The sequence below is a fragment of the Eleutherodactylus coqui genome, chromosome 8, assembly GCF_035609145.1.
Source record: "Eleutherodactylus coqui strain aEleCoq1 chromosome 8, aEleCoq1.hap1, whole genome shotgun sequence".
Taxonomy (NCBI): Eukaryota; Metazoa; Chordata; class Amphibia; order Anura; family Eleutherodactylidae; genus Eleutherodactylus; species Eleutherodactylus coqui.
Window position 1 is genome coordinate 173838297 of NC_089844.1, and position 71483 is coordinate 173909779.

At 46.9% G+C, this 71483-nt stretch overlaps 4 protein-coding genes across 5 annotated transcripts in view; 1 reads left to right on the forward strand and 3 right to left on the reverse strand.

Moving 5' to 3' along the window:
* Positions 1-5681: 5681 nt before the first annotated feature.
* On the forward strand, positions 5682-13640 carry LOC136577208 (zinc-binding protein A33-like). Its single transcript, XM_066577007.1, has 6 exons — positions 5682-6253; positions 6370-6465; positions 7449-7682; positions 8664-8686; positions 8763-8893; positions 12902-13640. Exons 1-6 carry the CDS (start codon positions 5903-5905, stop codon positions 13444-13446), a joined length of 1380 nt encoding a protein of 459 aa, XP_066433104.1. The 5' UTR covers positions 5682-5902; the 3' UTR covers positions 13447-13640.
* A 381-nt stretch (positions 13641-14021) lies between these two features.
* On the reverse strand, positions 14022-21314 carry LOC136577681 (microfibril-associated glycoprotein 4-like). 2 transcript variants are annotated; one of them, XM_066577596.1, is made up of 6 exons: positions 21271-21314; positions 19870-19936; positions 15701-15861; positions 15535-15631; positions 14635-14817; positions 14022-14288 (listed from the first exon to the last, which is right to left on the reverse strand). In XM_066577596.1, the coding sequence occupies exons 1-6, from the start codon at positions 21301-21303 to the stop codon at positions 14035-14037; spliced, it is 795 nt and encodes a 264-aa protein (XP_066433693.1). In that variant the 5' UTR covers positions 21304-21314; the 3' UTR covers positions 14022-14034. The 2 variants fall into 2 exon arrangements, with proteins under 2 accessions (XP_066433693.1, XP_066433692.1); XM_066577595.1 differs by lacking the exon at positions 21271-21314 and adding an exon at positions 20691-20766.
* A 28614-nt stretch (positions 21315-49928) lies between these two features.
* LOC136578025 (microfibril-associated glycoprotein 4-like) lies at positions 49929-55426 on the reverse strand. Its single transcript, XM_066577932.1, has 7 exons — positions 55407-55426; positions 53901-53946; positions 52785-52857; positions 51251-51408; positions 50961-51057; positions 50670-50864; positions 49929-50179 (listed from the first exon to the last, which is right to left on the reverse strand). Exons 1-7 carry the CDS (start codon positions 55424-55426, stop codon positions 49929-49931), a joined length of 840 nt encoding a protein of 279 aa, XP_066434029.1.
* Positions 55427-67769: 12343 nt separating this feature from the next.
* Positions 67770-71483, reverse strand: part of LOC136577682 (microfibril-associated glycoprotein 4-like) — an 11042-nt gene continuing 7328 nt past the window's right edge. The window contains exons 3-5 of the mRNA XM_066577597.1: positions 69912-70008; positions 69628-69822; positions 67770-68175 (exon numbers count right to left, since the gene is read on the reverse strand). Coding sequence (XP_066433694.1) covers positions 67907-68175; positions 69628-69822; positions 69912-70008 — 561 coding nt within the window. The 3' untranslated portion in view covers positions 67770-67906. The remainder of the gene's footprint in view (positions 68176-69627; positions 69823-69911; positions 70009-71483) is intronic.

A 71483-nucleotide genomic window follows, 5' to 3' on the forward strand; every position in this document is an offset into this window, starting at 1 on the left:
GGGGACCAGTGCTTGGAAGAGGACAGAATGAGGGGGACCAGTGATGGGAGAGGGCAGGATGATGGGGACCAGTGATGGGAGAGGGCAGGATGAGGGGGACCAGTGATGGGAGAGGGCATGATGAGGGGGACCAGTGATGGGAGAGGGCAGGATGAAGGGGTCCAGTGATGGGAGAGGGCAGGATGAAGGGGTCCAGTGATGGGAGAGGGCAGGATGAGGAGGACCAGTGATGGGAGAGGGCAGGATGAGGAGGACCAGTGATGTGATGGGAGAGGGCAGGATTAAGGGGATCAGTGATGGGAGAGGGCAGGATGAGGGGGACCAGTGGTGAGAGAGGGCATGATTAAGGGGATCAGTGATGGGAGAGGGCAGGATTAAGGGGATCAGTGATGGGAGAGGGCAGGATTAAGGGGATCAGTGATGGGAGAGGGCAGGATGAGGGGGACCAGTGATGGGAGAGGGCAGGATGAGGGGGACCAGTGATGGGAGAGGGCAGGATGAGGGGGACCAGTGATGGGAGAGGGCAGGATGAGGGGGACCAGTGATGGGAGAGGGCAGGATGAGGGGGACCAGTGATGGGAGGGGGCAGGATGAGGGGGACCAGTGATGGGAGGGGGCAGGATGAAGGATACCAGTGATGGGAGGGGGCAGGATGAGGGGGCCCCGTAATGGGAGGGGACAAGATTAATAATATTTGATCAGCTTCTCTTGACACAAAGTGACATAAAAATGTGAGATGCCCCCAGCAGTGCATGTATGCCCCCACAGATGCACTCATATTCTGGATGCTGGTGGCCTGCACATGTATACATCTAACACTAATCACCTTCAAATCTCCACTGAGCATGTGCCTGTGAATTGTGCTCAGTATAATGATGTGGGCAGTGTGGACAGTAGGCACTTATGACTACCTGGCTATCACAAGGTGACGGTAATTCTACTGATCCAATTTACAGTTAAAGCAACTCAGGAGAAACAAAGATGGCTGCATCAGCTTCTCTGTCTACCTGATGCACAGTGTACATAGTACACATTATTAGTCTAAGTTACTACATGCTGATGTGACTGGTCAGTGCTGCCCACAGGAGCAGCAACGGTCAATCAAAGCAGGCGCAGTGTCTTAGACTAATGATGTGTACTATACACACTGCACTTCAGGTAGTCAGAGAAGTCGTGCAGCCATATTTGTTTCTGGATTGAAGGGTCTCTTTAATTGCCATTAACCACCTGCCACGCTGATGCAGTAGTTTTTCCAGTTTGCACCATGCGGGTATTTACCACTGAAGAAGAACCCAGTCTTCTCACTTTGTGCCAGATGGGGTACTCACCACCATACTAACGAGGAAGAACTCTCTTCTCACTTTGTCCCAGGCAGGGTACTCACCATTAGAGCTCATTCAGACGGCTGTATGTGAGTTGTGCCTGAAGGTCTCGGGCATACCTTGCACTGGACAACACACGCACACGTGACTATTTGCTGTCTGATCTGTGGGGACAGTGGACATTGCACGGCCTTCTCTTATCCATGATGTGGACCAGAATAGGACATGCAATGATTTTTTTCTCACAAAGACCATCGTGAAAACCCTCTCATGGATAGCCTCATGGGTTATAAACGGTCTGTGACATACGTGGACAGCAAACATAAAAGATACGAGCATCTGAAGAGGGCCGAAAACTAAGATGGTAGAACCCCATCTTCTCATGCCAGGCAGGGTACTCACCATTATGCTAATGAGGAAGAATCCAGTTTTCTCAGTTTATGCTAGGAGGGGGTCCTCACAATTATGCTAACGAGAAAGAGTCCCGTCTTTTCAGTTTATGCCAGGCGGGGTACAGACAGCTATACTAACGAGAATATACCCCATCTTCTCAGTTTGTGCCAGGCGGGGTACTCACCATTATGCTAACGAGAAAGAATCTGGTCTCAGTTTTTGCTATAACGAGGAAGAATCCCGTCTTCTCAGTGTGTGCAAGGCGCGGTACTCACCACTATATTAACGAGAATATACCCTGTCTTTTCAGTTTGTGCCAGGCGGGGTACTCACCACTATGTTAACGAGGATATACCCTGTCTTCTCAGTGTGTGCAAGGCGCGGTACTCACCACTATATTAATAAGAATATACCCAGTTTTCTCAGTTTGTGCCAGGCGGGGTACTCACCACTATACTAACGAGGATATACCCTGTCTTCTCAGTTTGTGCCAGCGGGGTACTCACCACTATACTAACGAGGATATGCCCTGTCATCTCACTTTGTGCCAGGCGGGATACTCACCACTATGCTAACGAGGATATACCCTGTCTTTTCAGTTTGTGCCAGGTGGGATACTCACCAGTATGTTAACAAGCATATACCCTGTCTTCTCAGTTTGTGCAACGTGGGATACTCACCACTATGCTAACGAGGATATACCCTGTCTTCTCAGTTTGTGCAAGGCGGGATACTCACCACTATGCTAACGAAGATATACCCTGTCTTCTCAGTTTGTGCCAGCGGGGTACTCACCACTATACTAACGAGGATATACCCTGTCTTCTCAGTTTGTGCCAGCGCGGTACTCACCACTATACTAACGAGGATATGCCCTGTCATCTCACTTTGTGCCAGGTGGGATACTCACCACTATGCTAACGAGGATATACCCTGTCATCTTAGTTTGTGCCAGATGGGGTACTCACCACCATACTAACGAGGAAGCTTCTCTGATCCACTGTAGAGAAGAGGGAGAGGACAGGATGAGGGGGACCAGTGATGGCAGAGGGCAGGGTGAGGGGGACCAGTGATGGCAGAGGGCAGGGTGAGGGGGACCAGTGATGGCAGAGGGCAGGATTAAGGGGACTAGTAATGGGAGAGGGCAGGATTAAGGGGACTAGTAATGGGAGAGGGCAGGATCAGGGGGACCAGTGATGGGAGAGGGCAGGATCAGGGGGACCAGTGATGGGAGAGGGCAGGATGAAGGGGTCCAGTGATGGGAGAGGGCAGGATGAAGGGGTCCAGTGATGGGAGAGGGCAGGATGAGGAGGACCAGTGATGTGATGGGAGAGGGCAGGATTAAGGGGACCGGTGATGGGAGAGGGCAGGGTATTCACCATTAGAGCTCATTCAGACGGCTGTATGTGAGTTGTGCCTGAAGGTCTCGGGCATACCTTGCATTGGACAACACACGCACACGTGACTATTTGCTGTCTGATCTGTGGGGACAGTGGACATTGCACGGCCTTCTCTTATCCATGATGTGGACCAGAATAGGACATGCAATGATTTTTTTCTCACAAAGACCATCGTGAAAACCCTCTCATGGATAGCCTCATGGGTTATAAACGGTCTGTGACATACGTGGACAGCAAACATAAAAGATACGAGCATCTGAAGAGGGCCGAAAACTAAGATGGTAGAACCCCATCTTCTCATGCCAGGCAGGGTACTCACCATTATGCTAATGAGGAAGAATCCAGTTTTCTCAGTTTATGCTAGGAGGGGGTCCTCACAATTATGCTAACGAGAAAGAGTCCCGTCTTTTCAGTTTATGCCAGGCGGGGTACAGACAGCTATACTAACGAGAATATACCCCATCTTCTCAGTTTGTGCCAGGCGGGGTACTCACCATTATGCTAACGAGAAAGAATCTGGTCTCAGTTTTTGCTATAACGAGGAAGAATCCCGTCTTCTCAGTGTGTGCAAGGCGCGGTACTCACCACTATATTAACGAGAATATACCCTGTCTTTTCAGTTTGTGCCAGGCGGGGTACTCACCACTATGTTAACGAGGATATACCCTGTCTTCTCAGTGTGTGCAAGGCGCGGTACTCACCACTATATTAATAAGAATATACCCAGTTTTCTCAGTTTGTGCCAGGCGGGGTACTCACCACTATGTTAACGAGGATATACCCTGTCTTTTCAGTTTGTGCCAGGTGGGATACTCACCAGTATGTTAACAAGCATATACCCTGTCTTCTCAGTTTGTGCAACGTGGGATACTCACCACTATGCTAACGAGGATATACCCTGTCTTCTCAGTTTGTGCAAGGCGGGATACTCACCACTATGCTAACGAAGATATACCCTGTCTTCTCAGTTTGTGCCAGCGGGGTACTCACCACTATACTAACGAGGATATACCCTGTCTTCTCAGTTTGTGCCAGCGGGGTACTCACCACTATGTTAACGAGGATATACCCTGTCTTTTCAGTTTGTGTCAGGTGGGATACTCACCAGTATGTTAACAAGCATATACCCTGTCTTCTCAGTATATGCAAGGTGGGATACTCACCACTATGCTAACGAGGATATACCCTGTCTTCTCAGTTTGTGCCAGGCGGGGTACTCACCACTATGCTAACGAGGATATACCCTGTCATCTCAGTTTGTGCCAGGCGGGATACTCACTACTATGCTAACGAAGATATACCCTGTCTTCTCAGTTTGTGCCAGGCGGGATACACACCACTATGCTAACGAGGATATACCCTGTCTTCTCAGTTTGTGCCAGCAGGGTACTCACCACTATACTAACGAGGATATGCCCTGTCTTCTCACTTTGTGCCAGGCGGGATACTCACCACTATGCTAACGAGGATATACCCTGTCATCTCAGTTTGTGCAAGGTGGGATACTCACCACTATGCTCACGAGGATGTACCCTGTCTACTCAGTTTGTGCCAGCGGGGTACTCACCACTATAATAACGAGGATATACCCTTTCTTCTCAGTTTGTGCCAGGCGGGGTACTCACCACTATGCTAACGAGCATATACCCTGTCTTCTCAGTTTGTGCCAGGCGGGGTACTCACCACTATACTAACGAGGATATACCCTGTCTTCTCAGTTTGTGTCAGGCGGGATACTCACCACTATGTTAACGAGGATATACCCTGTCTTCTCAGTTTGTGCCAGGCGGGGTACTCACCACTATGCTAACAAGGAAGAACCATGTTTTCAGTTCATGATGACATTGTGGGCGGTTTTGGAGGAGATCCATTGTCTCCTCGTATGGTGATTTAACACACCTGTAGGTAATGATGTCATGAAGGGTTTTATGATGTGAGACATTACAGTGGATCATGTTAGTTCCATGGATGTTGCTATTATGATTGCAGAGGTTTGAGGTTAGCTGAGTTACCTCTATGTCTGCCTCTAGTCTCCCATATCATCCTTCCCTCCTACACTGTATTCTGCTCCACCTGTGTCCCCAGCCGCCCTTGGATGTTAATATTCAGCCCCCAGATTTCCCCATCAGATTCCCTTTACATTGCCGCCCTCCTCCTGCCCCCTTCCATTCTCCCCAGCTCTCTGATCCTTCCAGCCGCTCTGCTCCAATCATCCTTTCATGAAATCCCCCGTTACCCTCCCCTTTGCTTTACGCTGCAGCTCCCCTCCCCTCTCCTCCTCCTCCCTAAACACAGCATTAACCCCTCATCCTCCAGGCAGATGCGTGATACAATGTAATTGCACAACATACAGTTTAGCAAATGACAATGAATCTGTTTAGGAGGCGAAGCTGTTGAAGCCTGAAGAGCTTGCACTCTAGTGTCACCACTACTGCTGTTTTATGCCGTGCCCCCACCTCTGCTTTGTTTCCATCTCCCCCTCCTTCTCTCACACCCTCCCTTATATCCCCCTCCCTCATTCCCCCTGTTTTTCTATAGGCCCCCCCCTCCTGCTACCTCCTCTTTTCCCCCTCCCCCCTTCCTCCTCCCTCCTGCAGCTCAGACGCATGAGGCAAGGAGGAAATAGGGGCGAAAGGGACACCCAGGAAGAGAATAGGGGTCAGAGGGAGAGAGATACGGCCAGGGCCAAAGAGAGTATTTGAGAGATAGTGGGGTCAGGGGTAAGAGACATCCCTGGTGAAGTTCTGCCTCAGTGAGTGTACAGGAGAAGCAGACTCTAGTGTAGCCATGGCCACTACTCCTACCCCATTGCCCCTACTGCCATCCCTAAGCTGTGCCGTGTGCCGCGACGTACCAAGGGAACCCGTCACCATGTCCTGCGGGCACTGTCTCTGCAGAGGATGTCTGGAGCGGACATGGAGGGGCCAGGAGGCCTACCCAACCTGCCCCAAATGCCGTCCTGCGCCAGTGCAAACCGCAGATGGGGTACAGAGGGGTTTGTGCGCAGAGCATGGCGAAAAGGTGCATCTGTATTCAACGCAGGATGGAAGACTATTGTGCGCGCGCTGTCGAGGCGCCACCGAGCCACAACCACCGCATGCTCTGATCCCTATACCAGAGGCCGTGGGAGGCTATAAGGTAAGGCTATCGTAGCCTGTAGGCTCTGAGATAGGCACACTATTGAGGAGTGGCATTTACTATAGAGGGAGCCAGGATGGCACAGGTTTAGTTTTTTTCTATCTTTGCTTCCGCAGGATGAGCTGATGTCGGCCATGGCACCACTGGAGGCCCGACTGAAGGAGCTACAGCAGATGCAGTGTGCCCAGGAGCAGATGATCGCACAGCACAGGGTATGGTAATAACCACATGTAAGACTGGCATAGCACAGCTCTAGGGTACCCTTTTTGGAATGGGGTGTAACTGTGGAGAAAAGGGGCACGGTCATGTTGGCTCCAGCCCTTGAGTAAGAGGGCGGACCTTGTGCAATACTTCCCACCTTCAGAAAACAATGCAATGAGGAGCTGATCCAAGGGGCACACCTACAGCGTCTGGGGGCTGTATTGGCGTCACTTGGCCCCCAGAGGGTTCTTTATTTTCATGTTTGCTTTGGGGCTCGCTCTTCTCTATAACATGGTAGAACAGAGTGCTGCTCCTGCCCATGACAAGGCCTTATCACCAGGGCAGACCCACTAGCCCCTCGCCTTACAGATGCCATGTGTGGGGGGTTCGAATGAACAAGTCCTCCCCCCATACCCGTTTGGCATCGCTTATCTCCCCAGAACAAAGGATTGGGCATGTGATTTCTCTCCATAGATTCTGTAGGTGTGGCTCATGGAGTGCCTGCGGCTCGGAGATTTGGGTCCTCATATCTGGCCATGAGGTCTGACATTTGTGCATGGGCCCTAAGCCTGGTCACAGACTCACTAGCACTGCTCATACAACTTTCCCAAAGCCCTGAATAGCAAGTCTGCCTGCTTTATGTTGTAGTACGAGAGTGTAGAATGTGGCCTGCAGTTAGGACTCTATGAAAGTCGAATGCAAAGCCCTGTGAGAGCTTTAGTTAGCCATGTTGTCTGTCACCCAGCTTTCCCTGGCACAAATAGAAATCAACAGCCATTTTGGTTGTCACTGAATCTTCTCAAGGTCAGATAAAACTAAACTTTGTTGCTTGTCACCCAGTTTTTCCATGTAGCTATAGAACTAAGCAGTCATAATGGCTATCACCCAGCTTTCCATGGCACACATAAAACTAAACTGCCATATTGGTTGTCACCCAGCTTTCCCAGGCACAGATCAAGCTCAGAATCTAACTCTTTTATGATTTTACCTACAGGGGAACCTCCTGAGCACCAAGCACCATGTGAGTCTGGAGTTTGAGAAGCTGCACCAGTACTTGCGGGAGCGGGAGGAGCGTCTGCTGCGGGAGCTGCAGCAGGAGGGAGACGTCATCCTGGCCGAGATGGAGGAGAGTCTCAACAAGATCAAGCAGAACTGCCAGGGCATCCTGCAGACCATCAGCAGCACCCAGCCTCGTCTGTACGAGCAGGACCCTGTCACCTTCCTCACAGTCAGTACCCCACAAATGCATCCCATGTCATAGAGGTCCCCCCAACATGTGTGACTAATTAGCAGATGGTGCCCACTGTGAGCCATGGACATCTATGCCAAGTCCTGCTTTGTTGGCAGACAGTGAGGGCTCCTTCACACAAACATATTGTTACAGCGTATTCCACGTGTAATGCGCTGTACCAATCTGCCATAGCCTTCCATGTTGCCGCTCACACATATTACATGAAATACATGTGCAATAAAGATTGCAGCATGTTCTATCTTGGACCGTATTACATATGCATGCACGCCAAGATAGTGCATGGCAGTCGGCAGCAAGTACGCAATATCACTGTGTGCAGGCTGCATGCCGCGCGGCTGCCACGTTCAGGCTGCATGCCGCGAATTACGGACATGTGAAGCCTGGGTAAGCTCCCTATAGATAGACCCCTGTGATTGGGCAATATTTTCTCCTAGTATAGCTGAGCAGCAGTAATCTCCTGTCTTGAGTTTGTTACAATGTATCAGTGCAGGGGACATGTATTTTCACTCCTTCCCATTATCGGGGCTATGACCTGTGACTCCAGAATGGCCAACTGTGGCTGTCCAGGCCTTGTAGAATTATATGTCCGAGGGTTCCCTGCCAGACGCATTCTAAGGGTCTAGCTCTTGCCGGGGCTGGGGATCTTGGAAGTGTCCTGTCTCTCACACCTGTCCTTCTCTGGCTAGGGCTTAGGGGTCTTGGATGGATCCTGTCTCTCACACCCGTCCTTCTCTGGCCAGGGCTTGGGGGTCTTGGACGTGTCCTGTGTCTCACACCTGTCCTTCTCTGGCCAGGGCTAGGGGGTCTTGGACGTGTCCTGTGTCACACACCTGTCCTTCTCTGGCCAGGGCTTGGGGGTCCTGGATGGGTGCTGTCTCTCACATCTGTCCTTCTCTGTCCAGTGCTTGGAGGTCTTGGACGTTTCTTGTCTCTCACACTTGTCCTTCTCTCTTGCAGGATATAAAGTCATGTATGGACATGTAAGTATCCGCTGTTGTTGGTGTCATGTCTCCTGTGCCCTGCACTCCCTTATCTCACCTCTCTCTCTGTTATCAGCTGTTATGGGGGCTACAGAGATGGATTTCCAGCACAGAACGTGGTGACTCCCAGAGACTTTGGCTATGGAGGAGTGAAGGATCTGATTCAGTACACGGCCTGGAAGGACATGAAGTCGTACATCAGCCCCGGTGAGTGAACCTCCAACATGGCCAAACTCCGCTCTGTCCACCAGCGCGTATAATGTGTATTTGCTGTTTGGATACTCTGTAAAGCGGGCTCAGACTTATACATGCCATCCCCACAGCATCAGTGTATATAATGTTTGAGACATATAGGTGCTCACATCCCCGATCACTAGTGTACTATATACCAGCTGACGACTGGATACTATATAAAAGAACCCCCAGACATATAGGTGCTCACACCCCTCCCCCCCCATCACTAGTGTATTATATACCAGGTGACAAATGAATACTATATACAAGAACCCCCTGACATATAGGTGCTCACACACCCCCATCACTAGTGTAGTATATACCAGCTGATGACTGGATACTATATACAAGAACCCCCAGACATATGTGCTCACACCCCCCATCACTAGTGTAGTATATACTAGCTGACAACTGGATACTATATACAAGTAGGTCCCAATCATATAGGTGCATTCCCCTACCACCACAGTATACTGTGAATGTACAGGCAACTTCCTGATAGAGTGGGACCCCAGAGATATAGGTGTATGCCCCTCCCCCCCATATAATGTGTATATACAGATTGTTGCTCTGATCCCATACACAAGGGGCCCCAGACATGTAGGTGCTCCCCATGACTAGTGTCGTATATGCAGACTGATGACCAGATACTATATACAGGAGACCCGCAGACATCACCAGCACTGTATAGTCCACTGCACCCATATGGTGGGGCCCCAGAGATATAGGTGTATGGCCCCCCAACATTGTGGTATATATGTATATCCAGACTGCTGCTCTGATTCTATATACACTAGCCCCCCAGACATGTAGGTGTAAGCATATTTACGCACGCATCAGCACTGGGTTTTTGCAGAATGAACTTTGTTTTTTTTGCGCATCATCGTCGTATTTTTACTGAACTTTTTGCGCCCACGAGGCGTGTTCATTTGTGCGCAGCGATAGAAATGGATATTTAGTTCCAGATGTGTTCATTACTTAGTGTATCACACGTCTCCTTACATATTGCGTGCACATTTGCGCAGCCCCCTTCACTTGACTTTTATGGGGACCTTGGGTGTCCAAATACAAAGAAAATACAAATACATTGAAATCAAACCGTTCTATTCTCTGCGTATGCTCTTCACACAAAATTTGTGTGGAACTGGCCTTATGAAAGCTGACTAAGAGAAAACCTGTCTCTTGCCTATAGCAACCAATCACAGCGCAGCTGTCATTTTGCCTCAGCAGGATAAGAAATGAAAGCTGTGCTGTGATTGGTTGCTATTTGCCACAGACACAATACTCCCCCCATTGCAGGGGCAGATCAGTAATACCAGCCCTATCGCACTGTCTATATCACCGTGCCCAACACTTACAATTACCAGTAGTGTTGTGCCAGCCATACAGCAATTCTCCCGTAATACTGGTGCGGCGTCCCATAAGGAGACCCCAGACACCTGACATACATGGGGCGCTGGAAGGGTAAAGTGCTGACATGTCACGGTGGCACTTACCAGGCTCCTTCCTGGAGGGACACCCACAGACAAGGCCAGAGTAACACTGCAGGCCGCATATTAGCACTAACTGCTTAGGTTAGGCAGCGCTGCTGATTAGAGCCACCTGATTGGCTCTTCGGCACCACGTGACTACACAGCGTGCACGCGCATTGCCTTCAGCAGCCGTGCACTACACAATACAGTTAAGCAGACGTGCACTACACACTACACTTAAGCAGCACGGGGTTTGGTTTAGGGTTAGGGTTAGCTAAACCTAACCCTAAACCCTAACCCTAAACCCTAACCCTTAACCTAACCCTAAACACTAACCCTACACCTAACCCTAAAGCCTAACCCTAAACCGTAAACCTAACCCCGTGCTGCTTAACTGTAGTGTGTAGTGCACGGCTGCTGAAGGCAATCCGCGTGCACGCTGTGTAGTCACGTGGTGCCGAAGAGCCAATCAGGTGGCTCTAATTAGCAGCGCTGCTTAACCTAAGCAGTTAGTGCTAATATGCCTGCAGGCCACCTGGGACACCCCTAGAATAGGAAATACCCATTAAATAGGAACACGGGGTTAATTGTCACAGGTGACACCACCATTCCTTCACACACTGTTATGACCCTCGGCAGATAATAAACTCCGTCTCAGACAGTTTCTTAGTACCACGGGTCTCTTGGAATGGTTCAAACTTTACTTGAAACTTGGCAACAAATATTGCAAGGCAGTTCAGTTGTAGACTTCACAGTGCAGGTAAAAGGCTTGACTTCAGAACTTGGTACCTCCACACGGCTCTCATAAGCTCAAAGATGCACATGTGTGAACAGTGATTATTATCTTGTAGCACCTCCACCCAGCATTGGGGACGCGTGGGTGTGACAATTAAAGGGTGTACCTCTACGTAGTGATCCTGGCTCTGGACGGCCACGTAGGAATAAGACGTTTAGATAGTACCTCTGCACTGGCCTTGAGAAAAAGTAGTTGCTTACAAATGCTCTCTCTCTCTTGGGGGGCTCACTCCATTTACATCCAAACATACTTGGCACGGGAAATCTCCATGCTCAGTAGATGAAGATTAAAGGTGTCCCCATGTACCCGCACCTCCTGAACAGCAACACTCCTGAAGACATGGACCCTTTCCCGCTCTCAATCACTCACTTTTATAACCTCTCTAATACCACATGACAAGACAGACTTGATACATTTAGATGCAGGCTTTGGATTTTACAGACGTTAACCTCTCAAGCGCTGCAGCTGTGCAATACACATACTGGAAATAACAAGACCGATTTGCACAGTGTATCAACATCGGATATACATGTATGACCTTTATAGAGGGGACCAGGATGATGTACTGGGTCACTACACTGGTTAGTAGAGGCCTATTCCCCACTGTTAGGGAAAAACTCCCGTTAGTATGTCATCCTGAGATTGACGTTATGTTCACATGTAATGGAAATCGCAGCATTTCCACATCAAATAACATCAGTAACAAGGGGGCGCTCTCTACATCTAGAGGAAGGAACGTTTCTACAAAACATAGAAGAGGGTTCTTTACTGTAAGAGCAGTGAGACTATGGAACTCTCTGTCTGAGGATGTGATGATGGGGAACTCACTAATACAATACAACAGGGGCCTGGAGTGTAATAATATTACATATTGGATCACTGATTACTCAGAGTCGGTGATCCGGGGATTATTCTGATTGCCAGATTGGAGTCGGGAAGGGAAAAATTGGCTTCTTCCTCATTGTTTTTTTTTTTTTCCCCCTTCCTCTGGATCAACATTAGGGGATTAATAGGCTGAACTGGATGGACATAGGGCTTTTTTTGGCCTTAAACACTGTTACTATCATTTTTTTACTGGAAGTTAGCTGCAGATCCGCCGCACCTCACAATTGTCAGTACCTCGCTCCAGCGCACGGAGCAGCCCTCACCCGGTAACCGCTACGGATCGCTGCAGCCACCAGTCAGATGATGTAATAGTGGGTGTAACACCTGACCTGCGGGTGAGGACTGCTCTGTGCGCTGCAGTAAGGGGCTGCAGATTGTGAGGTGAGAGGAGCTGCAGGCTGGAAGAAGCCGCGGATCTGCAGCTAATTTTTGAGTCAAAATCCACACCAACGGTGCGAAATTTGATGGTTTTTGATGAAGAAATGACTTCCCCCCCCCCCCCCCCCTGCTGGATAAAATCTGCAGCATTCCCACTATGTGTGAACCCTAAATGGAAATGTTTTATATATGTAATGAGGGAACATGCACACTAATGTATATAAGGGGGACCAGGGTGCACTCGCTACTAGCTGAGAACTTTGTCTATCATGTGTGGCCCCTTTAAGCCACTGCAATATTAGCAAAAAAAAAAAAACACCAAAAAACAAGCAAACTATTTGGGCACTGTTGAGTCTTGGCCACCATTTTCCTTGCAATTTAGTGATTTGTTTCCCTCTAAGCCACTATATTCCCTTTAGCACCAGCTTTAATCCTTCTCATGTTTTCCAGCCTTGCCGAACATTATCATGGACCCCAGCACAGCCCACCTCAACCTAGTTCTCTCCGAAGACCTGACCAGCGTCCGATACAGTGACACCAAACAGTCTTTACCCGAAAACCCGCGACGCTTCGACTACTGCTGTTGCGTCCTGGGCACTGAGGGCTTCACCTCCAGCCGCCATTACTGGGTAATTGACGTTGGCAACAAGACCAAGTGGAATCTGGGTGTGGCCAAAGAGTCTGTAAACCGGAGGGGCGGGATCACCCTGTCCCCGGAGAATGGCTTCTGGATACTATGGCTGAGAAATGGCCATGAGTTCAAAGCCCTGGATGTCCCGTACCGGACACTCACCCTGAGAAGCAAACCGCAAAGGGTGGGGATTTATCTCGACTACGAGGGCGGCCAGCTCTCCTTCTACAACGCCGACGACATGTCCCACATCTACACCTTTGTCACTTCCTTCTCTGAGACCATTTACCCCTACTTCTGCCCCTGCCTCAATGACTCAGGGAAGAACGGGGGGCCACTCAAGGTCCTTCACCACGTACCGTGAAGAGACGGCAGCATTGTCAGCCGTTAGACCACTATTGTTCCATGTCTTAGATGGCATCGGGAAGATGTTGGCACCCGAGTGCCGGGCTGTACTCTTTATTCCATGTCCAGTTATAGTTAAAGTGCAGATGAAAGGAATCTATGTAATTACCTTACACATCTCAATAAACGTAACCGGATTAAGTAAGAAAGCAATTTGCATTGATGAAGTCTCATTTATGGGTAACGGATGGTATTAGGGGGCTGCGATCCAACTAACAAGTATAGAGTTATACTCTTCATGCTCTGCTTCCTCTCATTGCTTTGCCTGTGTCAGTCTTTACTGTAGCTTTAGTTTACTGTAGGATGAGTAGAGCTATAGGTCCTTCCTAGATAGTGGTGTGCTGACCAATAGGGAATTGTGGTATTAGCCAAGGAAAATATAAGGTTATGTGCCTTTTAAACACCAACTAGTTGACTTGGTGTACTGGGCCAGGGTGGCTTCTCCTTTTTGGACCCAGTTGGAGGAATCTTACACATTTATTTGCCAACAAATGAGTTTTATTGCACATATACAGTTCAGCTTACAGTGAAAGGCATTGTGGGTGAATCATACCGGGATCCTTCTCATCTTCATCTGACTTCCCCGAAGCGTCAGTGGAAAGTCGACCCAAGTGGTCCAAGAGAATGCAGGTTTCGGGGGGCTTGTTGTGTTGTAGCGAGCATTAAGGCCGGCCCCAGCGCAGGACTGGGAGTGGTACCAGAACCCTCCCCCCCAATATTCGGCACAGTTTTGAACATCTCCATCCTGATCATTATCATATGTGGAAAACATGTGTCCTGCATGGAGCCTCAAGGCGTCCCCTGCACAACGAACAAAAGACACATAATGGGAGAAATGGCAGATGTCTTAACTTTCATGCATCAGTAAAACATGGTGAGGATGTACTTGGTAGCCAGAAAACCCACTATCCATTACAAAAATTACATATAGAAATATATAGTTTGTTTAATACTTGGAAAAAAAGGATGGAAGTGTCCCTTTAAATTGGTCACCTCCCCAAAAACTAAGTGGTAGGGGTTCCTTTTAAGTCCCCCCCCCCCCCCCCCACACACACATCCTCCTCCACCAAAAAATGTACATTACTCCATTGGCCTAGTTCTGCAATCAATTCACCCCTCACATATCGCCAGGAAATCTCTGCCCTACCTGCCCCTCCGTCGGTAAATGACCCAATATTTAGCCGGTAACCATCACTGTCGGGGTTCAGGGCATGACGGGATAGACTGAAGTTCATGTACTGGGCCGAGGCTCTACTTCCCTCCAGATCTTCTAGCTCCACTCTCAGCTCGTATTCATTGCACATTGTCAGGCGGTAAATGTTCTGCAGCCCTGGTACCAAGGGGAGAGACAAAGATATATAAATGCAGAGGCGTAGCTAAAGACTCATGGGCTTGGATGCAAAAAGTTCAACGTGGGGCCTTCCCACATCTCTCCTCCTGCATTGGAGGGTCTCTTAAGAAGCCCATTGATGCAACACTAGCAGGTGGGGCATTGCTAGAATCTTAAGATTAGGCTGAGGCTAAATGTAGGGGGTCCCAATGCAGAATTTGTAACATGACCCCACCCCACCCCAACAATCCATATTCCATTCACAATGTGTTTTCTTAGATGAAAAAGGAGGCCTTTAGCCCCTTAAGGCTCTGGGGCCCGGTAGTGACTTCTACCTCTGCATCCCTATATCTATGCCCCTATATAGATGTACCCCAATAAAAATAGAATGAAGCTGAGCAGTATCTGTCCCCCTCCCCACAAGGGTGCTTGGTAGGATATCCAGACACAACCTGACAAACTAGACCCAAGCCCTTTAAAGAATGAAAACCAGAATTTTTGACAGAGCCCTTCTCTTTGCTGGACCAGTCATTGGTGGCTATCTGTTTCCCTTCACATAACTTCTACAGATACAAGGTTCACTGCATACAGCAGGCCATATCTCAGCTTCCTGTCTCTAGGGAAACATTCAATCTATGGTATACAACTCTTTGCACCAGCTAGGACTAGGTTCAGAGGTCCCACTGTGGACAATGAGGAGAAATCTTAATTCTTTACCCAGCCAGTACTCTCCATCCGCATTCCCAAAGCCATTCACACAATTCTGCCAGGACTGGTGGAATTGCACGGAGCCGTTCAGTCGCCTCTGGAACACCTATCAGAGAGAACAGCCAGTTAGGCCATAATGATATAAACTTACCCAAAATGCCACCATCCTACTCACCGTCCAGACCATCCCTTCTGTCGTCATGTCACAGTACACTGGTAGGGGGCGCTGCGCTCCATGTGGATAGATGATATATACCCCACTTGCGGGTTGACTTCTGTCCCAGACAGCCTGGCAGTCTACAGGAAACCATTCCACCTCAGGATTGGGCTGTGGAGCTGAGGACAGAGCGTGTCAATGATTATATATAAAGCACAATACGGGCCCTACATGATGTATGAGTAAGGGGGCACAAACTTATTACTTGGAGTCAAGATGATCACTGGAGTCTGCAAATGTATGTGAATGTAGTAGTGAGCGCACCGTACATATATAGTGAGTGCGTCAATGTATTTAATAAGCATCCAGATGTGTGTCAATAGATATACCAAATGTGCCATGCCTGTAGTATACATATCTAGTAAGTGTATCCATGGATGTAGAGAATATACACACAAGTGTGATCATATAAGCATGGCAGCTCAGGGGTTAGCACTATTGCCTTGCAGGTCCTGGGTTCAAATCCCACCAAGGACAACATCTGCATGGAGTTTGTATGTTCTCCCCTTGTTAGTTTGGGGTTTCTCTATAGGTGGATATATATAGTGAGACTGAATGAGGGCAGAACCTGATGTAAAGTGCTGCAAAATAAAGGTGACTGAAATGTATGTAGTGAGCATACATATATATTATGAATGTAGGTAGTGATCATCCCTTGTCTGTGTGTAAATACATATATTGAGGTTGTCCATGTAAGTATGAATGTACATAGTGAGCATAAATATACAGTGAGTGTCTGTGTGAATGTATGTAGAGAGCATATTATACATATCAAACGTTAACTTACACGTAACACATTAAATGTTATTGACAACTCAAGTTAAAGTTTGCTGCTACTGTACATTTAACATAAGGTGACCAGACTTCCCGACTGGGGCAGTCCCGCCTCCCATCGGGACTCTGGCGGAACAGCCATTTGTTCCGCTTTCGGGACGTCTGGTTAGCATAGTGATTACAAGCTGGGGTGCCACAGCTCCCCAGCTGGTAATCACTTTGTGGCGCCTGCACACATTGACGTCACACGCTCAGTGTGTGCATCTGGAATCTTCCCCCCCTCCCCTCCACTGACATCTCTTTAGTTCGGCAAGAGGAGAGGAGAAAGGAGGAGGCGCTGCTGCAGGTGCACACACACTTCCTCCCGCAGCAGCGCAGAGAAGAGGAGGAATGGCGCTCTGCAGACCGGGAAGAGGGTAAGTTTCATTGCTGAGGGGGGGGGGGGGGGGTCACTATTACTACTGACGGTCACTATGGGGGACACTATTACTACTGAGGGTTACTGTGGGGGACACTATTACTACTCAGGACTACAGTGGGGATCACTATTACTACTGAGGGCCACTTTGGGGGTCCCTATTACTAGTGGGGCTACAGTGTGGGGGGGTCACTATTACTACTGAGGACCACTGTGGGGGACACTATAACTACTAAGGGTCACTGTGAGGTCACTATTACTACTGATTGTCACTGTGGAGGACATTATTACTACTGAGGGTCACCATTACTACTGAGTGCCACTGTGGGGGTCACTGTTACTACTGAGGGTTACTGTGGAGGACATAACTACTGAGGGTCACTGTGGGCATCACTATTACTACTAGGGCAACTGTGGAGGACACTGTTACCACTGAGGGTCACTGTGGGGGGGTCACTATTACTACTGAGAGCCACTGTGGGTGACGCTATTACTACGGAGGGTCACTGTGGAGGACATTATTACTACTGGGGCTACTGTAGGGGTCACCATTACTACTGAGTGCCACTGTGGGGGTCACTGTTACTACTGAGGGTTACTGTGGAGGACATAACTACTGAGGGTCACTGTGGGCATCACTATTACTACTAGGGCAACTGTGGAGGACACTGTTACCACTGAGGGTCACTGTGGGGGGTCACTATTACTACTGAGAGCCACTGTGGGTGTCGCTATTATTACTGAGGGTCACTGTGGAGGACATTATTACTACTGGGGCTACTGTGGGGGTCACTATTACTGTTGAGTGCACTCTGGGGGTCACATTTACTACCGAGGGCCACTATGGAGGACACTATTACTACGGAGGCCACTGTGTGGGGGTCACTATTACTATTGAGACCACTGTGGGTGACACTCTGCACATGGCAGCATAAATCAAACTGACTTACAGTATGTTTAAACATGGCAGAAATGCTGCAGAATGTCCACAGCAGAAATTTCCGCAGCATTTCTGCATCCAAAAGAAACAGTCGTGTACCCGCAGCTGATGTCATACTATGCGGCGCTCCCCCTCACTCCTCTGTAGGCCTTCTGGTGTCAGTGCTCCCTGGCTTCCACTTCCCAGCAGCCTGGTCAGTTGTGGGGCCACTACAGGCCAATGGGAAGCAGAAGCCGGGGAGCGCTGACAGCGGAAGGCCTACAGAGGAGTGAGGGGAAGTGCCGCATAGTATGACATCAGCTGTGGGTACGCGGCTAATTTTGAGTCAAAATTCGCACCAATGGTACAGATTTTGACTGTTTTTTTTTGGATCCAGAAATGCTGGGGAATTTGCTCCCTGTCTTTTTTGAACCAGATGCGCTCGATGGGCTACTCTTGTGATCTGAGTAGTTGGAGCTACCACCACCATATCCCAAAAACGGAACACATTCCGCAGCAGAAAATCTGCATAGAAAAACACAATTACATATACAAATTCCGCAAGCAAAAAACACAGCAAATTCTGCGCCGCTCATCATCTCCGGCAACCTGCAGAACCGCAACAGAAACTTGTGTTTAACAAGTTAGTGTAGTAACTGTAATCTTGTACATATATGTAGTGAGTGTATGTATATTTACTCAGCAACCAGGTGTCTGCTGTCTGCATAGATACTAAACTTCATGTTCTAATAAGTGCACCTTATTTAGGCACCATAGGGTGGTACTGTAGATCCGCCATTATATGGCCATATTAATTGGCGCAGTTATTTCTTAGCGGCACATTGAGCATTGTGTAGTACTATTGTGCGCCGCTATTATACTCGTTGAGATTAGGTGAGCAATGAAAGTCATTAACGTTTATAATGTTATTGCTATTTTATATCACTACTAAATATATAAATTATATTAACCCCTTAAGGACCAGACTCTTTTTAGGGATTTTACCATGTGGTGGTTTTACTGCCCTATTTTTTTTCTTGAGCTACCAACATTGCTTTTTCCATAATACACATGGCTTTTTTTATATCTTTCTTCACTATCTTTTTTTTTTCCCGTTTTTAGTTTTATTGGGGGTGAAAACCTAAAAAAATAGATTTTTAAAATTAGTATATTTACGCTAAAATAAAGTGTGGGAATGGATTCCTCATTTTGTTTCAGACGTTTTGATGTATAACTTCAACAGTTTTGGATTACAGGGCGCATACAGCGATGGTTTTGATTGGCGTCAGTGGTGGATCGTTTTCTTTTTTTAATATGTATTTTTTTAATTTTATTCTGTAAGTTTTTTTTCCACTTATCTTTGTAACTATTTTTTTCAACATTTATATCTCCCATGACACCATATAAGACCTCTGAAGGTCATTCACATGGTCTTTTCTTTTTTTTTCTATTTCACACTTTCCCCTGTAGCTGGGGTATCCATAGGAGCTCCAGTTACAGGGAGAAACATCTCCCTGTAGTGACAATAGTCACTGGCAGAGCTGATCGGGGTCTACTAGGACCCTGCAGCTCTAATGTGACAGGAGGCACCTGCTGGTCACGTGATCGTTGTGCCAAATAGCAGAAGTAACAGTTCTGCTTTCTCTCTTCATTACATAGCGCTCATTGAGCACTATGCAGCCTGGAAAGAAGGCTGAATCAATTAAAAAACACTTCAACCTTCTCTTCCAGGTCCTTGGCTGTGACTAACAGCTGAGGACCCAACCTGCTCCTGCTTGATTGCAGGATCTTTAATCTCATGCCATATTTCTGCTATCAACTGGGATAAAGCTCTGGAACAAGCATTGTATATTTACCAGGCATTAAGGGGTTAAGCAGAAACTGCAAAATTCACCTTACAAGAGACTTTAAGATATGTTGTAATATAAACTGCTACCATAATGGATCTGATCAGTTGATCTCCTCCATTAGCCGCACAGTATGGGTCCCCTCACCCACGTGGTTTATGGCACTTACCTGGTAGATTACTGTTTGGGCTGCAGATGACTTGTTGGATATGACACAACAGAAGGAAGACAAATATCTAAAAGACAATAAGAGACCCAACTGAGGTCAAGGTCTACAACAAGGATTATGGAAGGCATCAAAAATTCTCAATTGTAATCATGAGCCGAAAAAATGACCAATGATGGTTGTCCAGTTTATGAACATCTTGGTGGCTCTTTATAGACATTACAGGAAAATTGTTAGATAATTTTTTTTTTTAGAAAACAGATAGATGGATTCATCATAACCTTATCTCAAAGAGGTATTCCAGTAATTTTGTATGGGATAGGTGATAAATGTAAAATTCGTGGGCCTTTCACCACCTGGGCCACCACCAAACTTTAGAATGGAGGACCCAGCTCCCCTATCGTTTCCCACCAGTGTTCTTATATGTAGTGGCCAAATAAGCTCTATAAAATTCTGTAACTGAGTCAGTAAGAGTGTCTGTCTTTGGTGGGACCCAGGAGATAGGTGATGAATGTTAATAGCTGAAATATCACCCTAAATACCACCCTGATATACTTTAGTGCTTAGCTGTTCAAACCTGTTGATAGGGGCAGGGCTGGATGGCTCTCCTATATGTATAGGGGCGGGACTGGTGATGTCGGGAAGGGAGGCGGGGGTGAAGAAACAGGGATGTTGAATTTCAACGCCTGAACCTTTTGTTCCCCTGGAGATAAGTTGACACCAGAGCTGTCTGACTGTGGCTAACCTCCCTAAACACAAAAATGTTAGGACGAGCTAAATGTTCAAGTATATGTGGAAGCTGGGGAAACAACTGCTGGACAAACCTTCATCCTCCAATAATTGTTGAAAATGTATAGGCCCATTAACCTTCCTCAGTGACCAGATTGAAGCTTTATCTGGACATGTAGTACCAAAGAAGACTCAGTTCACTGAAGAAGATGGCTATGGTGGAAGGACATGAAAATACAAGATGAACAGAGACAATCACTGAAATTCAGGATCTATGAGAAAACATTCGACAGTTGTGACCCCGTTGCAGAACTTGTCCAAAAAAATGTCCTAATCATCCAAAAATCATTAGAAGAAATGAAGAAGATGCAACACTGGCCCAATGTAGTTCAAATGTAATTTGCACGCAGTGGTAATTGGGATGACACTGTGAGTTGAACATAAAAATTGAACTACATTGGATCAGAACTGCTTCTATTCTTCTAGAAATCAACCCAAAGACCCTTCCATAAGACCAAAAAAAAGAAGGAACATTCTGGAGGAATGTGAATAATCTAGGAGGCAACAAGTGAAATCGACTTGAACTGATTTGTGATTATTGATACAGAAAGTGACAATATTTTAGAAAACACCTACTGGAGATGATTAGAGAACCAAATGGTGGTGATCTCTTACCGTCATTGTAGAAAGTCTGTCTTCAGGATTCATATAGAACCAATATGGTGAGACACTGCTATATAATGACTATATATAGATCCAGGCACCAGGCAATTACAGGAACAGCACCGAGGGATTGGATATTTTGGGGAAAACCAGCCATAATGTGGGTTACCAGAAACTCTTTGTCCATTGTACTCAAAAATTACTGAGGCTGCAACAAATTTCTTAGAAATGTTTCTGTTTTAAGAACTTGTTCTCCGGCTAATGAAAGAATAGATGACAGTGATGTACATCAGGATTAGAGATGAGCGAGCACCAAAATGCTCGGGTGCTCGTTACTCGAGACGAACTTTTCGTGATGCTCGAGGGTTCGTTTCAAGTAACGAACCCCATTGAAGTCAATGGGCGACTCGAGCATTTTTGTATATCGCCGATGCTCGCTAAGGGTTTCATTTGTGAAAATCGGGGCAATTCAAGAAAGTGATGGGAACGACACAGCAACGGATAGGGCAGGCGAGGGGCTACATGTTGGGCTGCATCTCAAGTTCCCAGGTCCCACTATTAAGCCACAATAGCGGCAAGAGTGCCCCCCCCTCCCAACAATTTTTACTTCTGAAAAACCCTCATTAGGAAGGCATACCTTAGCTAAGCACCATACTACCTCCAACTAAGCACAATCACTGCCTGCATGACACTCCACTGCCACTTCTCCTGGGTTACATGCTGCCCAAACCCCCGCACGACCCAGTGTCCACAGCGCACACCAAAGTGTCCCTGCGCAGCCTTCAGCTGCCCTCATGCCACACGCTGGCCTCATAGTCACACCACCCTCATGTCTATTTATAAGTGGTCTGCCATGAGGAGGAACCGCAGGCACACACAGCAGAGGGTTGGCATGGCCAGGCAGCGACCCTCTTTAAAAGGGGCGGGGCGATAGCCCATAATGCTGTACAGAATCAATGAGAAATCCAATCCTGTGCCACCTCCATCAGGAGCTGCACACGTGGGCATAGCAATGGGGAACCCATGTGCCACACACTGTTCATTCTGTCAAGGTGTCTGCATGCCCCAGTCAGACCGCGTTTTTTTTATAAATAGTCACAGGCAGGTACAACTCCACAATGGGAATTCCGTGTGCACCCACAGCATGGGTGGCTCCCTGGAACCCACCGGCTGTACATAAATGTATCCCATTGCAGTGCCCATCACAGCTGAGGTAACGTCAGGTTTAATGCAGGTGGGCTTCGGCCCACACTGCATGCCCCAGTCAGACTGGGGTTCTTTAGAAGTTGACACATGGAGTTACAACTCCGTGTGGACCGACAGCATGGGTGGGTCCCAGGAAGCCACCGGCGGTACATAAATATATCCCATTGCATTGCCCATCACAGCTGAGGTAACGTCCGATTAAATGCAGGTGGGCTTCGGCCCACACTGCATGCCCCAGTCTGACCGGGGTTCTATAGAAGTGGACACAGGGAGCTACAACTCCGTGTGGACCGACAGCATGGGTGGGTCCCAGGAAGCCACCGGCGGTACATAAATATTTCCCATTGCATTGCCCATCACAGCTGAGGTAACGTCAGGTTTAATGCAGGTGGGCTTCAGCCCACACTGCATGCCCCAGTCAGAGTGGGGTTCTTTAGAAGTGGACACATGGAGTTACAACTCCGTGTGGACCGACAGCATGGGTGGCTCCCTGGAACCCACCGGCGGTACATAAATATATCCCATTGCAGTGCCCAACACAGCTGATGTAACGTCAGCTTTAAATGGGTTGTCCCGCGAAACAAAGTTGGGGTATACACTTCTGTATGGCCATATTAATGCACTTTGTAATGTACATTGTGCATTAATTATGAGCCATACAGAAGTTATTCACTTACCTGTTCCGTTGCTAGCGTCCTCGTCTCCATGGTGCCGTCTAATTTTCAGCGTCTAATCGCCCGATTAGACGCGCTGGCGCAGTCCGGTCTTCTCCCTTCTGAATGGGGCCGCTCGTGCCGGAGAGCTGCTCCTCGTAGCTCCGCCCCATCACGTGTGCCGATTTCAGCCAATCAGGAGGCTGGAATCGGAAATGGACCGCACAGAAGACCTGCGGTCCACCGAGGGTGAAGATCCCGGCGGCCATCTTCGCAAGGTAAGTAAGAAGTCACCGGAGCGCGGGGATTCGGGTAAGTACTATCCGTTTTTTTTTTAACCCCTGCATCGGGTTTGTCTCGCGCCGAACGGGGGGGCTATTGAAAAAAAACAAAAAACGTTTCGGCGCGGGACAACCCCTTTAATGCAGGTGGGCTAAAAATTAGTAGGATTACACTGTAGGCGAGGGCCCAAAAAATTGGTGTACCAACAGTACAAATGTACTTCAGAAAAATTGCCCATGCCCAACCAAGAGGGCGGGTGAATCCCATTAATCGCTTTGGTTAATGTGGCTTAATTTGTAACTAGGCCTGGAGGCAGCCCAGTTCAAATAAAAATTGGTTCAGGTGAAAGTTTCAACGCTTTATTGAATTGAGAATTGAAACATATAAAAATTGTTTACAAAAATTATATGACTGAGCCTTGTGGGCCTAAGAAAAATTGCCCGTTCGGCGTTATTACGTGAGGTTTCAGGAGGAGGAGCAGGAGGAGGAGGATGAATATAATACACAGATTGATGAAGCTAAAAGGTCCCCGTTTTTTATGGTGATAGAGAACAATGCTTCCATCCGCGGGTGCAGCCTACGTATTGTTTAGGTATCGCTGCTGTCCGCTGGTGGAGAAGAGAACTCTGGGGAAATCCAGGCTTTGTTCATCTTTATGATTGTAAGCCTGTCGGCACTGTCGGTTGACAGGCGGGTACGCTTATCCGTGATGATTCCCCCAGCCGCACTAAACACCCTCTCTGACAAGACGCTAGCCGCAGGACAAGCAAGCACCTCCAGGGCATACAGCGCGAGTTCAGGCCACGTGTCCAGCTTCGACACCCAGTAGTTGTAGGGGGCAGAGGCGTCACGGAGGACGGTCGTGCGATCGGCTACATACTCCCTCACCATCCTTTTACAGTGCTCCCGCCGACTCAGCCTTGACTGGGGAGCGGTGACACAGTCTTGCTGGGGAGCCATAAAGCTGTCAAATGCCTTGGACAGTGTTCCCCTGCCTGTGCTGTACATGCTGCCTGATCTCTGTGCCTCCCCTGCTACCTGGCCCTCGGAACTGCGCCTTCTGCCACTAGCGCTGTCGGATGGGAATGTTACCATCAGTTTGTCCGCCAGGGTCCTGTTGTTTAGCATCACCCTCGAACCCCTTTCCTCCACGGGTATGAGAGTGGAAAAGTTCTCCTTATACCGTGGGTCGAGCAGTGTGTACACCCAGTAATCCATAGTGGCCAGAATGCATGTAACGCGAGGGTCACGAGAAAGGCATGTGTGCCAGGGTACCTGTACGCAACACATGGCTGTCCTCACTAGGAAGAACACTTTCAGGATCCTCCTCCTCCTCAGGCCATACACGCTGAAAGGATGACAGGCAAGCAGCATGGGTACCCTCAGCAGTGGGCCAAGCTGTCTCTTCCCCCTCCTCCTCCTCCTCCTCCCCCTCCTCCTTCTCCTCCTCAACACGCTGACCTATAGACATGAGGGTGCTCTGACTATCCAGCGACATACTGTCTTCCCCCGCCTCCGTTTCCGAGCGCAAAGCGTCTGCCTTTATGCTTTGCAGGGAACTTCTCAAGAGGCATAGCAGAGGAATGGTGACGCTAATGATTACAGCATCGCCGCTCACCATCTGGGTAGACTCCTCAAAGTTTCCAAGGACCTGGCAGATGTCTGCCAACCAGGCCCACTCTTCTGTAAAGAATTGAGGAGGCTGACTCCCACTACGCCACCCATGTTGGAGTTGGTATTCCACTATAGCTCTACGCTGCTCATAGAGCCTGGCCAACATGTGGAGCGTAGAGTTCCACCGTGTGGGCACGTCGCACAGCAGTCGGTGCACTGGCAGATTAAACCGATGTTGCAGGGTCCGCAGGGTGGCAGCGTCCGTCTTGGACTTGCGGAAATGTGCGCTGAGCCGGCGCACCTTTCCGAGCAGGTCTGACAAGCGTGGGTAGCTTTTCAGAAAGCGCTGAACCACCAAATTAAAGACGTGGGCCAGGCATGGCACGTGCGTGAGGCTGCTGAGCTGCAGAGCCGCCACCAGGTTATGGCCGTTGTCACACACGACCATGCCCGGTTGGAGGCTAAGCGGTGAAAGCCAGCGGTCGGTCTGCTCTGTCAGACCCTGCAGCAGTTCGTGGGCCGTGTGCCTCTTCTCTCCTAAGCTGAGTAGTTTCAGCACGGCCTGCTGACGCTTGCCCACCGCTGTGCTGCCACGCCGCGTGACACCGACTGCTGGCGACGTGCTGCTGACACATCTTGATTGCGAGACAGAGGTTGCGTAGGAGGAGGAGGGTGGTTTAGTGGAGGAAGCATACACCGCCACAGATACCCGCACCGAGCTGGGGCCCGCAATTCTGGGGGTGGGTAGGACGTGAGCGGTCCCAGGCTCTGACTCGGTCCCAGCCTCCACTAAATTCACCCAATGTGCCGTCAGGGAGATATAGTGGCCCTGCCCGCCTGTGCTTGTCCACGTGTCCGTTGTTAAGTGGACCTTGGCAGTAACCGCGTTGGTGAGCACGCGTACAATGTTGCGGGAGACGTTATCGTGCAGGGCTGGGACGGCACATCGGGAAAAGTAGTGGCGACTGGGAACCGAGTAGCGCGGGGCCGCCGCCGCCATCATGTTTTTGAAAGCCTCCGTTTCCACAAGCCTATACGGCAGCATCTCTAGGCTGATCAATTTGGCTATGTGCACGTTTAACGCTTGAGCGTGCGTGGCTGCGTTCTTGCGCTTGCGCTCAAACACTTGCGCTAGCGACGGCTGGATGGTGCGCTGAGAGACATTGCTGGATGGGGCCGAGGACAGCGGAGGTGAGGGTGTGGGTGCAGGCCAGGAGACGGTAGTGCCTGTGTCCTGAGAGGGGGGTTGGATCTCAGTGGCAGGTTGAGGCACAGGGGGAGAGGCAGTGGTGCAAACCGGAGGCGCTGAACGGCCTTCGTCCCACCTTGTGGGGTGCTTGGCCATCATATGTCTGCGCATGCTGGTGGTGGTGAGGCTGGTGGTGGTGGCTCAACGGCTGATCTTGGCGCGACAAACCTTGCACACCACAGTTCGTCGGTCGTCTGCACTCTCAGTGAAAAACTGCCACACCTTTGAGCACCTCGGCCTCTGAAGGGTGGCATGGCGCAAGGGGGCGCTTTGGGAAACAGTTGGTGGATTATTTGGTCTGGCCCTGCCTCTACCGCTGGCCACCGCACTGCCTCTTCCAACCTGCCCTGCTGCTGCACTTGCCTCCCCCTCTGAAGACCTGTCCTCAGTAGGCGTAGCAAACCAGGTGGGGTCAGTCACCTCATCCTCCTGCTGCTCTTCCTCCGAATCCTCTGTGCGCTCCTCCCTCGGACTTACTGCAATTACTACTACCTGAGTGATAGACAACTGTGTCTCATCGTCGTCGTCCTCCTCACCCACTGAAAGCTCTTGAGACAGTTGCCGGAAGTCCCCAGCCTCATCCCCCGGACCTGGGGAACTTTCCAAAGGTTGGGCATCGGTCACGACAAACTCCTCCGGTGGGAGAGGAACCATTGCTGCCCATTCTGGACAGGGGCCCGAGAACAGTTCGTGGGAGTCTGCCTGCTCCTCAGAATGTGTCATTGTAATGGAGTGAGGAGGCTGGGAGGAAGGAGGAGCAGTAGCCAGAGGATTCAGAGTTGCAGCAGTGGACGGCGTAGAACTCTGGGTGGTCGATAGATTGCTGGATGCACTTTCTGCCATCCACGACAGGACCTGCTCACACTGCTGATTTTCTAATAAAGGTCTACCGCGTGAACCCATTAATTGTGAGATTAATCTGGGGACGCCAGAAATGTGCCTCTCTCCTAATCCCGCAGCAGTCGGCTGCGATACACCTGGATCAGGAGCTCGGCCTGTGCCCACACCCTGACTTGGGCCTCCGCGTCCTCGCCCGCGTTCACGTCCTCTATGCCTACCCCTATCCCTCAGCATGGTGTATTACCAGTAGTGCAGAAACAGAACGCTGTAATTAAATGTGCCGCTTATTGGCCTGTGGTTGGAGGCTGACTTTGTTTACCGAACGCACAGCAGAGCCAGGAAAGAATTTTGCGCAAGCCTGTAGTGAGACGTAGGTGCGTATGACTGAGCTAGTGGAATTCACAGCACAGAAGCAGTCAAGCGTCCAAAGGCCACTAGTAGGCCTTAAGTATTTTGCTTCTATTTTTTTAAAGGCTGAGCTGAGACAGCAGACAGATACTGTAGGCAGCGTATATATGTATACTGTTTCCCTCTGGACGAGATGACGGCGGTGATGTAACGGGCAACGCAGAGCCAGGAAAGAATTTTGCGCACGCCTGCTGTAACACTTAGCTGCGTAATAATTAGGACTACTACCCCCAGCAGAGACGCAGTACACTCAAGACGATCACAGGCAGCCCAAAGATAGTATTTTTCCCAAATTTGTTTGAAAAAGCCCACTGCCTATATAGACAGTATATCTCTTTCCCTGCCTCACCAGTACTGGCCCTATACTATGTACAAGGACTGCAGACTGTTTCCCTCTGGAAGGGATGATGGCGGTGATGTAACGGGCAACGCAGAGCCAGGAAAGAATTTTGTGCACGCCCGCTGTAACACTTAGCTGCGTAATAATTAGGACTACTACTCCCAGCAGAGACGCAGTACACTCAAGACGATCACAGGCAGCCCAAAGATAGTATTTTTCCCAAATTTGTTTGAAAAAGCCCACTGCCTATATAGCCTGGATATTTCTTTCCCTCCCTCACCAGTACTGGCCCTATACTCTGTACAATGACTGCAGACTGAGGACGCTATGGTCTGCACGCCCGATATACAAAAAAAAATAATTGTGCAACACTGCTAAAAGCAGCCTCAACAGTACTGCACACGGTCAGATGTGGCCCTAAGAAGGACCGTTGGGGTTCTTCAAGCCTAATATAACTCCTAACGCTCTCCCTATAGCAGCAGCAGCATCAGCAGCACTTTCCCTGATCTATGTCAGAATGCATCTGTGGCGAGCCGCGGGCGGGGCAGATTTAAATACTCGGGTGACACCTGATCTCGCCAGCCACTCACTGCAGGGGGGTGGTATAGGGCTTGAACGTCGCAGGGGGAAGTTGTAATGCCTTCCCTGTCTTTCTATTGGCCAGAAAAGCGTGCTAACGTCTCAGAGATGAAAGTGAAAGTAACCCGAACATCGCGTGGTGCTTGTTACGAGTAACGAGCATCTCGAACACGCTAATACTCGAACGAGTATCAAGCTTGGACGAGTACGTTCGCTCATCTCTAATCAGGATCCATTATTGCATGGACAATGCAAGAGACCAGCTAGTAGATAAGAGACCAAATCTGTAGGATGAAGACATTTAAAGCCTTACACTACCAGCTGACCATCACCATTTGTCCATGGACCTGCATGGACATCTCCCTTCGATACCAGATGACATTGTATATTTGTCTCACTTGCAGTAATGAAGAAAATCTGCAAATCTGGAGAAATGACAACAAGGTCATGATTAGAGATGAGCGAGCACACTCGTCCGAGCTTGATGCTCGTTCAAACATTAGTGTGCTCGAGATGCTCATTACTCGAGACGAGCACCACGCGGTGCTCGAGTCAATTCCATTTCCTTCCCTGCATGTTTAGCGCCATTTTCTAGCCAATAGACATGCAGGGAAGGCATTACCACTTCCTCCTGTGACATTCCAGCCCTATCCCAACCCACTGCAGTGAGTGGCTGTCGAGATCAAGTGACCTCTGAGTATATAAAGCGGTCCTGTCCGCGGCTCGCCTCAGACACACACTGGGGGAGTATAGGAAAGTGCTGTTGAGATAGGGAAAGTGGTAGTGTAGGATTCCTGTCTTCAAGAACCCCAACGGTCCTTCTTAGGGCCACATCTGACTGTGTGCATTACTGTTGTGGCTGCTGGGAGCAGTTTTGCACAATTTTTTTTTCCATCTCGGGCTCTGCAGGCTATTACAGCTATAGCGCTCTCAGTTTGCTGTCTATTATACAAAGTATAGGGAAAGTGCTGCTGCTTATATAGGGAAAGTGTTAGAGTAGAATCCTGTCTTCAAGAACCCCAACGGTCCTTCTTAGGGCTACCTCTGACCGTCTGCATTTTACTGGGTGGCTACTGGGAGTTGTAGTGCTTCCATTATACTACTGCGCAGCTAGGCCTGTTTGCAGCCTTTCGTAATTTTTTTTTTCTGGCTGGAGTTTGCGTTACAATACCGCTCTCAGCGTGAAAATGTACGCACATAATTCCATACTTATTTACACTGGTCTGTGCCTGCAGTGAATTAGGTGCACAGCGTACGGCCACCACAGCCACTTCTACAGGGAAAGTGATATACACAGTATACAGCCTCTATCCTCTGTCCAAAAAAAACCCAAAAGCTCTTTTGTTGGGCTACATCTGACCGTGTGCATTTTACTCGGTGGCTCCTGGGAGTTGTAGTGCTTCCATTATAGTATTACGCAGCTAGGCCTATTTGCAGCCTTCTGTTTTTTGTTTTTTTTCTGGCTGGGGTTTGCGTTAAAATACCCCTCTCAGCGTGAAAGTGGACGCAAATAATTCCAAACTTATTTATACCATTCTCTGTCTGCAGTGAATTAGACAGCGGTCTCACCGCTATACAGTACTGTAATATTTCCGGGCCACTGCAAAGTATTTCAGCTCTGCCGCTGTGCAGAGCGTCTCACAATACCCTTTCCTTGGTGGGGTTGAGATAGCCGCAGTTAGCAGCACTATCCACTGGCTTTAGAGTCTTCTCCCACTCCACACAGCCTCTATTATCTACAAGTCTCTGTGAGCAGTAAACTACCCCTAGGTATCAGTGCAAGACAGCGGGTTACTTTATTTCCTAGTCACAGCATAGAGCCTCCGCTATCTACAAGTCTCTGTGTGCGGTGAATTAAGGCCCAGTTGTCAGTGCTGTACAGTGGGGTAATTTATTTGGCCCTGCTCTATTCTTAATCCGCCATGATGAGGAGTAGGGGTAAGGGTCGAGAACGTGGACATGGACGCGGACGTCCAAGTGACGGTGTGGGCACAGGCCGAGTTCCTGGTCCAGGTGAATCACAGCCGGCTGCTGCAGGATTAGGAGAGAGGCAAGTTTCTGGGGTCCCCGGTTTCATATCACAAATAGGCCCCACGCACCTGCACAAGCTTTAAACATGCACATTGCCAAATTAATCAGCCTGGAGATGCTGCTGTACAGCCTTGTGGAAACTGAGGCTTTCAAAAACATGATGGCGGCGGCGGTCCCGCGCTACTTGGTCCCCAGTCGCTACTATTTTTCCTGGTGTGCCGTCCCAGCCCTACACCAGCACATCTCCCGCAACATAAATCGTGCCCTCACCAATGTGGTTACTGGGAAGGTCCACTTAACCACGGACACGTGGACAAGTACTGGTGGGCAGGGCCACTATATCTCCCTGACGGCACATTGGGTGAATTTGGTGGAGGCTGGGACCGAGTCAGAGCCTGGGACCACTCACATCCTACCCACACCCAGAATAGCGGGTCCTACCTCAGTGCTGGTATCTGCGGCGGTCTATGCCACCTCCTCTAAACCCTCCCCCTCCTCCTCCTCCTCCCACGCAACCTCTACCTCTCAATTAGAAAGTGTTAGCAGCACGTCGCCAGCAGTCGGTGTAGCGCGGTGCGTCAGCACAGTGATGGGCAACTGTTAGCAGGCCGTGCTGAAACTACTCAGCTTAGGTGACAAGAGGCACACGGACCCCGAACTGTTGCAGGGTCTGACAGAGCAGACCGACCTCTGGATTTCGCCTCTGAGCCTCCAACCGGGCATGGTTGTGTGTGACAATGGCCGTAACCTGGTGGCGGCTCTGCAGCGAGGCAGCCTCACACACGTGCCATGCCTGGCGCACATCTTCAATCTAGTGGTTCAGCGGTTTCTTAAAAACTACCCTCACTTGTCTGACCTGCTCGGCAAGGTGCGCCGTGTCTGCGCATATTTTCGCAAGTCCACCACAAACGCTGCCACCCTGAGGACCCTGCAACATCGGTTTAATCTGCCAGAGCACCGACTGCTGTGCGACGTGCCCACACGGTGGAATAGTACGCTGCAAATGTTGGCCAGGCTCTATGAGCAGCATAGAGCAATAGTGGAATACCAACTTCAAAATGGTCAGCGTGGTGGTAGTCAGCCTCCCCAATTTTTTTTACCAAGGAGTGGGCCTGGATGGCAGACATCTGCCAGGTTCTCGGAAACTTTGAGGAGTCTACCCAGATGGTGAGCGGCGATGCTGCAATCATTAGCGTTACCATCCCGCTGCTATGCCTGCTGAGAAGTTTGCTGCAAAGCATAAAGGCTGACGCTATGCGGTTGGAACAGGAGATGGGGGATGACAGTATGTCGCTTGATAGCCAGACCACCCTCATGTCTATATCACAGTGTGTTTTGGAGGAGGAGGAGGAGGAGGGGGAGGAGCAGGAGGAGGAGCAGGAGGAGGGGGAAGAGACAGCTGGGCACACTGCAGAGGGTACCCATATTGCTTGCATGTCATCTGTTCAGCATGTATGGGCTGTGGAGGAGGAGGATCCTGAAAGTCATCTTCCCAGTGAGGACAGCCACGTCTTGCGTACTGGCACCCTGGCACACATGGCTGACTTCATGTTAGGCTGCCTTTCTCGTGACCCTTGTGTTAGACGCATTCTGGCCAACACGGATTGCTGGGTGTACACCCTTCTCGACCCACGGTATAAGGAGAACCTTTCCACTCTCATTCCCGAAGAGGAAAGGGGTACGAAAGTGATGCAATACCACAGGGCCCTGGTGGAAAAACTTATGCTAAACTTCCCATCTGACAGCGCTAGCGGCAGAAGGCACAGTTCCGAGGGTCAAGTAGCAGGGGAGGCGCGGAGATCAGGCAGCATGTACAGCGCAGGCAGGGCAACACTCTCCAAGGTCTTTGCCAGCTTTATGGCTCCCCAGCAAGACTGTGTTACCACTCCCCAGTCAAGGTTAAGTCGGAGGGAGCACTGTAAAAAGATGGTGAGAGAGTATGTAGCCGATCGTACCACCGTCCTCCGTGATGCCTCTGCTCCATACAACTATTAGGTGTCAAAGCTGGACACGTGGCACGAAGTTGCGCTGTACGCCCTGGAGGTGCTGGCTTGCCCTGCCGCTAGCGTCTTGTCAGAGAGGGTGTTTAGTGCAGCTGGGGGAATCATCACAGATAAACGTACCCGCCTGTCAACTGCCAGTGCCGACATGCTTACACTCATAAAGATGAACAAAGCCTGGATTTCTCCAGACTTCTCTTCTCCACCGGCGGAAAGCAGCAGCACCTAAAGATTCTTTTTGCTGCAACCGAATAAATAAGCATTCTCTATCACCGGAAAAAAAGGGGGAATTACCTTTGTCAATCACTCTCGGATATTAGTCCTCCTCCTCCTACTCCTCCTCCTGAAACAACATGTCATCACGCTGAACTGCCAATTTTTCTGCGGCCCAAAAGGCCCAAAAGGCTCTGCTTACAATTTTTTTACAATTTTTCAAAAGTTTCAAAAGTTTTGATACTTTACCAGAAACCACTGAGCTGCCTTCAGGCTCCGTTGCAAATTAAGCAATATTTCTGGGTTTCACCTGCCCTCTCGGTTGATAAATTTTTCAGAGGTACACTTGTACTCTTGATAAACTAATTTTTATGGCCCTCGCCTATACTGTTATCTAACTAATTTTTCCTGACTTCGCCTACACTAATGGTACACCAATGTTTCAGGGGTTCGCCTATACTCTTGCTACAGAAATGTTACAGGGGTCTGCCTATACTTCTACTACAGAAATAGTACTGTGGTCTGCCTATACTGCGGCTACAGAAATGTTACAGGGATCTGCATTTACTGCTGCTACAGAAATGTTACAGGGGTCTGCCCATACTGCTGCTACAGAAATGTTACAGGGGTCTGTCTATACTTCAACTACAGAAATGGTACTGGGGTCTGCGTATACTTCTGCTACAGAAATGTTACTGGGGTCTGCCTATAAAGTTACTACAGGAATGTTACTGGGGTCTGCCTATACTTCTACTACAGAAATGGTACTAGGGTCTGCCTATACTGCTGCTACAGAAATGTTACAGGGGTCTGCCCATTCTGCTGCTACAGAAATGTTACAGGCGTCTGCGTATACTTCTGCTACAGAAATGTTACTGGGGTCTGCCTATACTGTTACTACAGAAATGTTACAGTGGTCTGCCTATACTTCTACTACAGAAATGGTACTGGGGTCTGCCTATACTGCTGCTACAGAAATGTTACTGGGGTCTGCTTATACCTTTGCTACTGGAATGTTACAGGGGTCTGTTTATACTATGGGTGCACACAGACTTCCCATCACGGTGTTTTACCTATCTGGCCAAAAAACACTGACTGACTAGGGCATGAATTGTGGGCCGAGGCCAATATGTATTTTCTCTCGTGTTACTACAGTTATCTGAGACACTGGTTTGGGCCAAACAAGAGCAGCGATATTGCACAAATGAGATGTTCACAGCTGCACTAGCATCGGAGTCCGCTTTATGCCCGCGATTGCTGAGGGTTTGTGCAGAGGCCTATGTCCTCGGCGCAGTGAAAGTCTGCCATGTTTGAGCACTTTGATTTCTTCATGGTTCATGTCTTGGGTTGCCTAGGACCCACCTAGGCTGTGTGTGCACACAGACTTCCCATAGTGGTGTTTTACCTGTCTGGCACAAAGTCACTGACTGACTTGGGTAGGGTGCAGAGTGCAGATGGCTTTCCCCTTGCGTTGTCGATGAGGTATCTGGCACCCAAACAGAATGAGTAGTGTGTGGACACATGGATTTCCCATTGCTATGTCATTCGCGGCACCTTGGGCCACACAAGGTGTTTGCTGGGACCGAGCCTGACCCAGGGCCCGCTCACATACTTCCCACACAGACTATAGCGGGTCCTGGGCATGGATTCTTGGCCTTGTAATGCCACCTCCTCCAGCTTGGGGTCATGGGATCAGCACTGGGCAACATGTATTTTCTCTCGTGTTACCACAGTTATCCGGGGCACTGGTTTGGGCCAAACAAGAGGAGCGATACTGCACTAATGAGCAGTTCACAGCTGTACTAGCATCGGAGTCCGCTCTATGCCCGCGATTGCGGAGGGTTTGTGCAGAGGCCTATGTCGTCGGCGCAGTGAAAGTCTGCCATGTTTAGGCACTCTAATTTCTTCATGGTTCAGGTCTTGCGTTGCCCAGGACCCACCTATGCTGTGGGTGCACACAGACTTCCCATAGTGGTGTTTTACCTGTCTGGCACAAAGTCACTGACTGACTTGGGTAGAGTGCAGAGTGCAGATGGCTTTCCCCTTGCATTGTCGATGAGGTATCTGGCACCCAAACAGAATGAGTAGTGTGTGGACACATGGATTCCCCATTGCTATGTCACTCGCGGCACCTTGGGCCACAAAAGGTGTTTGCTGGGACCGAGCCTGACCCAGGGCCCGCTCACATACTCCCCACACAGACTATAGCGGCATTGTGGAGATATGTAGAAGTGCTGGGCTGGCACCTGAGTCCCTTTTATGCCCACGTTTGCGGCCCCTGACAATTTTGCGACGGAGGAGGCACGGGATTGGAATGATGATCGTACGTCAATTTATCATTGATTCTCAACAGCATTGTGAGCTATCGCCCCCCCCCCCCCCTTTCAAACAGGGTCGCTGCCTGGCCCTGCCAACCCTCTGCAATGTGTGCCTCCGGTTCCTCCTCATCGCAGATGCACTTAGAAATAGACATGAGGGTGGTGTGGCTATGAAGCGAGCGTGTGGCATGAGGGCAGCTGAAGGCTGCGAAGAGAAACTTTTGTGTGCGCTGCGGACACAGGGTCGTGCGGGGGGGGGGGGGGGGGGGGTTGGGCAGCATGTAACCAAGGAGACGAGGCAGCGGTGTGACCCGCAGGCAGTGATTGTGCTTGGTTGGACGTAGTGTGGTGCTTAGCTAAGGTGTGCCTTGCTAATAAGGGTTTGTCCGAAGTAAAAATTGTTACGGGGCAGACTCTAGCCCCTTTTGTGGCTTAATAGTGGGACCTGGGAGCCTCAGATGTAGCCATGCATGCTGCCCCTGCCCTTCCCTATCCGTTTCTGTGGTGTTTCCATGACTTTCGGATGTTTTCCAGAGTTTCACAAGTGAAGACCTATGCGGAGCATCGGTCATATACAAAAATGCTCGAGTCGTCCATTGACTTCAATGGGGTTCATTACTTGAAACGAACCCTCGAGCATCGCGGAAAGTTCGACTCGAGCAACGAGCACCCGAGCATTTTGGTGCTCGCTCATCTCTAATCATGATTGATGCCTGTAAAAATGTTTTTACAAGAACCCAGCGATGCCCCTTTAAAGAAAATGACAGTTTTTAGAACTAATCCACAATTGTTAGGTTTATTGTAGGGCATATTATTGTGTTTTAAGTTCCTCTTTTTATATTTCAGAGTAATGAGAATCAGCATGAAAATCTGTGTTTTGTTACCAGTAAGGACACCCCCCCCTCTTGCTTCACAATACTGTACAAAGCAGTATATTATACCACAATCCTCTAGTAACATAAATGTAACTAAAATCTATAATTTCTCAAATAATTTATTTTTTCCGCTCCTAAATCTCTATACATACACTATCTGTCAAAAGTTTTCAAAATCCTCAATTTTTTCCAGTTTTTATTGATATTTACACAGTTTAATGTCTCAAATCTACTTTAAAATGAAGGCACAGAACAAATAAACTAGTTTAGATGGGGAAAAATTATTAATATATATTTTTTCACCAAATCAAATCTATATTTTTGACTCTTCACGGTTGATATAACGGCTTTACACAAGTGAGGCATCTTTCTACAATTACATTCAGATATTGTTCAGGAATATCTTCCCAACATTGTTGCAGAAGTTCCCACAAATGTGCTGCACTTGTAGGTTGCTTTGCTTTCACCCTTCTGTCCACTTCATCCTAAACAAGCACAGTTCTGATATAACCTAGAAGTTGGTTTTGGATCATGATCCTGCAGTAATATGTACCTCTAACCAACTAGCCGTACACCAGAGGGTTTTGCATAGCATGTCAAACTGCTGTGGTAGCCCATTTTGTCCAGTGTACCAGTCCCTCTGTGCAAGTTGACAACTCTGGATCCAGCAAAAGAGCCCCAGGCAATCATGCTTCCTCCACCTGTCAGAACCAGCAACTCTCGGGGCCGCCGTGCCCACACCACTGGTCCTGCCACCCGGGTTACAGGAGTGCGGTGTAGGGGAGCCCCGGTTCTAGTGATCTCCCCGGGCCGCTGTAAAACTGGTCGCCGCCGGGTTGCTAGGGAGGCAGCAGGTGCTTCTCTACTTCCTTGACTACCAAGCATGCTTTCTTGGTAACTGTCTGTTCAGCAAGGCTGGGGGCGTGTCCCCAGCACCTCCTTGATGAGCCCTGCTGCTGTCAGGCTCCCCGCCCCAATCAGCTGCTGGGGCGGGTGCTCTGACAGCATTTAAATGTATGTGTTTTCCTTCCAGCCCTTGCCAGTGTTAGTTTGGTTCTCCAGCTGCACCCGCGTCTATTTTGACTGCTCTTGTGACCCCGGCTTTTCTGCCTTCTGCTCTTGGACTTGTCTACGTTTTTGCCTTCCCCTCTGTACTGCGTACCCTCCTGTTGCCAACCCGGATTGTCTGACCACTCTACCGTTTGTTTGTCTTCAGTGTCTGTTTGTCTTCCTGTGTCCCGCGCCCCTAGTGAGGGTAGGGACAGCTGCCCAGTTGTCGCCCTGGGGGTTAGCCCGGGGGGGCAAGTAGGCAGGGACAGGGGTTGTGGGATTTCTCAGGGACCCCCATATCCCGGACACTGTCCTGACAGTAACACTGGCCGAAGGAAGGTCAGACCCTTGTATCCGCCCGGCAACTTTGAACCCCTCGATGGAGGCCGTGGTGGCTTTAGCGAACCAGGTCCAGGTCCTTACGAACCTTGTCCAGAACCTAACCGCCCGCTTGCAGCTACAGGTACAAGTGGCAGCAAATTTATGACGAACCCGACCGGGCCAGCTACGCAGTCTCCAAGCTTTTGGCCCTGCGCCAGGGTTGCAAGATGGCGGAGGACTACAGTTCCCAATTCCGCCAACATTGTACGGAATCCGGGTGAAATGATGCCGCCCTAAAAGACTTATTTTTGGCCGGTCTGTCTGAGGGTCTTAAGGACCTACTCGTGGCCCACCCGGAGCCAAGAACCCTGGAGCAAGCCATGTCGCTGGCTATTCGGGCCGACCGACGTTTGAGGGCCAGACACGCCGCTCGGACCACTCCACTCTCCACGCCCACTTCTTCTACTGACCCAACTTTTTCACCTCCCACCACCGAGCCCATGGAGCTGGGAGCCATGAACCCCAAGCAATGACGGGAATATTGCCTGAAGAAGAATCTCTGCTTTTACTGTGGTGAGCCGGGTCACCGCATTGCAACCTGCGCTAAGAAGGCATGGCAGGAAAACTTCCGCTCCTAGGCAGTTGTCGGGAGGACTGTCTAGGAGCCAAGGTACTCCCTGTGTTGTCCAAAATGTTAATGCCCTGCACCCTAGAATTCCATTCTTTCCACCGTACTGGGCAAGCCTTCGTTGATTCTGGAGCTGCTGCTAATTTCGTTAACTTTAATTTCGTTGCTCAGCTGTCCGGGGTTTTGTTACGCTTAGAGACTCCGATTTTTGTTTCAGGAGTGGACTCCACTCCATTGCAGGCAGGGGTAGTTAATCTGGTTACCCCTGAGGTAAGGTTTACTATAGGAGCCCTACATGTTAAAACCTGCACATTTCTGGTGATGAGAGATTTGTCTGTGGACGTCGTCCTAGGTCTCCCCTGGCTCCGGGAGCACAATCCGGTAGTAAATTGGGACACGTTGGAACTGGTAGAGTTGGGTCCCCGCTGTGCCAACCACCTATGTCCGGTGGAGGTGGGGATCTCCACCTGCGAGGGAATTCCCCTACCAGATCACCTCTCTGAGTTCTCAGACGTTTTCTCCAAGCAATTATCTGAAGCCCTGACCCCTAGTAGGGAATGAGACTGTAAAATCGGTTTGATTCCGTGGGCCAAACTTCCAAAGGGCCGCATTTATAATGTTACAGTTCCAGAGAGAGAATCCATGAGGGACTATATCCAGGACAGCTTGGCCAAGGGGCACATCCGGCCCTCAGAATCCCCGGTGGGTGCCGGGTTTTTCTTCGTCGAGAAAAAGGATGGGGGTCTCCGGCCCTGTATTTACTATAGAGAACTAAATAAAATCACAGTCAGAAACCAGTATGCTCTTCCGCTCATTCCTGACCTCCTCAACCTAGTCGCTGGTGCCCAATGGTTTTCTAAACTTGACCTCAGGGGAGCATACAACCTCATTCACATTCGGGAGGGGGATGAGTGGAAAACCGCCTTCAATACGCCTCTCGGTCATTTTGAATACCTAGTAATGCCTTTTGGATTGTGTAACGCCCCCGCCATTTTTCAAGGGTACATGAATTCTGTGTTTCAGGATATCATGGGGGTGTTCCTTGTTGTATATCTAGACGACATTCTGATTTTTTCCTCCGACTTGCCGAGTCACCGTACTCATGTTCAGACCGTGCTAGCTCGACTCAGTCGTAAGAAGCTGTTTGCTAAGCTCGAGAAATGTGTTTTTGGGGTACAAAAGATATAATTCTTAGGGTATATCATCACGCCATGCGACTTCCAGATGGATCCTGGGAAGGTGAAAGCCATCACGGAGTGGGCCCAGCCAGGTACCTTGAAAGCTCTTCAACGCTTCCTAGGCTTCGCCAATTACTATTGCAAGTTCATTAAAGACTTCTCCGTGGTGGCTAAACCTCTAACAGACCTCGCCAGAAAGGGAGCAGATGTGAGTACCTGGTCTTCTGATGCTCTTAGGGCCTTCGATACCCTAAAGGTGGCGTTCTCTTCAGCGCCCGTCCTAGTACAACCGGATCTGTCCTGCCCGTTTGTGGTGGAGGTAGATGCCTCAGAGTTTGGTGTGGGAGCGGTACTGTCCCAAGGTCCCTCCACACTCACTAACCTTAGACCGTGTGCCTATTTTTCTAGAAAGTTCTCTTCCACTGAACGGAACTACGACATAGGCAACCGGGAATTGCTGGCTATTAAGTGGGCTTTTGAGGAGTGGAGGCATTTTTTGGAAGGAGCTCGTCACCAGATCACGGTACTCACAGACCATAAAAACCTCACCTATTTAGATTCCGCTAAGAGGTTAAATGCTTGGCAAGCCCGCTGGGCCTTGTTTTTCTCTCGGTTCAATTTTGTTATAGACCCGGCTCAAAGAATGTCAAGGCAGATGCCCTGTCTAGGAGTTTTGGTTCCCCGGAACCTTCCGAGTCTGAGCCTGAGAGTATTCTCTCCCCTGGGGTGGTCCTTGCTGCTGTCTCCTCCGACCTTTCACCTCTCATACACGCCGCTCAACAATCTGCCCCTGAAGCCCTTCCGGAAGGCAAATTTTTTGTTCCGTTGTCAGAGATTGAAAGTGTTAGAGGAGACACATGCTTCAGTCCTAGCTGGACACCCCGGTATCAGGGGTACTCTAGATTTAGTATCCAGAGTCTATTGGTGGCCGCATATGGCCAGGGATGTATGGTTATTTGTGTCCGCGTGCCCGGTTTGCATAAGGGGGACGAATCTCAGGAGACGTCCTAAGGGTTCTCTTCTTCCCTTGCCCATTCCGTCCAGGCCATGGTCCCATTTGTCCATGGATTTTATTACTGATCTGCCATCCTCGCTGGGGAATATGGTCATTTGGGTCATAGTTGACCGTTTCTCTAAAATGTCACATTTCGTTCCGCTTTGCAAGTTGCCTAACGCCAAACTTCTGTCTGAAATGTTCATCAAGGAGATTGTTCGGCTACATGGGATCCCCGAGGATATTGTGTCAGATAGAGGGGTATAGTTCGTCACTCGCTTCTGGCGAGCTTTCTGTAAAAATCTAAATTTTTATTTGTCTTTTTCCTCCGCCTTCCATCCCGAGAGTAACGGAAACGGAACGGATGAATCAAGAACTTATCCAGTACCTGCGACTTTTTGTCTCTGATAACCAGTTTCAGTGGGCCAACTACTTACCTCTCGCCGAATTTGCTATTAACAACCATGTTAACTCGTCGTCCCAATTGTCACCCTTTTTTTGTAACTATGGGTTCCATCCCCGGTTCTCGTTTTCTACTCCTTTTGTCTCGAACAATCTGGCCGCGGACATATCCTCTGAGGAATGGTGCACAGTTTGGGCCCAGGTTCGTAAGAACCTTCAGGGTTCCCAAGAGAAACTGCGTAAATACGCTAAGAAAAGATGTACTATCTCGGCACCTTTTGTGGTCTGGGAGCAAGTTTTATTGTCATCCAAGAATCTGAGACTTAAGGTTCCCTCCCTGAAACTTGCTCCTTGGTTCATTGGCCCATTTACTGTTTCGCAGGTTATCAACCCGGTGTCGTATAAGTTGTCACTTCCTGACTCCTGGAAGGTCCACAAGGTTTTTCATAAAAGCTTGCTTAAAAAGTACGTGACTCCAGTTCTACCCACCCAGAACCCGCCCCCTCCTTTTCTGGTACAGGGGGAACTGGAGTATGAAATGGAAAGGCTTGTTGATGCCCGACGGGTTAGAGGTGTGCTACAATACCTGGTCCACTGGAGAAGGTTTGGCCCTGAGGATAGGACGTGGGTCCCTGCCAGGGATGTTCATGCGCCATCCGATCGTTCCACAGGGCTTTCCTGCTTAAGCCCGCTCCTGGCCATGGGGGTCCGGTGTCCCCCCGTAGAAGGGGGGGGGGGGTACTGTCAGAACCAGCAACTCTCGGGGCTGCTGTGCCCACACCACCGGTCCTGCCACCCGGGTTACAGGAGTGCGGCGTAGGGGAGCCCCGGTTCTAGTGATCTCCCCGGGCCGCTGTAAAACTGGTCGCCGCCGGGTTGCTAGGGAGGCAGCAGGTGCTTCTCTACTTCCTTGACTACCAAGCATGCTTCCTTGGTAACTGTCTGTTCAGCAAGGCTGGGAGCGTGTCCCCAGCACCTCCTTGATGAGCCCTGCTGCTGTCTGGCTCCCCGCCCCAATCAGCTGCTGGGGCGGGAGCTCTGACAGCATTTAAATGTATGTGTTTTCCTTCCAGCCCTTGTCCATGTTAGTTTGGTTCTCCAGCTGCACCCGCATCTATTTTGACTGCTCTTGTGACCCCGGCTTTTCTGCCTTCTGCTCTTGGACTTGACTACGTTTTTGCCTTCCCCTCTGTACTGCGTACCCTCCTGTTGCCGACCCGGATTGTCTGACCATTCTACCGTTTGTTTGTCTTCAGTGTCTGTTTGTCTTCCCGTGTCCCGATTCCCTAGTGAGGGTAGGGACCACCGCCCAGTTGTCGCCCTGGGGGTTAGCCCAGGGAGGCAAGTAGGCAGGGACAGGGGTTGCGGGATTTCTCAGGGACCCCCATATCCCGGACACTGTCCTGACACCACCATGTTTGATTTTTTGGTTTCACACACTCAGGAACCATCCTCTCACCTACTCGACAGTTAACAAAACCACTTTTTGATGTACCAAAAATGTCGAATTTTGATTCTTCAGTCTACAAGACCTTCTTCTGTAGTCCACTGGAGGTGTTTCTTAGCCCGCGCAACACTTTTTAAAAATTTTTGCAATCTTAGGAGCAACTTTCTTACTCACTGGCGTACCGCTAGTGTTTACAATTGCAGAGCCCCTGCAATTTACTGCTTTACCACCGTGACTTGAGGCCAGGCTATGGATGGCACTCAGGGAGTGGAGGGCCACTTCTCAAGGCAGCTGTCAGACTCTCCCAGTGCGCAGTCCTCCCTTTCACTGAAAGACTGCAGTTGTGATTCCTCCCAACTGCAGTCTATCGGTGCACTTCCAGACCCTTTAATTGGTCGGGTCAGTGGATTCTGATAGTGGAGGAGGGAAGCGGACCATGCAGTACAACAAGGTATGTGAGTATGTAATTATATATATGGTAAGTTATACTGTATAAGTTGTACCGGCTGCACATATATAGTAAACACCCAGGTCATACCAGCATGATCTATATCACTATAGACACGAAATGTATATATACAGGAGATACCTGTATACGTAATAATATACAAGTATCTTCTGTATATAATCATATATATACAGCTGGTATATAGTATACATCTCCTCTATATAGTGATAGTAGTAATTATTAGAAAATTATAGCCCCAGTGTTTCTGGTGGTGCAATGTGCCACACAGCTCTGCAACATGTACACGTCACACACACACAGCTTTGCTACATACACATCACATACACAGCTCTGCTACATGTACATCACATACAGCTCTGCTACATACATTTTTATCCCATAAACAGGGATCACAAGCAGCACAGCAGAGTCCTGCACACATGGATTGCCCCCTGGTCATGTGATCCCAGACTCCTCCCACACAGGTGACTGATCACATGACAATGACATCATCACAAGTGCTGTAAGCACACGACTGCTGTCAGGCTCTGCATGTTCTATGTTCTAGGACCTTTGATGACATCACCATTATGTGATCAGGGCGTGGAGCATGTAACTCACACAGTCACTCACGGACAGGTAGTCGTTAGTATTTTGATAGAGCATGCCAATATAACCTGTGTATCTTTTGTATATAATTATATATGTGCTGGTATAATCTGGGTAGCTCCTGTATATAATTATATGTGTATAGCTAGTATAAGTTATACCTTTTCTGTATATAATGATATGGAGCATGCTGGTATAACCTCGGTATCTTCTGTATATAATTATATGTGTACAGCTGGTATAAGTTATATATCTTTTGTATATAGTAATATGGACCATGCTGGTATAACCTGGGTATCTCCTGTATATGATTGCATACTTTACACACAATTTAAAAATGCATCGACAATCTGCATGCAATTTTCATAAATTGCATGCGTTTTTTTTTTGTTAAAACTGCATGTGTTGTCTAAAATCCACATGCAGTTTTTACTAGTGTGTGCAGTTTCTTAAAAATGCATGAATACCACATGCAGGTTTTTTAATGTGTTTTTTAATTGTGGTTCAAATATGCAACAAAAAAACATGAACAGCCTAAGGGGCTACAAACAAATTTTCACATAGTCCAGGAAGTGAGTCATGCTTGGAAAGCTTATGCAAAGGGGCTGGATCATATATGAAAACTACACAGAATGTCCACCTCACACACGCTGCTCATAACACACAGATCAGATAGATTCCTCTCAGTGTATAGGCAGATAGGAGAGAAATTTATCTCAGACTGTATGTGAAAATGTCACCCCACAGAATGTCCACCTCTCACACGCTGCTCATAACACACAGATCAGATAGATTCCTCTCAGTGTATAGGCAGATAGGAGAGAGATTTATCTCAGACTGTATGTGAAAATGTCACCCCACAGAATGTCCACCTCACACACTGCTCATAACACACAGATCAGATAGATTCCTCTCAGTGTATAGGCAGATAGGAGAGAGATTTATCTCAGACTGAATGTGAAACTGTCACCCCACAGAATGTGCCACCTCTCACACGCTGCTCATAACACACAGATCAGATAGATTCCTCTCAGTGCATAGGCAGATAGGAGAGAGATTTATCTCAGACTGTATGTGAAAATGTCACCCCACAGAATGTGCCACCTCTCACACGCTGCTCATAACACACAGATCAGATAGATTCCTCTCAGTGCATAGGCAGATGGGAGAGAGATTTATCTCAGACTGTATGTGAAAATGTCACCCCACAGAATGTGCCACCTCTCACACGCTGCTCATAACACACAGATCAGATAGATTCCTCTTAGTGTATAGGCAGATAGGAGAGAGATTTATCTCAGACTGTATGTGAAAATGTCACCCCACAGAATGTGCCACCTCTCACACGCTGCTCATAACACACAGATCAGATAGATTCCTCTCAGTGTATAGGCAGATAGGAAAGAGATTTATCTCAGACTGTATGTGATAATGTCACCCCACAGAATGTGCCACCTCACATACTCTCCTCATTTTTACCCTGAAAAGTAACGCCCCTTTTTATTCAAATTTCCTACCCAGACTGAAGGTTGCAGCCCCTTGTTATACTTAAAGGCATACTCCATCCCAGCAGTCCATGTCCACTTCCTTTTGTACTTTACAGCCTTTCAGTACATACGACAGTCAGTTTTATTCCTGTCAGTATATACTCATATTTCTAAATGCGTTTTGTTTTGCTGAGATGATAACTGTCTCATATATTGCGGGGTGCAGATATGTTATTAGTTACATAACATAGAAATGGTCATGCCAAATTTTAAGTTTGTGCAATACAGATGTGTGTTATTACATTACATAATCAAGTTGCAACCCTTTAAATTTCCAATATTTAGTACGCAAAGAATGGTCATGGCAAATTTCACATTTGTGCGGTAAAAATTTGTGTATTTATTTGTTGCATGGGGAAGTGAGAGAATCAGATTACGTATGTAAAATTTGAATACTATTTTTTTTTGCACTTAGAATTGAATAATTGAGTTGGGACCCAATACCTTTTCCTTTTTATGAAATAAGAAATGCTCGTGCTAAGTTTCAAGTTTCTGCGACATCGGGAAGTGAGAGAATTGGATTATGTACGTAAAATTTGGAGGCTAATTATTTTGCGCTTAAAATTGAATAATCGAGTTCGGACCCATTAGCTTTTCCTATTTTGGACATAATCTATGCTTGTGCCAAATTTCATATTTCTACGACATCGGGAAGTTGGAGAATTAGTGGCGAGTCAGTCAGTCAGTTAGTGAGTCAGTCAGTCAGGGCTTTCGTCTTTATATATAGATATAGATGCATTTGTAACTGTGTGCAGCACGGTTTAAGTATAGGTACAGGTGGGGGGAAGCCCAAGCTGAACTTTTGCACCCGGGCTCCTGAATCTTTAGGTACGCCCTTCTTCTTATTGATACTCTACCTGCAGATAGAAGTCTTCTCTTCACAGTTGAAATAGAAACTCATTTATTTTTGCTGCATAAGCTGTGCTTGAAAATTTTGTGCTGTGAGGCAAACTATTGCCTCTCAAAAACTTCTCATCTGATTTTATCATGGCCTTTGGTCGGCCAGACCTCTTCCTCTCAGAGTTTCCTGCAGCTTCCAAGTGGCTTTTGATGAAATAGGAAACTACTGAGTGCCACCTTAGCTTTCTTGGCAACTTCTAAGGGTTATAATTGTTTGTCTGCCTTCTTTAGTTAATTGCAAGAAAAAGGCAATGTCCTCTGTCTTGAAGAGCTAAACTGTCCAAATCCTGCCCTAGAGGATGTTGTAATGCAGTCTGTTCCAACACTGGTTATACATAATCAGAGGGCTTGAAAGTAATCTACAAACATTGGGACAAATGTAAGAATAGTTTGCAACTAGAGATGAGCGAATGTACTCGTTAAGGGCGATTTCGCAATTGAGCATCGCTATTTTTGAGTACCTGGCTACTTGGGTGAAAAGATTCGAGGGGCGGCGTGGTAGAGCGGGGGGGGGGGGGGGGGGGTAGCAGTGGGGAACAGGGGGGAGCTCTCTCTCTCACCCCCCACTCCCCTCTGCAACCCCCCGCTCACCCCCAGCGCCCCCGAATCTTTTCACCTGAGTGGTCAGGTACTCGAAAATAGCGATGCTCAATTGCGAAATCGCCCTTAACGATTAAGTTCGCTAATCTCTATTTGCAACCAATTTCAAACCATAATTTTCTTTCTGTATTGCAAAGCAGCTGTCCCTGATATGTTCCCAAAAAAAGGCCTTTACTTAAAATCATAAGTTCAGACTGTTGTTGCGCTTCAGGATAAAATTTCATAATATTTTTGTTTTAACCCCTTAGTGACCCCCCATTGCCTTTTTACGTCCTCAATAAGTGGGCTTTAATCCTAGAGGACGTAAAAACATACATCCTCTTTGAATTAAAGCCCTCTTAGGTGAGGACGTGACAGCTCCATGCTGTCGGTGCCCGCAGGTAGCCGACAGCATGGAGCTGCGGGCAGCCCCCCCCGGCAATGCGATCGGCGTTATCGCTATCCAATGGATAGCGCCAATCGCAATAAAGTGGAAAGAAAAGTAAATTACGTGGCCGTACGCAGGGTCACAGCCGGGCTCACAGCTGGAATCCGCTGCGGGCCTCCGCAAGCGGATTCCACATACAGCCGCGTGAGCCTGGCGTTATTCAGACCGCTACCTCTAATACGTATTTTACAAGAAGCCCCGGGAACGCTCACCTTCATGCAGTTCCAGGAGCAGCTTGTTGAGTGCCTTCTGTGTGAGACCGCTGCACCTCAGCAGGCTTACGGAGACTCACAGTGCGCCACTTTACACCCCATACCCGCCGCTGAGGTAAAAAAATACCCCCAAAAAAGCATGAGAGGAGGGGGGATACCGGTTTTATTGCCCCATGTGCCCATCCCAACCAGCCTCCGTAATTACCCCTGTCTTCGGAAATACCACACAGTTCACATTATTACTTTTATCTAAGATTTGGGGAATGCCAAAAAGGGCTCAAAGGGGGAGGGGGGGCGGGGAGGAATTTTTTAATGTGTCAATTTTCATTCCGTACAAGTGAGCAATGCGGCCTGGAATTTATTCAGTTGTGCCCTGCAATCCAACGGGTGTTCCCTCCATTACAGGCCTTGCCATGGGTCCTGTAAGTAGATTAGGACTACAAGGGGTATGTTTCTAAACATGGGACAAACGGGGGTATCCATTTTGGGGTGAATGTCTTCATTCCTATGTGCACTGTACAAAAAAAAACAGTTTTTAAATTGACAAAATTGCCAAAAAAATGAAAATCATAATTTTTTCCTTCTGCTTTGCTTAGATTCATTCAGTTGGAATTTATTCAGTTGTACCTTGAAATCAAATAGTCCTAGCCATGTTTCCTTTAAGTAGATTAGGGGTACAATGTGTATGTTTCTGAACACATTTTGGGGTGAAAGTCTTCATTCCTATGTACGCTGTATAAAAAACCAGTTTTTAAATTGACACAACTGCCAAAAAAAAAGAAAATTGTAATTTTTCCTACTGCTTTGCTTATATTTATTCAAAAATTGTAGGGTAAAAGTACACAGTACACCCTTAGATAAATTCGTTAAGGCCTCCTTCCCACGAACGGATTTCCGCCGCATAATTCGCGGCGAAAATCCGCTGCGTTGCCCGCAGCTATTAGGTTCTATTGAACCTAATAGCACAATGCTCACGATGCGTAATTCCAGCGCGGAATTACGCACCGCGATTTCTCCCGTCCTCACCCGCAGCATGCTCTATTTTCTGCGGGTGAGGACGGGCTGTACGCACTGACGGCTTCCATTGCAGTCAATGGAAGCCGTCCGTTCACGCTATCTCCCGCTGTAACCAGCGGGAGATAGCGTGAAAAAACGCTTTCCCGCCCACCGCCGCGCGTCATATGACGCCAAATGACGCGGCCGGCCGCGTCACGTGACACGGCCGGCCGTGCACGTGACACGGCCGGTGACGCGGCGGTGGTGGGCGGTGACGCGGCGGTGACGCGGCGGTGACGCGGCGGTGACGGGCGGGGAAGCGATTTCACGCTATCTCCCGCAGGTAAGTATAGGGGCTCTGGGGGGCGCCGTGACGGGCTTCACTGCGTAATTTTACGCGGCGGACCCCGTCACGCTCGTGGGAAGGAGGCCTAAGGGGTCTAGTTTTCAAAATGGGATCATTTGTGGGGGTTCTCTGTCGTTTTGGCTGCTCAAGAGTTCTACAAGTGGGCAATGGGGCCTAAATAAACTTCATGCTGAATTTCTGTTCTAAAGCCACCGACTACTCCTTTCATTTTGGGCCCCGTTGTGCATCCAGACAAAAGATTAGGGCCACAATGAGTATGTCTCTGAACACGGGACAAACAGGGGTATCCATTTTGGGGTGAAAGGCTTCATTCATGTGTGTGCTGTACAAAAAAACTGTTTTTAAAAATGACAGAATTGCCAAAAAAAAAAAACGAAAATCACAATTTTTTCCTTTTGCTTTGCTTGAATTCATTCAAAATCTGTGTGGTCAAAATGGGCAGTACACCCCTAGATAAATTCATTAAGGAGTCTAGTTTTCAAAATGGGGTCATTTGTGGGGGTTCTCTATGGTTTTGGACGCTCAAGAGCTCTACAAAAGTGCTATGGGGCCTAAAACGCCTTCAAGCAAAATTTCTGTTCTGAAAGACACTGCTACGCCTTTCGTTTTGGGCCCCGTTGTGGCCCTAATCTTATGTCTGTATGCACAAGGGGTATGTCTCTGAACACGGGAGAAACAGGGGTATCCATTTTGGGGTGTAAATCCTCATTTTCATATGCACTATAGGAAAAAAATATGTCTTTAAAATGACATATTTGCAAAAATATGAAATTTTATTTTTGCTCCTCTAAATTTAAATAATTCCTGAAAAAAAACTGTGGGGTCCAAATACTCCTGACCCCCCTCAGTGGATACACTAAGGTGTGTAGTTTTTAAAATGGGGTCATTTGGGGGGGTATCTATCATTCTGACACTCATGAGCTTTTGCCAACTTGGCTTGCTGTAAGAAAACAAAGTGTTCCTCAAAATGCTGAAAAGTAATGTTAAATTTGTAGGTCATCTAAATGGCTAAAAAAAAAAAAACACAAAAGTTTTTCAAACGTGCATTCAGAATAAAGTAAACAGATTGAAATATATATCTTATCAAAAATTTGTACAGTATGTTTGCACATATTTGAGATATTACAGTTGAAAATGTGAAAAAAATGACAATTTTCTCAAAATTTTTCCAATATTGGCACTATTAATAAATATACACAAATTCTATCGGTCTCTTTACCACCTAAATGAAGCACAACATGTGGTGAAAAAACAATGTCAGAATCGCTTGGCTATGCAAAGCCTTTACGGAGTTATGCTATGTTGAACGACTCAGTCAGATTTCCAAAATTTGGCTCCGTCACTAAGGCGCAAACAGGCTTCGTCACTAAGGGGTTAACTTACTTTTGAACTATTTGACATTTGTTGGACTTGAAGAGTTTTGATGCCAAAAATAAATGGAAAAATTGAGGTATTTTTAAACTTTTGACCGGCAGTGTATATCTAGGATAGTGCCCCAACTCCAGTCCTCACAGACCCCCAACAGATAAGTTTTAGGATTTCCTCAGTATTGCACAGGTGATGTAATTATTGTTGGTGCCTCAGGCATTGCCACAGGTGTTCTTGCTAATGGACATCCTGAAAACATGACCTGTTGGGGTCTGGGAGGACTGGAGTTTGGAAAACACTGTCCTAGGAGAATCAATGGAGATGCTGCCGATAAAAGCAGATTGGATACGATTCCTTCACCCAAGTCTTGTATATTTTTGGGATAGATATAAGAAACATAAAACTTTCTGATTTCATAGATGCAAAGGTATTTAATTGCATCTTCTGCTCCTTGAAGTCTTTCTTGACTCTGCCGATGGCACCAGTCATGGATGCTGTGTGGTCCATGGCCTCATAGTGATGAAAATTATTGTTCTTCTTCATAGATAATCAATAAGACATCAATAGCTTAGACCTTCCGGGCGATCTTCATCTCAGATGCCTTCAGTGAGTAGTATTGCCCTTTCCATGATTTCCAAGTCATTCCCTTTGCAAACTGGTAATTTCTTCCCTTTAGGTATAGGCCATTTAGGTTGGCCTTCTGACAGTTATTGTACCAAGAGGCTCCACTGTAAATAACTGCACAGTTACCTGCAAATTCATCTCTGTCATCATCTTGAGTGGAAAAACTCATCTTGTTCTGAGAATTCAGTGAATCTCCTGTTGAGGCAAGAATGTATAAGAAAGTTCATATTAAGAGGATTTTATTGTACAGCAAGCCTATAGTAATCTCCTACACCATCTTAGACCTTTGTAAGCATCAATGATTGTGGTATAATATCTCACAGTTTTGTTTTCGAGAAGACTTTTTCCCCTTCTACGAGACCATAGTTACTCCCTTAAAATCATATTGATCCCAAGAGAAGGCTGGTTATTACATTTTACTGATTACCAAATCATTTTGCACTGCAGCTCCAAAAAAGCAACTTGGTGGCTTAATGTAGACACTGCTGGGTTTTGTGGGTGGGAGATCACAGAAGTAAAGTGGTTAATAAAATGAAGGCAGCTGAAGCCTGGAATTTAGGGGTGAGAAAGTGGAGGACAAAGAGTGTAGGGTATCAGGAAAGTAGAGGAGAAGCCTTCATTTTCACCAGTACTTAAAGCAGAAGAACAAAGTCATCTCACGTTCCCAAAGATGTAGGCCACTTACCAATAGGTTTGTTGGAGTCACCCTCTTGAAATGCACCAATATACAGCTTGTACCCATCCTCCTCTGGATCAATGGCTAATGGTGATAGAGAAAAGCTGTCATAGGTCACGTATCGAGCATCATTATCAAAATCCATTAGGTCGATTCTAAGACGATATGGCCTCTTCTGAGTGATCATGTGAATGTTCTGCAGACCTGGAGATAATAGACAAGAGGGCTTGTAGTGTTTTCTCTTGTTATTTCACATATTACAGGATTATATGGGATACATAAAAGGAAGCATATCCATACCCAACCAGTATTCTCCATCTGCTGTCCCAAACCCGTTCTTGTATTCCTTCCAACCACGATAGAAGTTCACACTGCCATCAAACCTCTTCTGAAACACCTGAAGAGGAGGACATTGCCATTAAAAGGATGTTCAAAAGTCTGAGTAAGTTAGGAGTGGATATAATGAAAAAGAACATATAAAGACTTGCTAGAGTAAGACCCCTAAAGGATGATGTAGTGGGGTTGTGTTAGGGAAAGGTATCTTCTACCTATGTAAGTTAACAATATCAGAAGTCGCTGCCGTTACTCACCGTCCAGGGTCCTCCATCACTGGTCATGTCACAATACACTGGGACTGGAGGAAAGTTCCCACCACCTGGATATATCAGGTACACACCATCCACTGTCAGACCCTGGGCCGACACATCAGAGCAGTCACGGGGGCTGCAGGAATTTATGCAGCTATTGACTAGGAGTAGAAGACACATAAGGATGTCTTCTATATCAGTTCCAGCTGGAGATTTTATCACATTTTACCATAAGAAAATCTGAAGCCAGTTGATAAAATTCCTACACAATGCATTAAAAAGCAAATTTCATGATTCACCCTCTATGAAAAAAATGTCCCTTTAAATCGTCCACGTAATTATCTCATTCCCTTTTTGTCTTACTGGCTCACCCATGATGTTAGAATTGGATGACAGTTAGTAGAGATCCACCTTCATCACCCATGGATGATATCAAATTGCTCAGGGCTGACAACGCTCGTGTATGAGCAAGAGATTGTTTTGCGGTGTCCAAGTGGAAGGCTGGCCGTTGTGGGGGAGACCACGGGTAAACAAGATGGATTACACGGGTGTCTCTGCAATCTCTCCTAACAATGGCGGAAAGTTGCCTAGCTTGGTCGCTCACAGTGGAATAGGCAGAATGATTATAATAGCTAAATTAACATTTTTTTCACTTAGTACCTTTGAGGGTGAACTCGGTCGGATGGAAATGAAATGACTTAGATGAGTCCACGTAGCTTGGGGTGTAAACCGAAGGCACACAGTTTACTAAGCACTTTTTAACACTCTAACAATTAACAGTTCGTAGTGTTGCAGATGAGATTATGCAGTTGAACTTTAACAATGCTCCGAGCACAGAATATCACAAACAGTTTCTCGTCAACACTCTCTCTCTATTCAGAAATCACCCAGAAAAGAATCCCTTCAGTCCTCGTTATCTGCAGGATGCTTTGCTTAGGATTATTCAGTAGATAATGGAGTTACTCAGATATGGCCGCTTGCACTTTCCTTGACTTTTGTATTTAACAGGGGCTTGTACGACTCACTCTTCTATAGATGGTTCCCAGATCCTTGCAATCCACTTTGCACTTGTGCCGAATGCTTCCCCTCCATGTCCCCTCCTTGTGCCTCTCCCCTCCATGTCCTGACAACAACCCACAACCGTCTCTGCTCCTCCCCCTCTACCAATGAGGGAATTGAATGGCAAGTAGCCAATAGGAGCTAGCTGTTGAGACGCAGAATAGCTTTAGCCCATGAAGTAGGGGAAAGTCAGGGTCTCTCCTATCTACGATACCTCCTATGTTTAGCCAGGAGCACATAAGCAAGGTATTTCAGGACCAATGAGTGAGTGGCTATCCTCTAGTACCCTCCGGGCCACTACAGTTGAAGCACCTCTTACTAATGGTGATATAAATTCACTTGAAACAATAAATCAAAAAGTTAAGGATTTCAGCACCCAAATTACTTCTCTAGACATCGGCTCAATCTCATTACACCCATTGTTTTAGCTTTGCATGGAGATAACATCACTGTACCAGAGGAGTGATGCCATACTCACGATGAGCTTGGTTCAGAGGCGCAGAACGACTACTCTGCAGCAGTAGGAGGATGGTGAAATTCAGCAGGAGCTTCTGATTGGAGGAGAATTATGTTAATTAAAAAAAAAAAAATTAATACAGAAAAGTATTGCAAATAATTGAACTGTGAATCACGACATCAAACTGAAACAGAGGGTTACATCACTATGGATAAACCTCATTGGGGTCTGCAGAGACTGGTTATCACGGTCAAACGACATAAGTAGAAAACTCATAACCCAGCAAGGAGAAAGAATGGTATGTCGAGTGCTCTAACATTATATCACCTGTCCCCACGGAGCTCTGTACTTATGGTTAGAGATGAGCAAGCACCCAAATGCTAGGGTCCGCGCTATTCGAGTCGAGCTTTTCGTAAAATTCGAGAGCTCTACTCGAGTAACGAACCCCATTGACTACAATGGGAGACTCAAGCATTTTTGTATATGGGACGCCGGGTCCTGAGCTTTTTTTTCCCCTTGGTCTCTCTCTCTCTCTCACCCTCTCCCTCTCCCTCTACCCCTTCCCCTTCCTGCCAGACCCCAAATTTTCAAATGACGCGCACTGCTTCACGGTGGGGAGGGGCCAAAACAGGCACGTCACAGCAGGGAGCAGCCAAAAGCTGGGGCCGGGTCAAACACGATTTGATGCTCGTTCAAGTAACGAGCACTATCGAGTACGCTAATACTCGAATGAGCATCAAGCTCGGCAGAGTATGTTCGCTTAACTCTATTTATGGCCTTTTTCCAGAGGACGACGGTCAGACACAGAAGCATCTGAAGTTGTCCCAGTGATGATCATTCCTATGCAAGTACACTGGAACGATCATCGCTCAGTGAATAGAGGTGGAGTGGGCCAGCGATCTTTCCCTCCTACCCGCCTCCATGCACAGTAAACAGGTAGTTGTTCATAAGTGAACGACTGCCTGTTTAGATGGCAGATTGGCGTTTGAATTTTTTATGCCTGCACCATCCGAAAGACAGATGAAGTCTAGTTCGTCGTTCAGACTATGCAAGCATTCAAACTGAACAATTATTGTTCAGATTTCTGGACTCCAGCGAGAATCTGAATGATATTGTACAGTGTAAAAAGGCCCTTACCTTCATGATCGTGGATACTTTTAGACTGGCAAAGGCGCTCAGGTCTCTGCATTATAAAGGACAAGGTCACATGTCATTACGCATGCACTAGACCCAATATTAACTCAACGTGACCTTCCTGATAAGTCAGAGCCAAAGCAGAAGATAAATAGATCTTACTAGAATAGAGGATGGATTTTTGTATTTAAATTCCCTTCTTCTGTATTAATTTTTCACACGGGGTGCATTGGGGTCTCCTGGCTTTTCTGCCCTGAATAGCAGATCTGTCTAGTTAGTTAATAATATCATTGTCATCCAGATTTACCAGAAACAAATGGAACTAAGAAAAACTGAGCAGAGTAGAGTCAAACCTCTAGTTTCATTGGTAATCTGTCCGAAAACAATCGGCTAAACTTGAAACCAATGAAACTCGAGGCGAATATTTCCATAGGAATCAATGTAAATCCAATTAATTTGTTCTAGACATTCCAAAAACCACACCAAACCACATTTTTGTACAGTGTTTAGCGCAGCGCTGAACACTGTACAACGCTCCCATTCATTTCAATGGGCTGTTCACACAAGCGTTTTCAGCCCTGCATCATTCATTGAAATGATTGGGCAGCAGTTTCAGTGCTGCGGAAAATGTGGCACAACTTGGTGTCGTGTTTTTGGCAGCGCTAAACACCCTAGCTACATTACCTGAGAGAAGAAAAAAACAATACCCAACTTGCAGGTGCCATTGGTATCCCGGGGGCCACTCTCCAGACCTTTGTGTAGTCTGCTGAACACTTGTCAAGCTGGCAAAGCATCTTGCTAGTGACAGGGATTGAAATCCCTCGCCTCCAGCAAATGATTGCTCTGATTGGCTGAGTCAGCTGAGTGACAGCCAGCTCAGCCAATCACAGCCAGTGCTGGATGCTCCAATCACAGCCATGGATGGCTGTGATTGGAGCAATCTATGAATGGCTGTGATTGGACAGCAAGGTCACGCGAGGGAAGGGCGAGGCCATCATAAGCGAGGCCTCCCCAATCGGGTAGACACGTGAGGGCAGATGTCGTTGCCACACGTATGTAACTATTAAGCTAGCAGAGATACCCGGCGTTGCCTGGGATTAAAACTTGAACCAAAGACACATTAACATGGATTGAGATTTTAAAGAAAATCTGTGTTGCCAGTAGCAACCAATCACAGTACAGCTTTTATTTCACCTCAGCAGTATAAGAAATACCAACCAATCACAGCACAGCTTTTATTTTACCTCAGTTGTGTAAGAAATGAAAGCTGAGTTGTAATTAATGACCTCTAGAGTAGTTCCTGAGGGATGTAGTACATCTAGGGATCCGATTAGTGGATCAGTTCTATTTGTTTATTAGTATTACCCCTTTCCAATCCATTTATTTTTTCTCACCCATTCTCCCCAGCTCCAAATAAATTGGAGCTGGGGAAAATGGGTGAGAAAAAATACATTTTCCCTGCACCCTCCTGAACTGACAAGAGGGTGCTTACCTGTCAGACCTGCTTACCTGTCAGGCGTCTTCCGCATTCTCCTTCTGCCTCCCGACTCGGCGATCATGTGACCGCTGGGGTCAGGTGGCACATGGTGGTCACATGATCGCCGGGCCAGAAGACAGAAGGAGAACGCGAAAGACGCCGGTCAGGTAAGCAGGTCCCACAGTGCAGGCTCCCGGCTCGGCATTCATGTGACCGCCGGGGGTCAGGTAACACCGTCGGTCACATGATCGCCGGCCGGAATCTCTATGCATTACATAGCGCTAATTGAGCGCTATGTAATGTGTAAAGGAGAAGGCAGAAAGGGTTAAAAACCCTTTCTGCCTTCTCCTAGGGGGTCCTCGATGAGGATCCGTGCACAAGTGTATCTGCACCCGATGTGTCTGCTGATCGGGTGCAGATGCACTCCTGCACTGCAGTGCCGGGCCTACCCCGACATTGGAGCTGTGGAGGAAAATGATGATGTCGGGGCAGGCCCGACATTGGATTGGAAAGGGTTAATATAGAGACCTACATGGTTCCTGAGTTAGATCTCTAATTGAAGCGTGTCGAACCTCCTTATGACATTCATCAAATTCCAACAAGAGAGTCTTCTCTTTCAGTTGTATCGAAGCTCTGAAGTATGACTCTCTAGTTAGAGCATTTATTTTGTCTTTATGACTCAACTAGGGACTCATCCGACAGGCAGAGATATGGTTGTGCGAACGATTGGGCTCTGACTTTGATCCTGACCAACCACTTTATCGGATGCAGTAAGTATTAGTAAGAGGCAAATCTCTTTCTCTACCCGTATCGAAGCCTTGAAGTATTACTTTCTTTATCTGGTTAGGGCATCTATTTGTTATACTTACTCAACTAGGTACTCATGTAACAGGCAGTGTTAGGGTTGTGTGAATGTTGGTTCTGATCCTGATCCCCACCGACTGTAATATTGGATGCATCAGGCATTTCAGAGAGGCAAACCTTACCTAATGGGAGTATAGTGGACCAGGAGATTTGTGCACTCCAGGTTGCATACTTACCTTTGTCCTCCTATTTTGGTTCATTACGACTCAATCCTTGCTGCTGCCATTGGGGTAGTGATTATATGTTTATTCGTCTTGCTTGTTGGTATATAGCCCCCTGTTTTTATGTATTAATCATTACAAGTTAGGTTTTAGGGGTTCTTTTCTGTGAAGAGTTATTTTCAGATACTGAGTTCCCTCTGCCTTATTGACTTCTCTACCTAAATAATGAGTGGATCACCCCAATAAGGACGCACTTACGCTGGAAACTGGGGTACTCGCTCACCATGACCTGGAGATCCCAAAATCATTATCCCAATGCACACACTCCACCATAGAACAAAACACAGAACTTATCTTATTGCTAGAAGAAAACTCAGGAAGCGAAAGCATCGGATGAGCGACTGCCCACAGCTATGGTCTCCTGCATGTCCAGAAAGAGAATGCAAAAACAACTGAATAGCACAGATCCCAGTGGGATGAAGGATTAGGAATAGAGATGAGCGAGCATACTCGTCCGAGCTTGATGCTCGTTCGAGTATTAGGGTGCTCGTGATGCTCGTTACTCGAGATGAGCCCCACGCGATACTCGTCTCGATAAAACGAGCACTGACCATTGAATTCAATGGAGCCAGCAATACAGCCGGCTCCATTGAAAGCAATGGGCTGCCGGCGATCGCGGGATGAATTGTCGGGAAGGGGTTAAATATATAAACCCTTCCCTGCAATTCATCCAGAAATGTGTAAAAATAAAAAAAAATATATACTCACCTGGTCCCGGCAGACGGAGTTCAGCACGGCCGACGGCAGTCCTCCTGAACTGCTCTGAACAGCTGTGAGTAGTATTCAGCAGCCGGGGATTTAAAATCCCCGCCTGCTGAATGAGCTGCCTCTAATTGGTCACAGCCTGACCAATCAGAGGCAGATCTCACTCACACACCCATTCATGAATTTATGAATGGGTGAATGACTGCTGCCTCTCATTGGCTCAGCGCAGGGAGCCCTTCCCGACAATTCATCCCGTGATCGCCGGCAGCCCATTGCTTTCAATGGAGCCGGCTGTATTGCCGACTCTATTGAATTCAATGGGCTAACATCGTTCTGCCGGGACAAGGAGAGTATATATTTTTTTTATTTTTACACATTTTAGGATGATTTTCAGGTAAGGGCTTATATTTTTAAGCCCTTCCCGAAAATTCATCCCGCGCTCCCCGACATCCCATTGCTTTCAATGGAGCTGGTTGTATTGCCGGCTCCATTGAATTCAATGGGCTAACATCGTTCTTCTCTGCCACAGCTGTTACAGCTGTGGCAGAGGAGAACGATCGTTATACTGACAGTGAGGGGGGGGGGGATCTCACTCTTGCCACTATTGTGGCTTAATAGTGAGACCTCGGAGCCCGAAATGCAGCCCTGCATGTTGCTCCTCGCCTGCCCTATCCATTTCTGTGTTTTTTACATGACTTTGGTGATTTGCTAAGATTTTCACACATGAAAACCTTAGCGGAGCACCAGTCATATACAAAAATGCTCGAGTCGCCTATTGACTTCAATGGGGTTCGTTACTCGAAACGAACTCTCGAGCATCACGGAAAGTTCGACTCGAGTAACGAGCACTCGAGCATTTTGGTGCTCGCTCATCTCTAGTTGTTACCTTGCTGTAGAATGAAACCACAACCAATAAGATGGGTGCCGAAGGGATGGCATGGCATGGCACACCGGGATATTGTGGTAGCACTTGGAGTTCATGATTCCTTTTGATTTTTAGTTAATCATCAACTGTGCCACTTCTGAAACTTCCCCAAACAATAGAACCTACTTCATGCATGAGTGTAGGTGAATGCAAGCATGCACTTACCTGTCACATGACAAACAAGCTTTCACTTCTTGGACCCAAACTTCAATTCGTCTTGGCAAAGAACCTTCTACCACTGAGTAGTGATCCAGCTCCTGGGCTTTTCAGCCCACAATAGCCTCTTCTTTTTTATTAATGGGCCTCAGCAATGGTTTTTCAGGCTGCAAGACATCCCTTCAAGCCACCGACTACATGGTTGCATTTGATGGTAGCAATTAACACACTTTTGTTCCTTGTTTCCAATAGACCGGCACCGATCTGATGAACTGCTTTGAATTTATCTTGAAGACACTGAAAATTTGTCTTCCTGTTTTATGGTCCATTGAGGTTGTCTAGGTCGTGGTCAATCCCATAAACACTTGTTTCTGGTGTATCTTCTCCAGCTGAGCAATTTCATACAAACGATGCCTTGCATTTTTCAAAGCCACTATGCAGATCACTTTTGATCAATAACTCCTTCCTGTGAGCCATTTACAAGACCACTGTACACCTTTTCACAACTCTACATGGTATCACTAAAGGTGAACCCCAGAGCTCTTTGACAAGCATGCCAAGTCCCACAGTTTTCTCAGGAGTCACCCAGATTGTGTGCTCCATCACCCTGTCACCCCGTGACCCTTTCCGTTCACCCTGGTAATCAATCAGTTCCCTGCTTCTGCTGCAGTGGGAGATTATCTGCAATCATCTTCTTCTGCTTGTGCTCCTTTCCAATTTTACTTTGTTTACAGTAACTGTCCGCCATATTTCCTGAAATTCATAACTAATTGCAGTAAAGAATACGACCACAAGGTGGCTGAATTATATGTACAGGTGGAAGCATCTGTAAGAGATCAGATCGATTCCTATGGTTTACAACGGATTTGGCGCTATTTAACATCCATGATGGATCTTTGCATTCTTTTAAGCGATTAACAGCTTTATCAATATCACTATTTAATTAATTAGTGATAGAACAATTACATTTTACATAAAGCAACTTCCCCTCTGGAACACTCTTGATAATGTGAGTAGGGTGGCATGATGAAGCGTGCAACACTATGTTGCCAACATTTTTTTTTTGTTTGGTATGTCAGCGTATTTACCTGTTGATGAACGTTAGCATTCAGCTGTAAACCTAGATAACAAATAGAGAATGCATGGAAAGAAAAGGACAATTTTAACCCAAAGGGGTTATTACTGAGATGCAATCTAATTTCCATAAAGTAGCAAGTTCCTATACAACAGGCCTGTCACTGGACTAGTCACATTTCTAGCAGTATGCATACCCAAAGTTTTCGTTGAGGCTAGCCCCACTTACAGTTTTGTTGTAAGGGAACTGCCACTATCACCAAGTCAGGTCTGCAACTCTACCCTGCTGTTCTCCTTGGTTAGTTTCCATGATCAGCTGTCCTTAACAGGTTCTAGCTGTAACACTGCTACTTTCTCCCTCTTTGCAGAAAGCAGTCTCTGGGTCCTCTGGTCAGCACTCTCTGTGCCCTCTACATAGCCCTTTTACATCCTGGGATCCAGGCTCCAGATGCCTTTTCTTGCCTTTCTCCAGCTGCAGTTCCTCTGCAGACTATTGTGCCTTTCTTGGCACGCCGCCCTCTGGCAACATCTCAGCTCACTGATGCAGTCCCTATGCTCTTTGGTTGTGCAGCAGTTCTGTTGTACCAAAATGTGGTGCAAATTTTGGTGCATCTTACAGTCCATTGCCATAGCAACTCATTAGGGTGGCCCATTATAACAATAGAATCATTGTGTTCTTAATATTTTGGATCAGCTTTGACTGATATTCTGCTTGAGCAGCTGTGGGTTCAGAGCTCAGAGGATGTTCTCTCTAACCTGTGTGTCTGGGCTTCACTTAATAATCACATACATGCGGCAATGACGTCTGCCCGCATATGTATCTGCCTGTGTGTAGCCATAGCGAACAATGTCCACCCCCTTATCCTCTGGACGTAATCAGAGAGGTAAGCTGCAGAGATCTTTTACTATTGCTGGATGTCCTGCTCCAGGATTCAGTAGGGACTAATAGGATGAGATATTCATAGATAGTGACTATAAATTAATCCAGACATCACGTCCAATTTCAGACCAAGGTTCTGATAAGTTTCTTGATAAGGGGCCTAAAATTAGAAATATCACTTTATTATATATGTAGTGACAAGCCAAAGACACCATCTAAGAGCATACATCTACAGAATAACGGAGGGTTACTGTTACTCACCCTCCTCAATTAAAAAAGCATAACTACTTCTATATAATAGCTCTATTCCGTGTCCTCTCGTCCCAATCGTTAGCTACGTGGACTCCGGCTACCCTCATAATTATTTTGATGTACCTCAAGTGGTGTGCACCTTATATACTGTATTCAGATAGTGACTTTAAATTGACCCAGACAGTTACAGGAACAGCACCAATGGATGGGAGCAGCCATCTGTGGTCTTATGAGAAACTCTCTGTCCATTGTACTCAAGAATTGCCGGGGTTTTTACAAATATCGTAGTGATATTCCTGTTTTTAGAGGTTGATCTCCCGCTGATTAACAAATAGATTTCAATGGCGTGAATCAGGATCCATCATTACACGGACAACACAAGACACTCACAAATGGCGGAGAGTTAAGAGACCAACTGTATAGTTGAAGACACATATAGCCTACCAGCACTTCCTCGCCACCGTCTGTTGAGGCCCGGACTGGCTCACAGTCTACAGGTGGATTCCCCGGCTGGCCCTGAACCAGCAGTGTGCCCGTCAGCCCCTCAATCCCACAAGAGCGCCATTTGGCAGAGTACACTGCAGCGTATCAGCCAGTCTATAAGTCCATATAATAAAGTGGGTAGTTTATTTATACAGACACATAGGCTGGTTAAAATTATATCTAGGCACATCGGTAGGGCAGCCACTTTCCTCCCATCCTAGGCCCCACCTTCATTAATGGTACAGTGGGCCCACAGAATGAATTTTACTGGTGGGTCCTAGGCACCATAATCCGACACTGTTTGTTCATGGACCTGCATGGACACCTCCCTTCAATACCAGCCAACGTTTTTTGCATCTCCCCTTAGAGATCTGGAGCTATGTTCACAAGGTATAACGCAGTAGGCTGGCACCTGTTATGCCCATGACTGATTTGGCTTTGGGCTGCTACTGAGGCTGCTGTAAAATTTCCTGGTTTTTACTCTCTAACCCCTTTTTCAGTGGCATCTAGTTTTTGCTGCAAGGAATCTGCAGATCGCTTCCCCAGGAGTAATCTCAGTATAGTGTAAGCTGGCCCAAATGGGTCAAAGGCCCCCGAGAGTGGTATCAAAGGGACAGGCAAGGACATAATCAGTAGAAAAGACTGAGGTCCAGATAGGAAGAGTTCTTGCAATACATTAAATTAGGTTGGAGGGCAGAACAGGCGGCAATTTGGCAAGACATGGTCAGAAAACAGACCAAGTTTTGGAAAGCTGGGTATACAGGCAAGGATCACAAACGGGAAAAAAACAGTAGTCAGGAACACGTTCACTTGTTACACCTTATTGCTCAGACCCCTCCAGTAGGGCAGGGTACCATAAATGATGCAGACAGTGTCTGGAGAGGCTGGGGATGATGCGCACAATTGTAGTATCCTGTGAGAGATGCCACGTATTTTGTAGTAAGCCTAGATGGTGTGGCCAGAAGTTATAACACCCCTGCTAGGGATACTGCCGGGAAATGGCTAACTACCCAAGCATGCGGCTGGAGTTGGGAGGGTGTAGTGGGTGGACCTGTCATGGTGGCACTTACCAACTCCTGGTCCTGGAGGGAGTTACGGCAGCATAGGATAGAGCCAGTAGTCCTCGGGATGAGGGGGATAGTAGTAGTTGTCAGTTCGTGACACCACCGTTCCACACACCGACATTCATTCACAGCGGATCAATAAACACTGGACAAGTGTATTGTACATCGGGTCCTCCGGAGCGGTTGAGGCCCGGTAAAACTTTACTAGTGACTTTTTGAATACGGTATAAACAACTTCAGCAGGCAGACTTTACAGTGCAGGCAAATCAGCATCATTCAGAAAACTTGACATAAAAGTCAATGGCCACAGAATGGCAGTAATTATCACCCCGCTCTCGTAGACTTCAGGACGCGTGTGTGTCAGTTAACGGGTGTACCACTATACAGTGATCCGGGTTTCAGACTTGCAAAACAAACTTCAGATTGTATTTAGAGATTTGATAGACTTCTGCACTGACCTTGCTTACGAAAATACACAGTCACTAGAAGGAGTAGTAACTTACAAGGGCTCTCGGTTACCGGACTTTTGGGGGAAAACACTCAGGTTTACTCACTCCCATTCTCAGTCTTTTCTTAAAGGTGAAGTCTTTCTTTCTCCTCCATCTTCAGCTGCAAAAGGGCTGACGGTGCCCTCATGCACCTCTGTGGTAGCAGACCACAGATGGAAGATGGGTGCTCCTCAGCACACAAGATGGAACTCCCTTCTCAAACCCAATCACCCTGATTTATAGATTCATCCACACCACGTCACATGACACTGTAAGATAGATACATTCAGCATGCAGCAGAGCTCACAGGCAATGATTTTAAGGGAGTTAACCCTTCAGACACTTCAGCTGTGCAACACACATGCAGAAAATAGACGTGACAGCTTTGCACAGTGCATCCATATAAGACAGACATGTATGACAATTATGAAGGGGACCAGGATGTTGTTCTGGGACACTACACAATGGTCCTTTAAGAGGCCACTCCAGCAAAAGCACATTTTTCTCTCACCTGATTGCCTGTCATACTCTGGAGGCAAGCCATTCCAGAGGTTTTTAGCATCCTCCAGCTCAACCCCTCCTTAGTCAATCAGGGCTCAAGTACCACAAAGTGACTGTCCAATATAAAGAGATTTTCCCTGTTGCTAAGGCCAGGCAGAGGTACAGAAGAAACAGACATATAATCAAATATAGTATAATAAATGCATATAATGATGGAGTTTCCCCAAAATATAAATATTATCCAGTATTGCCAGTGCTGGGTCACTACACATACAGCGCAGTACCTTGTTTGATGCTTATCAGACACCTTCTTGGGACATTTGACTTTCATTTTCAAATCTATCCCATGATGCATCAGTACAGCATTAGCTGAGGCTATACCATTTTTACCAGCAGGGGAGATAGTTTAATTATGAATACCTTCTATATCGGAGCCTCATGTGGCGCGGAGTGTAAGCTCTGACTCACAACCTGAAGGTTGTAAGTTCAATCCCGGGTAGCCGACTCAAGCTCCACTCATCCTTCCGAGGTTGGTAAAATGAGCACTCAGCTTGGTGGGGGGTAATGAATAAAAATTACCTGAAAGCACTGCGTAATAAGTTGGCGCTATACAAATAACAAGATTTATTTATTTTTTTAATATTCACTTATATAAGCAACAGAACATACATGTACAATCAGGAGGATGAGCTGTGATCTGCTCTTATATACCTGTGTGATCACCATTAGTAACTGTGACAGGAGTGTCTTTGTCCCCGTGCAGGCAATTTATGTGGTAGATCCATGTAACAGCATCACTCAAACTGAGAATCTGACAAGAAAATAAATACATAACCCCAAGTAGACCTGAGTTGATCTGATTTGTGATCACGTGACCGTCTGAAGAGAAAGAGGTCGAGAAATACTACAGGAAGAAATAACTAACTAAGCTAGCATTAGCTCACATATATACTGGGGCAATAGCTGCATAATGAATGAATAAAAATGACTGGAGTGGCGCTTCAAGATTCACTCTGCAAGCAGCGGAGACAACTGGGGAAACGGTGAGGCATCGGCTACACAGAGGACATGGAGGATGTTGATGGCTTTGACCGCTGGGAGAAGAATGTGAGGAGAGATACATGAGGATGATTTACTTATATACTGATGTCTATAAAACCTTCTTAACAAGAACCTAGAGAGACCGCTTTAAAGAAAATGGCAGCTTGGAACAAATCCACAATTGTTAAGTCTATTGTAGGACACATTACTGTGCTTTACTTATTGTTTCTCCTCAAGTTCCTCTTTTATATTTCAGCATTTTAACAATTAGGGTAAAAGTCTTTATTTTCTGAAGAAAGTCCCAACTATTCCCAGAAAGGATGTTCTAACTGTCACGTCCGCATGGCACTAGAACACCATGTCCATTACGGACGCAGGGCAACATTCACACTGAAATGCAAAAACACACACTATACTAATGCTAAGACAGACTATACCACTCCAGGCAATAGAAGATGGAGAATCCTGCCCCTTACTAATCAGGGAGATGGGAAACCCCTGCCTAAGCATGGAGTAAGCGTCCTGGAAAGAACGGCCCTATGGTCTTCACCTAGAACCTGACTAGCCCTTAGAAGGCACCTGGAGAGATGCACTAAACAGCACAAAGCAACTGAAAAAGCTAACAAAGTATAAAGAAAGAAAACCAGCACTTAGCTGAATGTAGGTGTAACGTCTTAGCGGCGCTGGATAGGAGCCACGGGTGTAGTAGCCATGCAGGACCGAAAAGTAGTCAGGAGGAAGCTAGAGGTTGTCAGCAGCTAGTCACAGTTGTACTACAATGGATGGGGCGGAAAGCGTAGTCAGGTGGAAGCCAGGAGTCATTATTGGGTATTCACAGTTGCAGTACAATGGATGAGGCGGAAAGCATAGTCAGATGAAAGCCAGGAGTCATTATCGGGTGGTCTTGCAGAACTAGTGGAGAAGCAGGTAACATGGAGCTTGCCCAAACATTAGTGAATCCTGCACTGAGCAGGGGGTTGGACCAGATGACCTGGAGGTCCCTTTCAAGTCTACCATTCTATGATTCTAAGAATAGCAATAAAGACTATAATATACTTCAGCTTTCTGGCTGATAACAGAGCAGCAATAGCAGTTGAAGTATATTTAATTTTTCTATGTCTTCGTACCACATTTTTAATTAACTACATTTTACATAAGAGATAGAGAAATTAATAAGGTAAAAGTTAGTATCCAGTAGCTACATCCCATATGCATAGATAGACACATTTAGTAATAAAAATTTTCATAGATCATGTACTTAGAAAAGCCAACAAGCCCCAGACAATATCCATTGCATAACGCATCTCTCATATTTCCACTCCCGGGGGCATTCCTGCCATGTTGCTTTCCTTGGATACATATAAAGCCTTTGATATAAACTGGTCATATCTGTTCTAGAACACTGGAAAGTTCTTACCGAGTTCCTTACATATTTACAAGGGCTGCTGTTCTGATGCTATTTCTATCTGTTGAGGCACATGGCAGGGATGACCCTTATCCCTCCCTTCTGTTTATTCTAGGCATGGGACCAATGGCAATCAAAATTCGAGACAACCCAAACATAAAAGGAATTAAGGTAGCATCTATTAATCATAAGATCAGCATGTTTGCAGACAGCATAGTAATGATTATATCTTCTCCCCACACTACTATCCAGAACTTCCTGACAGCTGACCAAATGAGTCCCTCTCAGGTATGAAAATTAATAACGCAAAGTCAAAAGCTTTTAACTTCACCTTATCCCCAGACATGGTCTCTCAACCTCAATCAAATTTCCTCTTTTCACTGGAAATCTGGGTCACTGGAGTCTCTAATTCTTACGCAGCATTATGCACCCAAGACTATGCTCTACTCCTATGGAAATTCAGATTGCTTCTAGAATTACCATATTTCATGGATTGAGAGGGTTATCTCTCTGAAAACTACATTTCCTCCCAGACTTCTGGACTTCTTTAGAGCTCTCCTGTTCATGTCCTAGGACAGTGTTCTCCAACTCCAGTCCTCAAGGATCGGCAACAGGTCATGATTTCAGAATTTCCTCAGTATTGCACAGGTGATGTAATTATTGTCAGTGCCTCAGACATTGCCACAGGTGTTCTATCTATAGGATGTTCTGAAAACATGACCTGTTGGTGGTCCCTGAGGACTGGAGTTGGGGACACCTGTCCTAGGATATATCCTGAAAACATTTCTACAAATGTCACTACTAGAGTTGAGCGAACATACTCTGCCGAGCTTGATGCTCGTTCGAGTATTAGCGTACTCGATGGTGCTCAGTACTCGAATGAGCATCAAGCCGTGTTGGACCCCGCCCCAGTTTTTAGCTCCTCCCTGCTGTGACGTGCCTGTTTTGGCCCCTCCCCGCCGCAGCGCATGTCATTGGCAATTTTTTGTCTGGCAGGGGGAGAGAGGGAGAGAGAATTTTACGAAATGCCCAACTCGAATAACGCGGACTGGAGCATTTGGGTGCTCGCTCATCTCTAGTCACTACGCTTTCTTTGGAATAATTCTATTCCGAGAGTTCTGCGCTCCACTCTATACAGGCATAGACCAATAGGAGGGCTAAGAGATCCAAATCTTATAAATACTATCAAGCAGCGCAGGTGGCTCAGTTGGCTCTCCTTCATTCAACAAAAAATGCCCCCCCTCTGGTTATCTTTAGAGGCCATAGAGGTCCATCCTCACACTAACCAATCAATCTTGTGTGCCCGATCAATAAGTAGACCTCTATCCACTATCCCAATAACAAACTATTGTCTTTAAATCTAGAACTTGTTTAAATAATCAGGAGGCCTAATTTCTCTCTAAAAGCTCATATTACATTTTTCATGAAATCCCTTATTTCCTCCTGGCAATGACTCTGCTCAATCACTGTACGGCCGATCACAGCTATTAACCCTTTAAATCCCCCGAACGATGTTCGGGGGTCCCGTACGGCCCCTCTGTGGTAAGTTTGGGGGAGCCGTGCAGGTGTCATGGCAGCTGAGGGCCTTCTGAAAGGCCCTAGGGCTGCCTTAGGAGACTGCTTATCAGGCCATCCCCGTGGGGTGGCTTGATAGGCTGCCTGTCAGAATGCAGTATGACGTAATGCTATAGCATTACGTCATAGTGCAGGAGCGATGAAAGTATTGCATATTGTAGTCCCCCAGAGGGACTTTAAAGAAAAGTAGAAAGAAGATTAATAAAGTTTTATTAATTGTAAAAAAAAAAAAAAAGTTATAAAAGTTTGAATCACCCTCTTTTACCATATCAATAATAAAAAAAAATCAAACTCATGAAAGAAAAAATACATATTTGGTATCACCACGTCCATAAAAGTCCGATCTATCAAAGTAGCACATTACTTATCCCGCACAGTGAATGTCGTCCGAAAAAAAAATAAAGAACGCCAAAAATGCACTTTTTCAGTTACCCTGTCTCCCAGAAAATCGCAATAGAAAGCGATCAAAAAGTTGTATGCATTCCAAATTAGTACTAACGGAAACTACAGGACATCCTGCAAAAAATGAGCCCTCGCTCAACTACGTCAACAGAAAATTTAAAAAATTATTGCGCGCAGAAGATGACTGCCAAGATACACAAGCGATAACCTGATGTAAGACGTTGTCACGAGAGACGTCAATATCTCAAGTGTTGTCTGGCTGGATCTGTTTTGTGTCATCCAAATCTACACATTATGTTTTGGAGGGATCGAAGAACACAGAGTTATGAATTGTTTATTACATTTATAAGTGCGATAAGTGAATCAGACAGAAGAATAAGCTGCTATATTAAGTGATGAATCCCCAAGATGTTCCATTGGTAACGAAGCCTAACATCGTCAAGAATAAAGACTCGTCGGTCTTGTCATCTGTTATGAAGATGGGTTCTCGGCGGTATTATGTTTTGCTGCTATCTCCAGATGTTTGTGCAATCTTCATCTCAGTCCTTTTTAATGAATAGTAGGCTCCTTTCCATGTGGCCCACACAAGGCCAGTGGCGTACTCCGTGGTGATTCCATGCTGATATTTCCCATTTAAATTGGCGCTGTGACATTTGGTGTACCAGAAAGCTCCATGATAGATCACTGCACAGTTATCGACATGTATATCTCTATCGTGGTCATGGGTTGAAAATTTAAACTGGTTATGCCCCTGTAGAGGATTTCCTGTGAATGGAAACGCAAAATCATCAATAGAGATGATCCAAGTAGATAGCTCAGACGACACAATGGTAAATCCCCTTCCTGATTATTCTCTTAACCACTTATCAAACGTGAACATCCAACATGTCAAGTGGATACATCTACAGATCTCTCCCATAGAACACAGCCTCTTCATTTCACCACAAAGAACCTCAGGAATACAATCATTGGAATAAACTCCCTCTTCTCTAATCGCTCAGTTCCTTGGTGACATCTTGACACTTTTTGATTCTTGACTTTTTTTTTAATCTCAGTCGTGTTCCACAATAAAACTTTCATTTCAGAATTATTTTGGTGTTGGATGAGAAGGGTATTTTTTCTCCTTTGGGGGGAGCACCTAGTGAGGAGACTTATAAGGCCATCTGTGCCCCTCTGGGAAATTTATGTAAATGGGAAGATGGAACAATACCTCGGTAGCGCCAACTATTGGATGGCAGCATTCCTGCAAGTCAATGTCAGACCGCTTAGCAAGTCTTGCAACAATGAATGCGAATATGAGCCATAGCCAGTCTTCTCCATAAGGAAAGGATTAGCCATCCACATACTGCTGTTTGGGGTATTTGCTCCTCATCAGTGTGCAGTAGGTTTGCTAGCTTGGCTGGGGGCTCTCTCTATGAAGAAACCATATCCTTCCAGACCTATACATTAAAGGCCTCTCACCTAGCAAAGCTAGCAAACCTACTGCACACTAATAAGAGGCAAATATCCCCAAACAGCCGTATGTGTATGGTGTGTCCTTTCTTTCCGGAGAGGATTCCGGCTTTGGCTTATATTCCCAGTCATTATTACAAGACTTGTCAAAAAGTCTGACATTGTCTTATAGGAATGCTGCCTTCTGATAGGTGGTGTTGCTCATCCTGCTCTCCCAAACTAACATCCACCCCCACATCTGCCCCAGTGAGTGCTCAGTGAGCAGCAAACTACTTTCCATATTGCCAATGGATCTCAGTGCTGCAAGCTGCTCATTTAGATCCAGGATCTGGGCTTCCAAATGTGCAATGTGCTATAAAGTTTTATTCTTATCCACTGGAGTGGCGGTTCTGAGTTTACCCTTCTTCCTTGCAGTATTGGTCTGGAAGTGGACGGCCAAACGGAGGAGCAGGCGGAAGTCACTTTCCATACAAGCTTATCAAGACAAGGAAAATGAGACATTGGATGGACCACATGAAAAACAAATGGATCTCAATGTAAATTATGAAAATGCTAATTGGTTAGTCTTCTTTATGGCCATTGACACCTGAATCAGAGTGCCAATTTTGGGGGGCTCCCAAAAATAATATTATTATGACACATTTAGAGTTATTTAGGACTTCAGCACCTTTACCTGTGAACAAGATCATCCATAAAGACAACAGACACGTAAAAAATAAAAATGTATGAGATATTCTAATGGCAACCACTTCCTTCTTCACCTACCGCTACGTTTCTTTGGATCTCCCTCCTTGAATCCATCAATAAACAGTTCATATCCATCCTCATCAGGGTTGACAGCCAGAGGTGAGAGGGAGAAGGAGTCATAAGTCACATGTCGAGTCTCGTTATCAAAGTCCTCCATGTCGATGCGCAGGCTATACGTCTTCCTCTGGGTTAGGAGGAAAATGTTCTGCAAACCTGAGGAGATGAATGTACAGTGATGTGTAACCCCAAATGTGCGGCTGATGTAAAAATCTAAAGCCGAAGAGTGAGAAACAAGCAGTTACCCAGCCAATATTCTCCAGACACTCGTCCAAATCCCAGTTTATACTGCTCCCAACCCCGGTAGAAGTCCACACTGCCATCGAACCTCTTCTGAAAGACCTGCAAGAAGAGGTAGAGTCTGGAGGTAACCCTTCACAGTTATACATTGCACAATCTAGGATGATGGATGGATGGATGCATGATGGAGACTGCTAGGATCCATTTATGAAGGCTTCTGGACCCAACTGAACTGATGGAAGGTATCAATATTTCCTACAGCAGGTCCAATTGGATTATGATTCTTGTGTACATTTGTTTCCCAGTGAGAATGTTTGAGATGCTGGTAACATTTTTTGATAGGAGATCAGCGGATGGTGCATTTACAGGGCGACAATGACCAATTGGGAGTAATTTGGAGTAGATCATTGACTGATGAAGTCTTAAAGGGACTCTCTTAGTGGATTCCCATACAGTGGCTATGGACAAGGGATGTACATTACTGTGGAAAAGTTTTGGACAGGTGTGGAAAAAATACTGCAAAGAAAAAAAATACCTTAAAAAATAGAAGTGTTAATGGTTTATTTGTGTCAATTGCCAATATGGTAAAGAATTAAGAGAGAAATGTAAATCACATCAATATTTTGTATGACTGTCCTTTGCCTTCACAGCAGCATCAATTCTTCGAAGTACAATTACACAAAGTCAGAAATTTTGTAAGATTACAATCAGGTTTATGATTAACCAATCATACCAAACAGGTGATAATGATCATCATTTTCATATGTAGGTTGAATTACAGTCATTAACTGAAACAGAAACAGTTGTGTAGGAGGCTTAAAACTAGGTGAGAAACAACTAAACTCTGCAACAAAGGTGAGGTTGTGGAAGACAGTTTCTTGTCACAGGTCATACACCATGGGAAGACTGAGCACAACAACAAGACACAAGGCAGTTACAATGCATTAGTAAGGTTTTCCCAGGCAAATATTTCAAAACAGACTGGGGTTTCAAGATCTGCTGTTCAAGCTCTTTTGAAGAAGCACAATAAGTGAGCAACTTTAAGGACCGTAGACACAGTGGACGGCCAAGGAGACTTAGTGCAGCAGATAAACACACATAATGTTTACTCCCCTTCAAAATCAGAAGATATTCAGCCATGCCATCAGCTCAGAACTGGTAGAAACCAGTGGGACCCAGGTACACCCATCTACTGTTCAGAGGAGTCTGGCCAGAAGTGATCTTGATAGAAAATCCAAAAAGCCAAAAGAAACAAGGCCAAGTGACTGTAGGAACTGGGATGTATTAATGGCAGCAGGTACTCTTTACTGAGCAGTCAAAATGTAAAATATTTCTCTGAACCAGAAAGCAGTTTGTTCACCGAAGGGCTGAATAGCGGTACAATAATGAGTGTCTGCAGGTAACAGTAAAGAATGGTAGAGAGCCAAATAATAATGAGTGTCTGCAGGCAACAGTAAAGAATGGTAGAGAGCCAAATAATAATAATGAGTGTCTTCAGGCAACAGTAAAGAATGGTAGGGAGCCAAATAATAATAATAATGAGTGTCTGCAGGCAACAATGAATCACTATGGAAGTT

Excerpts from the sequence above, each read along its gene's own strand:
- LOC136578025 (XM_066577932.1), bottom strand. The coding sequence starts at position 55,426 with ATGCGGAAGACGCCTGACAG. Across the intron at positions 53,947-55,406 it reads ATGCGGAAGACGCCTGACAG|AGACCTGAGCGCCTTTGCCA; the intron begins GTAAGCAGGTCT and ends TTTATAATGCAG. Across the intron at positions 50,865-50,960 it reads AGATGGAGAATACTGGTTGG|GTCTGCAGAACATTCACATG; the intron begins GTATGGATATGC and ends TATTATCTCCAG.
- LOC136577681 (XM_066577595.1), bottom strand. The coding sequence starts at position 20,729 with ATGGGCCTATACATTTTCAACAATTATTGGAGGATGAAG. Across the intron at positions 15,862-19,869 it reads CCCAAACAGTAATCTACCAG|CTCCACAGCCCAATCCTGAG; the intron begins GTAAGTGCCATA and ends CTCTGTCCTCAG. Across the intron at positions 14,289-14,634 it reads ATTTACCGACGGAGGGGCAG|GGGACGCCTTGAGGCTCCAT; the intron begins GTAGGGCAGAGA and ends TTCGTTGTGCAG.
- LOC136577208 (XM_066577007.1), top strand. The coding sequence starts at position 5,903 with ATGGCCACTACTCCTACCCCATTGCCCCTACTGCCATCCCTAAGCTGT. Across the intron at positions 6,254-6,369 it reads AGGCCGTGGGAGGCTATAAG|GATGAGCTGATGTCGGCCAT; the intron begins GTAAGGCTATCG and ends TTGCTTCCGCAG. Across the intron at positions 7,683-8,663 it reads ACCCTGTCACCTTCCTCACA|GATATAAAGTCATGTATGGA; the intron begins GTCAGTACCCCA and ends TCTCTCTTGCAG.